Source organism: Pan troglodytes, chromosome 23, assembly GCF_028858775.2.
Source record: "Pan troglodytes isolate AG18354 chromosome 23, NHGRI_mPanTro3-v2.0_pri, whole genome shotgun sequence".
Classification (NCBI taxonomy): Eukaryota; Metazoa; Chordata; class Mammalia; order Primates; family Hominidae; genus Pan; species Pan troglodytes.
Genome location: NC_086016.1, coordinates 26,757,920 through 26,818,867, shown reverse-complemented (window position 1 = coordinate 26,818,867; position 60,948 = coordinate 26,757,920). Strand labels below are relative to the sequence as shown.

Sequence of the window (60,948 nt, the reverse complement as noted above, 5' to 3'; positions counted from 1 at the left end):
TTATGAATAGGTTAATTCCCTGCCTTGGAGGTGAGTGAGTTTGGATTAGCACCTGCCTGAGCTGGTTGTTAGAGTCCGGCCTCCTCAGTTTCTCGTTTCCCTTCTTGCCATGTGGTCTTTGTCCACATCTCTCCCCCACTTTTGCTTTTTCTACCAGGAGTTGAAGCAGCATGAGACCCTCACCAGATGGGCTGCCCAGTCTTGGACTTTCCAGCCATCAGAATGATGAGCCAAACACACCTCTTCCTTTATAAATTACCCAGCCTCAGATATTCTGTTGTAGCAACACTAAAGAGAGTAAGACACCAGGCAACTCCACAGAGATGTCTAATATAACTGTGTTCTTCAAGGTCATCACCTTCAGGACCACAATGCCTGGTAGGGCAAGGACTCGCGCCCGAGGCAGAGCCCGCCGCAGGGAGAGCTACCAACAAGAGGCACCTGGGGGACCCAGAGCACCTGGATCAGCTACAGTGAGCCCTGTAACGTTGTTTCCTTTCTGCAAGAGATACGTGCCTGTACTGAAAAGAACATAGAGTTGGTTGTTGAGCGAAGCTAGTTCAGGTATAGTGCTAAGTGAGGACTAATAAAAGTTCATAAGAAAGTCAGGCTGTATAGATGGCAGCATGGGGAGGCTTTATCTACTCGGATGTACTCTCCACTGCTTCCTTCTCACATTTTCACATGTGCAAGCAGACTGACTTTCAGCCCAAAGTGGATGCAAAGGTTTCTAGATTTCTTGGCTTCAGCCAATGACTCCTCTTTGTAAGTGACCCAAAATGAGCAACTTCCTGAAGGTACTGGCATAGCCTGAGTTAGATAAGAGTTTCCAGCCTTGTTGAAAACTTGTTATGCCTGCCCTGTTTTGTCTTCTCTTACTGCATATCCACTTTACATTCACACAGCAGGATCCACAGTGGCACCGCGGGGCCCCATCTGACAACCTCCAGGGGGACCATATACTGCATGGAAGTAGCACGATGCCTTCCAGGTCCACTTATTCTGCTGTGTGACTGTTGCTCCTCTCCTTCTCCTAAGCCCTCCAACCTCAATTCCTCCTCCTGGTCCTAATTATCAGTTTTCAACATAGACTTCTGTGCCACTGAGACAGACAAAGCATCCAATGAGAGTGTCAGTGGCTCCCTCTCTTGTCTCCTCACTCATGAGCATCTGAACCCATAGTCCAGCCCCTCACCGGAGATCCTAGGGCACCGTCTTTGTTCCTACCTAAAGCAAATATCTCTACTTAGCCCCTTAGCCAGTCCTCTGTCTAGGGCATGTCTCCTGCAGCTTGCCTTTCTGTCTCCCAAGTCAGCAGGTGTGTGTTCTCCTAAATCATTCCCGTCTGTCTACAGACTCACTGAGTTCACTCCCATTCATCAAGAAACCTTCCCTGGGCCCTTCCACTCTGCCAGATTCACAGGGCAGCTCTCCTCAGACTTGCCCCTTCACTTTTAGTTGGCACGGTTGAGACCTCTTTTCTCCTGATCAACTCCCTCCGTTTGGTGTTTAGGTTACCTCCTTCATCACTGACCACTCCCACTTGCTCTCCTTTGTGGAGTTCTCCTCTATGGCCTCTTGATATTGCCAAGACCCAGCCCTTGAGCCTCATCTTTTTTCTCCATATTCTCACTCCCTTGGTGAAGTTATCCAGTGTCAAAATGCTTTCTGGTGTGTGGACAGGTCCCCATATTTATCTCCTTGGCCAGAACCTCTCCTGCACCACCTAACACCCCCACGAGTGTCCACGGACAACTCACACTCCCAACCTGCCTTCCCCAACATGCCATACCCACCTCATCAGAAGGACTTCCATTCTTCCATTTGCTCAGACCAAAAGTCTGTGCTTTCATCCTATCTCCATGACCTCAAGCCCTTCTCAAAAACAACCATGGGATTGTTTTCTCAAAAACTATCCAATATCAGACAATTTCTCACCACCCCTATCCTGGCCTCTGGCCCAAACAGCTCACATCCCTTGCTATTTCCTTGTCTCTCAGCCTGTTCCCAACACGGAACCTGACAAATTAGTTCATGTCGTTCCTCTGCCTGGTATCCTGTCACAGCTTTTTTTTTTTTTTTTTTTTTGAGACAGAGTTTCACTCTTGTTGCCCAGGCTGGAGTGCAATGGCGTGATCTTGGCTCACCGCAACCTCTGCTTCCTGGGTTCAAGTGATTCTCCTGCCTCAGCCTCCTGAGTAGCTGGGATTACAGGCATGCGCCACCATGCCCAGCTAAGTTTTGTATTTTTAGTAGAGACGGGGGTTTCTCCATGTTGGTCTTGAACTCCCGATCTCAGGTGATCTGGCTGCCTCGGCCTCCCAAAGTGCTGGGATTACAGGCGTGAGCCACTGCACCTGGCCTCTGTCACAGCTCTCATTGTATCAGTCAGAAGCAATTTCCTTAAAATGACCTCCTTCCCTTCATCTCACTGACATCTCTCACCCTCTTCTTCCAGCCACACTGGCTGCTTCATTCTTCCTTGAACGTTCCCAACTGCAGAACTCTGCTCTTTTTCTTCCACTGCTGGCTTGGGTAACTTTGCTAATTCACTCAGTACCTCCAAGTCTTGGGTTCTGTGTCACTTTCTCACTGAGGCCCTCCTTTGCCCCCATCAGCTAGTGAAACCTGCCCCTTCACACCCCACCTTCTCAATAATTCCTGATTCTCCTCGGTTTGTTTTGTCCTTTTTTTGTTTTTTTCCTTAGCAATTACCACACAAGGTGCTATGTATGTTGCTTATTACAACTTAGTTTATGTCACTGGAATGTGAGCTTTGCAGAGGAAGTTCCTTTGCCTTGTGCCCTGCGAGTGCCATTTGGAGGGAGAATGAATGCAGTGGGGCACTGCTCATTATTTCTATTTCCAAAAACATGCAGACCCAGGAGCCCGCTCAGTTGCAGTCGACACCCCGGCCGCTGCAGGAGGAAGTCCCAGTGGTTAGACCTCTGCAGCCAAGAGCAGCAAGAGGAGGAGCACAGTCTCAAGGTGAAAGGAAGCAAGAAGGACATGAGGGGCAGGGGATGCTTCATGTGTGAAGGGCTACCACAGAGGTAGAAGGTTCTATATAGCCTCAGGACTCCCGTGAGGTTTGGTGGGATGGGAAGTGTATGCAGCTTGCAACTGTCTCTCTTTGTGCAGTGAATTATCTGATGGTGTTTTCTTCACCTTGTGTCTTAACTTGTGGAAAGGAGATGGAGGTCACTGTTTATTGGCCAGTTCAACATAATTGCTTTTCAAATTTAGATGACACATCTGCAGATGATAACTCTAAGTTAACTTAATGGAATTCTAAGAACACCATTTTCTTGCCTCTTTAAATTGTGGCATTAACAGGTTGAACCTGTTACCTACATTGCAGGCTGACAGGTTATCCTCGTTTATACAGCACTCATGCACACAGGCTCAGATATTGTCATTTGCTAAGGTTTCGGCTAATGTGATCCAACTTCAGTCTGGATTCTCCTCTTTGCTCTCTATAGCAAAATAGCTTGTGATGAGTCAAAACTTGAAACACTAAAAAAGAATTGTATTATAGATAAATATTAACAAATGGATACAAAATCCAGAACCTATAAAATGAGCTTATACATTTGAATAAATTAAAACACATTTTTAATAATCAGATCCTATCTGAAGGGTTGTTATTAAATAGTATGTGTAAATTACATGCACTGGGCGCAGTGGCTCACATCAGCACTTTGGGAGGCCCGGGTGGGTGCATCACTTGAGGCCAGAAGTTCAAGACCAGATTGGCCAACATGGCAAAATCCCATCTTTACCAAAAATATACAAATTAGCTGGGCATGGTGGTATGCGCCTGTAGTCCCAGCTACTAGGGAGGCTGAGGCAGGAGAATCACTTGAACCCAGGAGGCAGAGGTTCCAGTGAGCTGAGACAGTGCCACTGCACTGCAGCCTGGGTGACAGTTAGACTCTGTCTCAAAAGATAAAAGTACGTGGTTTGTAGCGAGTGCCAAGGTGCCAAGCTAGGATACCTGTTTTCTTTTGCTGACATTTTAATATGATGAATTTGATTGCTGGATGTGTCAGGAACTAGTTGGGAGTTTGATAAAATTGTTCAAATTTTATGTGTAAAATGTAGTTAGTCTGTCACAGAAATGGAGACACTTACTTTGTAAGATCATCATAAACTAAAAACTAGACTCCAGAAGTAAAATTTTGAGGCAAACCATTATTGTAACCCAAGGCACAGACGTCTTGGCCATTTAGGTGTACGGGATTTACAATAACGTGTGCGTATTCCTTCAGGATGCCTCTCGTCACTGAAAGACCGCATTGTGCTGTCATTTAAATGTTAACTTTGTAGAATAGCTACATCGATATGAAACTTAGAATGTAAGTTAAAATAGTGAGTGTGATCCTTTCCTAGTTGCTCTTAATAGAAAGGATAGATCAGTTTTGTATTAAAAGCCAGTTTTATAGATTTTTTAAATGATTGGCTTATTTGGCATTTTATGATGCCCACTAGGGGGCAGCATAGCGCCAGGAGATAGGCTTAAAGACAGAACCAAGGTTTCTAGAATCTTGTACCATGAACAAATACCCAAAGAAATGGGGCACATATGTAGCAGGAATGAATAAAGTGCCAAGGCAACCACGGATGTGAACTGGGGACTCCTTGGGAAAGGTTTCTGGGTAAGGTTACGCTTTTGCGGCAACATATCACGGAAATGTGTTTTGGAACCTTGGGTGGCATCTTTTCTACCTCCAACAAACTTATGCTGGGTGTTAATGCTGTCTTTTCTATTCTTCCCTTTTTATTGTTTAAACTTCTGGCATTTACATTTATGCAGGGGTGAAGGAACCTGGACCTGAGGCTGGGTTGCATACAGCGCCCTTGCAGGAGAGAAGGATTGGTGGAGTTTTTCAAGACCTGGTGGTGAACACTAGGCAAGATATGAAGCATGTTAAAGACTCAAAAACAGGTATGTTGGTCTAGAACTCAATGTTTATGGAGCTGTTCGTTTTTAACTTTTTTTTTTTTTTTTTCATTGAGAGACAAGGTCCTGCTCTGTCACCCAGGCTGGAGTACAGTGATGCTCACTTTAGCCTCAAACTCCTGGGCTCAGCTGATCCTGAGCTGATCCCAGCTCAAGTAGCTGGGACTACAGGTGGGCACCACCATGCCCGAATGTGTGTGTGTGTGTGTATAATATATACATATTATATATATGTGTGTGTGTGTATATATATATATATATGTAAATTTTGTAGACACGGTCTTGCTGGTCTGGAACTGGCCCAAGCCATCCTTACACCTGGGCCTTCCAAACTGCTGAGATTACAGGAATGAGCTACTACACCTGGCCCGTTTTAAACTTTTGATAAAAACTTTAATAGATTCTGGAAAGCTTCTGTCATCACTGTAAGTAGAGGTGCCTCCCACCTTGCCCAAAGCTGGTCTGGAACTCCTGGCCCAAACCATCCTCCCACCTGGGCCTCCCAAAGGGCTGGGATTATAGGTGTGAGCCACTGTGCCCTGGCCTGCATTGAGACTTTTTTTTAAATTAAATATTATTACATAGGGTGGCACTTTCTCTCCTTTTGGAAACCACAAAGGTTCTCATTTTCAATCTATTCAGTATCTTAAACTTCCTAAATGTATGCTTGCATAAGGGCTCATTGAATTGATAGGCATTCTGGACATCAGGTGCATTACAAATGTCATTTATCTCCTTGTCTGACCTAACTTTGACTTTTCTTTTCTTTTTTTTTTTTTTTTTTTTTTTGAGACGGAGTTTAGCTCTTGTTATCCAGGCTGGAGCGCAATGGTATGATCTCAGCTCACTGCAACCTCTGCCTCCTAGGTTCAAGTGATTGTCCTGTCTCAGCCTCCCGAGTAGCTGGGATTATAGGCACCTGCCACTGTGCCCAGCTAACTTTTTGTATTTTTAGTAGATATGGGGTCACCATGTTGGCCAGGCAGGTCTGGAACTCCTGATGTCAGGTGATCCACCTGCCTTGGCCTCCCAGAGTGCTGGGATTAGAGGCGTGAGCCACCGTGCCCAGCCCTAACTTTGGCTTTTAATATTGTAGTGTCCAAACTGTTTGTTTTGGGCCCAATCAGTCTGTTTCTTTATTGTCATGTGGCTCCATTTTTCAGGTTCAGAGGGTACAGTGGTACAGCTACTCGCCAACCACTTCCGAGTGATATCTCGTCCTCAGTGGGTTGCATATAAATATAACGTTGACTACAAACCAGACATAGAAGATGGAAATCTCCGTACAATTTTACTTGATCAACATAGAAGGAAGTTTGGAGAGCGCCATATATTTGATGGAAACTCTTTATTATTATCTCGGCCACTAAAAGAGCGGGTTAAGTAATGTTGTTTCACATTTTCCTGTGTTCTTTCTCTTGTTTTCACTTTATTATAATAAAACACCTATTGTTTTTGCGCAGTTGTTTGTTGAGACATCCCAAGGCTCTCTTGCCCATATGACTTGTTGTGAAACCTATGTGCCATGTTCGGTTATCACTGATATTCAATAATGCCTCTGATTTTAATGCTTAAATGAAATTTAATAGCACAATGTGGCTCAAAAATGCTGACAAAGTTTGGATACTTTATTTTTTTATTCTATTTGTTTACTTTGAAACTTCAGCCCCCCACTCCTAGCAGAAAACAAGTTAGAGAACTTATTTTCTTCTTTAAATTTTTATATTAACTGAACAATTAAATTGCTTTCAGGAGCTTAAGTAAAATATTTCGACTTAAATATTTAATTCCAACTCTTCACTCTTGTGAATCATGTTTTCCACACGCACGTACTTTTGTGGGAAAGACTGCTCCATCACGATGGTGTGTTGGATAGCCAAGTGACATGGTGATTTGCCGTGCAATGAAGTTTAGTTTTTTGGAAGAATATCTGGACATTTTTTTTGTTTTTTTTAATCTCAGAGAGTGGAATGGTTGAGCACAACCAAAGACAAAAACATCGTGAAGATTACAGTTGAGTTTTCCAAAGAACTCACGCCCACGTCGCCAGATTGCCTACGCTATTACAACATTCTCTTTAGAAGGTATGTTACCGGGGTTGAGTTTCTTTGATACTCATTCGGTTGTTTTACTGTGTAGTGGTGTGGAATACAGCCATTTGCTTCTAGCACTTAGTGTTCTTCATAGTCCTCATGTATTCAGAGAGTGAAGGGTCTTGGAGATGAAATGATACTTGAGGCTCAACTAGAATATGCAAGTTCAGTGGCTTATCCTCAATGTTCTTCTCCTGGCCGATGCCCGCTCTTTGGCTCATACCTGCCTAGAAAGACATCAGCTATACACATCTGTGTATGTCTCTGTAGCAAATGCATTTTTTATTCTATGGTCACTACAATGACAAAATATTGAAAGTTAAAATTTGAAAGGCAGAGTTTGAGGCCGGGCGTGGTGGCTCACGCCTGTAATCCCAGCACTTTGGGAGGCTGAGGCGGGTGGATCATTTGAGGTTAGGAGTTCCAGACCAGCCTGGCCAACATGGTGAAACCCCTCCTCTACTAAAAATACAAAAATTAGCCAGGCGTGGTGGCAGGTGCCTGTGGTTTCAGCTACTTGAAAGGCTGAGGCAGGAGAATCACTTGGTCCCAGGAGGTGGAGGTTTCAGTGAGCAGAGATTGTGCCACCACACTCCAGCCTGGGCGACAGAGCGAGACTCTGTCTCCAAAAAAAGACACAGTTTGAAAAAGAGACCTTAGTTCAGTTTTGAGAATGAAGAACATTTTGGTAACCTTTCTACAATATTATGTTTATAAGGAGATGGAACAAATGAGGTTAAATGAACCTTAATATCCACCTCATAATGTAACTTAGTTAACAAGTACTTTGTGTTCATTGATAATATAAACAGTCATTGACAGATTTTTTTTTCCCTTATGTGTCTTACCAAATGCTTAATAATGTACCCTGTACTTTCAACAAAATCTATTCTTTCCATTTCCAGAACTTTCACGCTGCTGGATTTTGAACAAGTTGGTCGCAACTATTATACCAAAAAGAAGGCCATTCAGTTATACCGTCATGGGTTTGTATAAAGTAGAAAATTTCACACTCTGCACAGACTTAAACGTAGGATTTTTTGAGAAAGTTATTCATTTCATATTTGAAGTGGTATGCCTTAAAAGTGATGGCCTTTTAAATGGTATCCACTGACCATGAACAATTCAGTGTAATGTCAACTCAGCAAGAGTTACTTTAAAAATCTTAGCATGACAAATATAAACCTTTGAGATATTCAGTTGTTGCATACACATTAAGAAGCCTAAACAATCATCCAAAATGTGTAATTTGTCTTTGAAAATATCTTCAATCATAGCAACTATATATATTACTCACTGGTATATGTGTATATTAAACATATGTTACAGATAAATATGGATATGACACTTTAAGCCTGTGGGTGACAAAACATAGTTGAACAAAAATGGTATAAATAGCACATCTGATAAATGTTTATCTGAAGGTCCTTCAAAAGACGAAGAACAAATACTTAAAACTGACTCCTAAGTACCAATTTTTAGACCCAGAGCTTAGGCTTGGAAACCCTTGGCTTTATGTGAAGAGATCGGACTTAATACTCTCATGTAATTTATTCTAGTACCAGTTTGGAAATCTGGCTGGGTTATGTTACTTCTATTCTTCAATACGAAAACAGCATTACCCTCTGTGCCGATGTGAGCCACAAACTGCTCCGAATAGAAACTGCTTATGATTTCATAAAGAGAACATCTGCCCAGGCCCAGACAGGAAACATCCGAGAGGAAGTAACTAATAAATTAATTGGATCAATTGTTCTGACAAAGTAAGTCTGTCTTTTAAAAACCTATCCAATCACTTTAACTCCCCCTTCCCCCACCCCAAGAGATGGTCCTATAGTTTTCTAATCACTAAATGTTGAAGTTGAGGAGTAGAAATTGCAAGAACAACTGAACACGTCTCTCCTCTGGTTATACAACTTGGGAGAAGAATGTGTCAATTGTAGACTTCACTCTTCTTGAAATCCCTAATGCCAGTCCATTTGTTCTGAACCCTACCTTGCACATAACACTAAGCTCTTTCTGAATTTCTTTCCTTTTGCTCTTTTGTGGGCATTTAGCTAGTTTAAAAATCAGTGCTTAGTTATAACCCATCAGCAATTTCCCATTTGAAGGAAGTTTTAAAATCTTTCTACAGCAGAAATCTTAAATTGGTAAGAGAATGGATTTAAAGAACCAGTTACTTAGCCAATACAACCTTACAGGGACACAATTTGAGGACTCACACTTCTCAATTTTAAAACTTACCAGAAAGTTCTGGTAATCAAGACAGTGTGATGTCAGTGTAAAGACAGACAGAGACCAGTGAAATAGAGTACAGAAGGTTAACCCTCCACTTAGTTGACTTCTGACAAGTGTGTCAAGGCAATTCAATAGGGGAAAGAATAGTCTTTTCAATAATGTTGCTGGGACAACTGAACATCCACCTGCTTCTTCCTCATGCAATTCACACAATTCCAGTTTAACTCAAAAACCAACTCAATAGACCTAGATGTAACAACTAAAAGCATAACATTCTTAGAAAATATAGGACTGAATCTTTTTGACTTTGAGCTAGGGAAATCTTAGATAAGCCACTCAAAGCAGAAGTGATAACAAAAGAAACATAGATACATTGGGCTTCACCAAATTAAAAACTTATTCAAACTATACTATCAAAATTGTGAAAACACAACTGGAAAAACTGGGGAAAATGTTTGCAAATCACATTAAGTAACCTGTATCTAGAATATACAAACAATACTTGAGAGACAACATAATTTTTAAAATGGACAAAAGATCTGATTAGATACTTCTCCAGATATATTTCTTAAAATGTACAAATGACCAATAGATGCGTGAAAACGTTTAACATCAGTAGCCATCATGGAAATGCAAGTGAAAACCACAATGAGATATCATTTCACACCCACTAGGATGGTTAAAATTAGATATTGACAAGTGTTGGCAAGGATGTGGAAAGATCAGAAGCAACTCTCTCGTATGCTGCTTGTAGGAATATTAAATGGTATGGCTTCTTTGTAAAACAGTCTGGCACTTTCTTAAAATGCTAACGATATGCATTACTGAAGTGGCGTCGTTTGAGGAAATACATGAGGTTTTGTCTCACACTAAGGAAAACAAAGACATAGACCCACAAGGTGTGGGTTTAGGAGCAGAAAGCTGAATAGGTGAAAGAAGAGAAAAGCGCCCCCTTGCAGGGGGAGGGGCATTCCGAATGAATCTCCTGCTTTGCAGAGGGATGCAGTTGGTTTTATAGAGGGGCTTGAGGAGGTGGTGTCTGATTTACGTAGGGCCCAGAGGATTGGTTGGACCAGGTGTGCCATTTACATAGCCTGCGAAGAGGCTGGCCATCCCACCCTAATCTTTCATTATGCAGATGTGATCTCCATCTAGTGGGTGGGCACCATAACACCTGCACACATGGCAGGGACAAGGAGAAGGGAAGAGAACCTCCATGTTGGATATACTGGCTTCTGGCATAACTGCCAGCATCCAACTATGTAAGCTTCCAGCTTGCTTATCTATGTTTGCAGCTTGATTTTTTCAGGCTGCTTTTTGTTAGAAAAATGATTTGGAGGCTGCTTTTTAAGAGAAAATTCCACCGAGAACTTTTACCCTTACTAACCACCTAAATTCCGTTTTAACTCCTATATCATCACCATATGAACCAGAAATTTTACTCCTACTTAAATACACAAGAGAAATGAGAACATATTTATTAAAATCGGCACATAAATGTTCATAACCTTATTCATGGTAACCAAAAGTATATACAACCATAATGTCCAGCTGGTGAATGGATAAACAAAAGGTGGGATATCATACAATAGAATATTATTTGGAAATGAAAAGAAGTGCCAAGACTTACTACAGCATGGATGAACCTTAAACATGATGCTAAGTGAAAGAAGCCAGTCGGGAAAGAACACACATTGCATGACTCAGTTTACGTGAAATGAATGAGCAAATGTGTTGAGACAGGAAGTAGGCTAGTGGCTGCCTGAAGGCTGGTGGATTAGGCTAAAATGGGAAGTGACTGCCTATGGTTATGCTGCTTCTTTGTCTTGATGATTGCACAACTCTGTGGCTGTAGTAAAAACCAGGTGATCGTATGCTCAGATGGGTGAGTTGTACAGTATGTGAATTACATCTTAAGTAAATCTAATATATTCTGCAATTCCTTGCAGGATTAAAAATGTCTTTATTTTCTGTGTGGATGGTTCCATGTGATGAATAAGTCAAATAATACCATATTGTAATTATTCCACAGATACAACAACAAAACCTACAGAGTAGATGATATTGATTGGAAGCAGAATCCTGAAGACACATTTAACAAATCAGATGGCAGCAAAATCACCTATATAGACTACTACAGGCAGGTATGAAACTGTATTTCTTTAAATATATTTAAATTGTAAACCTTCATGTATTTCAGTTTGTGTTATTTAGCTACTTGAACATATTTGTCATATAAACATACATATTTTCCTTTTAGGGGATTATAGCTTGACTTATTTATTATCCATGCATCCACGTGCCTTGTATATAGGGTAATGTCACATAACTAGAATGGCGCCAGTGTGACCCCTTCTTTCCTTTCTTTCAGTCTTAAAAGTGGCTACTATCATACTTTTTTTTTTTGAGTTGGAGTCTCGTTCCGTCTCCCAGGCTGGATTGCAGTGGCATGATCTCCACTCACTGCAACCTCTACCTTTCAGGTTCAAGCAATTTTCCTGCCTCAGCCTCCCAAGTAGCTGGGACTACAGGCACCTGCCACCACGCCTGGCTAATTTTTGTATTTTTAGTAGAGACGGGGTTTCACCATATTGGTCAGGCTGGCCTCGAGCTTCCGACCTCAGGTGATCCGCCTGCCTTGGCCTCCCGAAGTGCTGGGATTACAGGCATGAGCCACTGCATCCAGCCTACTACCATAGTTTTTTAAATGTGGTTGGATTGTTTGGTAGATAATCAAATATGGGCCGGGCGCAGTGGCTCACACCTGTAATCCCAGCACTTTGGGAGGCCAAGGAGGGCGGATCACCTGAGGTCAGGAGTTCGAGACCAGCCTGACCAAAACGGAGAAACCCCGTCTCTACTAAAAATACAAAATTAGCCAGGCATGGTGGCACGTGCCTGTAATCCCAGCTACTCAGGAGGCTGAAGCAGGAGAATTGCTTGGACCCGGGTGGCGGGGGTTGCAGTGAGCCAAGATCGCGCCATTGCACTCCAGCCTGGGCAACAGGAGCGAAACTCCATCTCAAAAAAAAAAAAAAAAAAATCAAATGTGGTAAGACTTCAGATAAGAAAATGTTACTTATCTAGAAATCTCAGCCCTGTAGAACTCAGTCCAAAAAGAATAAAAATGATTAACATGTAAAATGATGTCAGTTATGTGCTAATCTTGTAAGATATGGATTCCTCAATCTGAGTGTTCACTGTGAAGAAGCAGCCACTTTTGGCCAGCCAGGGCAGATGGAAAAAGGGCCTAACGGGTGAACCTATCCTGAATGTGAAACTATCCTGCTGATTCCTCAGTTGTGCTACATGACAGGTACTGGTGGCTTACAGCCCCTCTTTAAACTGTCCTCTTGACAGTTTTCAGTATGCTTTGGGAGTTTTAAAGGCAAGACTGTGGTGAGAACCTCAGATACTGTCTCACCCATTCTCATATACAATGTTAGAGTAGCTTGACGACTCCAGCGTCATGTTTGGTGGGAGTCCTGTATTTGGCCAAGTATGCTCACAAGAAAAGATCCGTGGCATATCAAAGGTAAGAGAATTTGAGAGTATTCATAGTACACTATTAAACTTGGGGAACCTAATATCACCAGCATGCCTGTGGCCCTTCATCTGTAGTCCCACACATGCACTTTTGAACCTCTGTGTGTGATGTTTCTAAGGTTTCACTGATGGTCATGCTGGTCTCTTGTTTGTTGAGCAGCAACATAAAGAAATTGTCACAGTGAAGAAACAGCCACTTTTGGTCAGCCAGGGCAGATGGAAAAAGGGCCTAACGGGTACACAACGTGAACCTATCCTGCTGATTCCTCAGCTGTGCCACATGACAGGTACTGATGGATTACAGCCACTCTTTAAAGTCAGGTATAATTACCACTTAACGCAGGCTTTTCAGGGAATTCGAAGTGTGTCTCCTTGGTAGTAGGTTCCTCCAGCTGTTATAATTTAGTCCTCACTCAAATTCATGCTTGTTCAGCTGTATCTTTTGGATTTTTTTAAAGGTCTAACAGATGAAATACGTAAAGATTATAGCATTATGAAAGAATTGGCTAAACATACAAGATTGAGTCCAAGAAGAAGGCATCATACATTAAAAGAATTCATCAATACTCTACAAGAGTAAGTGCTGCTTTTCTGGCTGAGTGTGTGTGTGTGTACATGTGCATGGTGTCCCAGAGAAGCTGATGGCATCTCAGCCCTGGCATGTCAGATTCTTCTACAAGCAAGTGACAATGGGAAAAATTTTGATGTTGGGGGACAACTCCAGTTTTTCTGTCATTGCAAGATTAGGAGGCCGGGGGGGAAGAATGAAATCAAAAGGCTATAAGTACCTATATGAACATGAAAGCAAAAACAAGATTTCAGAGTTTCAGGGAAGGTACTGCCGCATCTCAATGCTGCAGACAAGTGATGGTGAACCTTGGAATAGAAGGAAATTGCCTTGCACAAATGGCTAGCTGCTTTTACTTATCTTATTTGGTTTGATCATGTTGGCAATATTTTAATTTTCAGTAATAAAAAAGTACGAGAGTTACTTCAACTCTGGGATCTGAAATTTGATACCAATTTTTTATCCGTCCCGGGAAGAGTTTTGAAAAACGCAAACATCGTGCAAGGCAGAAGAATGGTAAGACAGTTTCAAAATCATCATGTCATGGTGGGGTCAAATGAAGAGTAAAGCAAAAAGGAACTAACTGAGTCTCAGTAATGACTACGACTGCTGTTCTCTTTTCAGACTGCTCATTCGTTCTATATTGAGACAATAAGAAACACTAAGAATGCATGTAAGGTGCTTGGCACATAGTAAGCTCTGTATTTATCTAATTAATATTCTGGACAATTGCTCATGGCATTTGGAAGATCCATTTTTTCAAATATATCCTTAAGAGTCAAGTACCTAGAGTCAAAGTAATTCACTAACCCATGTTAAAAAAAAAAAGAATTTTATTTAAATTTTGTTATCTTTAGTTTTTGTGGGTACACAGTAGGTATGTATATTTATGGGTTACATGTGGTATTTTGATACAGGCATGCAGTGCGTAATCACATCAGCTTAAGTGGGGTATCTATCCCCTCAAGCATTTGTCCTTCGTGTTACAAACCAATTATATTCTTTTCGTTATTTTAAAATACACAAATTATTTTTGACTTTAGTCACCCTTTTGTACTAGCAGATGCTAGGTCTTACTCATTTCTTCTGTTTTTTGTACCCATTAACCATGATCCCCACATTCTCCTCCAACCTCCCACTACCCTTCCCAGACTCTGTAACCATCCTACTCTATCTCCATGAGTTCAATTGTTTCCATCTTTTAGATCCCACAAATAAGTGAGAACATGTAAAGCTCATTTTTCTGTGCCTGGCTAGTTTCATTTAACACAGTGACCTTCAGTTCCAGCCTTGTTGCAAATGACAGGGTCTCATTGTTTTTTTACGGCTGAATAGTACTCCATTGTGTATATGTATCACATTTTCTTTATCCATTTATCTGTTGGACATTTACATTGCTTCCAAATCTGGGTTATTGTGAACAGTGCTGCAATAAACATGGAAGTACAGATATCTCTTCAATATCCTAATTTCCTTTATTTTGGCTATATGCCAAGGAGTGGGATTGCTGGAACATATGTTAGCTCTATTTTTAGTGTTTTGAGGAACCTCCAAACTGTTCTCCATAGTGGTTATAGTAATTGACATTCCCACCAACTGCGTATGAGGGCTCCCTTTTCTCCACATCCTTACCAACATTTGTTATTGCCTGTCTTGCATAAAAGCCATTTAACTGGGGTGAGATGATATCTCATTGTAGTTTTGATTTGCATTTCTCTGATCATTGATATCAGCACTTTTTCATATGCCTGTTTGCTATTTGTATGTCTTCAGAAATGTCTGTTCAAGTGTTTTGTCCCTTCTTAATTGGATTATTTTTCCCCTATAAAGTTGTTTGCTTTCCTTAGATTTTGGTTATTAATCCCTTGTCAGACAGGTAGTTTGCAAATATTTTCTCCCATTCTGTGAGTTGTTGCTCTACTTTGTTTCCTTTGCTACATAGAAGCTTTTTAACTTGATGTGATCCTACATATCCATTTTTGCTTTAGTTGCCTGTGCTTGTGGGGTATTGCTCAAGAAATCTTTGCTCACTCTAATGTCCTGGAGAGTTTCCCCAATGTTTTCTTGTAGTGGTTTCATAGTTTGAGGTCTTGGATTTATGTCTTCAAGCCATCTTAATTTTTTTTAATATATGGTGAGAGATAGGGATCTAGTTTCATTCTTCCGCATATGGATATACAGAAGAGACTGTCCTTTCCCCAACGTATGTTCTTGGCTCCTTTGTCAAAAATGAGTTCACAGTAGATACGGATTTATTTTTGGGTTCTCTATTTCTGATCCACTGGTCTATATGTCTGTTTTTATGCCAGTACCATGCCATTTTGGTTACTATAGCTCTGTAGTATAATTTGAAGTCAGGTAATATGATTCTTCCAGTTTTGTTCTTTTTGCTTAGGATAGCTTATGGAATTCTGGGTCTTTTGGTTTTAAAATAAGTTTTAGGATAGTTTTTTCTGTTTCTATAAAGAATACCCTTGGTATTTTGATAGGGATTGCTTTGGATAATATGGACATTTTAATGTATTGATTCTTCTAATTCATGAACATGGAATATCTTCATTTTTGTGTGTGGCCTCTTAAATTTCTTGCATCAGTGTTTTATAGTTTTCATTGTAGAGATCTTTCACTAATTTGGTTAGGTTAATTCCTAGGTATTTTATTTTTATCTATTGTAAATGGGATTCATTTTCAGATTGTTCACTGTTAGCATATAGAAATGCTACTGATTTTTTGGTTTTTTGTATCCTGCAACTTTATTAAATTTATCAGTTCTATGTTTTTTTTTTTTTGGAATCGTTAGATTTTTCCAAATATCAGATCCTATCTTTGCAATTTGGATTACCTTAATCTTTTGTATGATGACTCTAGCTAGGACTTCTAGTACTATGTTGAATAACAATGGTGACAGGGAGCATCCTTGTTGTATTCTAGATCTTGGAGAAAAGGCTTTCAGTTTTTTCCCATTCAGTATGATACTAGCTGTGGGTCTGAAGTATATGGCTTTTATTAGGTTGAAATATGTTCATTCTATACCCAGTTTTTGAGGGTTTTTAATTATGAAGGGATATTGAATTTTAATAAATGCTGCTCAGCATCAGTTGAAATGATCATATGAGTTTGTCCTTCATTCTGTGGATGTATCATGTTGATTTGCCTACATAGAACCATCCTTGAATCCCTGGGACAAATCCCACTTGGTGATGAACTTTTTTTACTGTGTTAGTAAATTGTTTGCTAGTATTTTGTTGAGGATTTTTTATATCAGTGTTCATTGGAGATATTGGCCTGTAGTTTTCTTTTCTTGATGTGTCTTTGGTTTTAGTAATACTTCATGAAATGACTTGGAAGTATTCCCTCCTCTATTTTTCGGAATAGGAGTAGGATTGGTATTAATTCTTCTTTAAATGTTTGGCAAAATTCAGCAGTGAAGTGATCAGGTCCTGGGCTTTTCTTTGGGAGACTTTTTATTACATCTCTGATCTTATTACTTGTTATTGGTCTGTTCTGGTTTTGGATTTCTTCATGGTTTGATCTTGGTAGGTTGTATATGTTTAGTAATTTTTCCATTTCTTCTAGATTTTCCAATTTACTGGCATATAGTTGCTCATAGTAGCCAGGAATGAACCTTTACATTTCTGCAATATTGGTTGTCCTCTCCATTTTCATCTCTGGTTTTACTTATTTGGAACTTCTTTTTTTTTTTTTTTTTTTCTTAGTCTGACTAAAGATTTGTCCGTTTTGTTTATCTTTTCAAAAAACCTTTTGTTTCATTGATCTTTTATATTTTCTTCATTTTAATTTCATTTTTCTTGGCTCTATGATCTTCATTCTTTTAGGCTTGGTTTGCTCTTGCTTTTGTTTGTTTGTTTATTTATTTAGAGACAGAGTCTCACTCTGTTGCCCAGGCTGGAGTGTAGTGGGGTGATTCTGGCTCACTGCAACCTCCACCTCCCTGGTTCAAGCAATTCTTGTGCCTCAGTCTCCCGAGTCCCAGCACCTGGGATTTTGCCATCTTGGCCAGGTTGGTCTTGAACTCCTGACCTCAAGTGATCTGCCCATCTTGGCCTCCCAAAGTGCTGGGATTACAGGTGTGAGATACCACATCTGGCTTTGTATTTCTAATTCTTTAAGATGCGTCATTAGGTGGTTTGAGGTTTTGCTCTTTTGATGTAGGCACTTATAGCTATAAAATTCCCTCTTATTACTGCTTTCGCTGTATCCCATAGGTTTTGGTATGTCATGGTTTCATTATCATTTGTTTCAAGAAAAGTCTCAATTTCCTTAATTTAACCCATGAACAGTGGTCATTCAGGAGCATATTGTTTAGTTTCCATGTGTTTGTATAGTTTCCAAAATTCCTCGTTTTTGATTTCTAGTTTTGTTTCATGTGATCAGAGAAGATGCTTTGTTTGTCTTTTGAATGTTTTAAGACTTCTTTTGTAACCTAATATATGGTCTATCCTTGAATGATCCATGTACTGAGGAAAAGAATGTTCATCGTGCAGCTATTGGCTGAAATCTTCTGTAACTACGATGTCCCTCTGGTGTATAGTGCAGGTTAAGGCCAACGTTTCCTTTTTTTGTCTGAAAGATCTGTCCAGTGCTGAAAGTGGGATGTTAAAGTCTCCAGCTATTATCGTATTGGGGACTATCTCTCCTTAGTTCTAATAATACTTGTTTTATATATCTGGGTTACTCCAGTGTTGAGTGTATATATATTTACAATTGTCATATCCTCTTGCTGAATTGACCACTTTATTGTTGCATAGCGACCTTCTTTGTCTCATAGTTTTTGTCTTGAAATCTATTTTGTCTAAGTATAGCTATTCCTGTTTTTTTTTGTTTTTGTTTTTGAGACAGAGTCTTGCTCTGTCACCCAGGCTGGAGTGCAGTGGCATGATCTTGGCTCACTGCAATGTCCTCCTCCCGGGTTCAAGCGATTCTCCTGCCTCAGCCTCCCGAGTAGCTGGGATTACAGGTGTGTGCCACCACGCCCAGCTAATTTTTTTTGTATTTTTAGTAGAGACAGGTTTCACCATGTTGGTCAGGCTGGTCTCGAACTCCTGACCTCGTGATTCACCTGCCTCGGCTTCCCAAAGTGCTGGGATTACAGGCATGAGCCACCGCACCTGGCCTTTTTTGTGTTTTTTCATGCCTTTATTTTCAGTCTATGTGAGTCTTTATAGGTCAAGTGTTTTTTTCAGGCAGCAGATCATTGTTTTTTTTTTTTTTAATTCATTCGGTCACTCTTTCATTTAGAGTTTAGTCCATTTACATTCAGTGTTATTATTGAGAAGTAAGGATTTACTCCCGCCATTTTGTTATGTGTTTTCCGGTCTTATAGTCTCTTCTTCCTCCTTTCTTTCCTGCCTTCCTTTTAGTGAAGGTGATTTTCTCTAGTATGCTATAACTTGTTTGTTTTGTGTATCCATTGCATATTTTTGAAGTTACCATAAGGCTTGCAAATACTGTCTTATAACCCCTTCTTTTAAGGTGCCGACAACACTGCTTGCAAACAAACAAGCAAAAAGAAAATGAATAAACTCTATTTTAAATTTGTCGTTTGCTTTTTAAAACATTTTTCTTTTGTTTTTTTTTTTAAATTTTATTTCAATAGGTTTTTGTGGAACAGGTAGTTACGTGGATAAGTTCTAGTGGTGATATTTGTACTTTTGGTGCATCCATCACCTGAGCAGTGTACACTGTACTGAACATGTAGTATTTGATCCATCACCCCCTCCCATCCTTCCCCGCAGTCCCCAAAGTCCATTGCATCATTCTTATGCCTTTGCATCCTCATAGTTTAGCTCCCACTTATGAGTGAGAAGATAACAGTGTTTGGTTTTCCATTCCTGAGTTACTTCATTTAGAATAATGGTCTCCAACTCCAGGTTGCTGCAAACCCTTTTTATGGCTGAGTAGTATTCCATGGTATGAATATACACATTTTCTTTATCTACTCATTGACTGAACATTTGGGATGGTTCTGTATTTTTGTGATCGCAAACTGTGCTGCTATAAACTTGCATGTGCAAGTATCTTATTCATATAACGACTTTTCCTCTGGGCAGATACCTAGTAGTGGGATTGCTAGTTCAAATGGTAGATCTTTTAGTCCTTTAAGAAATCTCTACACTGTTTTCCAGAGTGGTTGTACTAGTTTACATTCCCACCAGCTGTATAAAAGTGTTCCCTTCTTGCCACATCCATGTCAACATCTGTCTTTTGATTTTTTTTTTTAATTGCCATTGTTGCAGGAGTAAGGCGGTATTGCATTTTCCTGGTCATTAGAACATGTTTTCATGTTGGCCATTTGTAGATCCTTTGAGAATTGTCTATTCATGTCCTTTGCCCACTTTTTGATGGGATTGTTTTCTTTCTTGCTGATTTGAGTTCCTTGTAGATTCTGGATATCAGTCCTTCATCATATGCATAGTTTGGGAATATTTTCTCCCATTCTGTGAGTTGTCTGTTTGCTGATTATTTCTTTTGCTGTGCATAAGTTTTTTAGTTTAATTAAGTCCCATCGATTTATCTTTGTGTTGCATTTGCTTTTGGGTTCTTGGTCATGAAGTCTTTGCCTAAGCCAATGTCTAGAAGGGTTTTTCTGATGTTATCTTCTAGAATTCTTATGGCTTCAGGTCTTAGATTTAAGTCTTTGATCCATCTTGAGTTGATGTTTGTATAAGGTGAGAGATGAGATCCAGTTTCTTTGTGCTACATGTGGCTTGCCAATTATACCAGCATCATTTGTTGAATAGGTTATCCTTTCCCCACTTTGTTTTTGTTTGCTTTGTCAAAGACCAGTTAGCTACAAGTATTTGGCTTTATTTCTGGGTTCTCTATTCTGTTCCATTGGTCTATATGCCTATTTTTTATACCAGTGCCATGTTGTTTGGATGATTATAGCCTTGGAGCATAGTTTGAAATCAAATAATATGATGCCTCCAGATTTGTTATTGCTTAGTCTTCCTTTGGCTGTGCAGGCTCTTTTTTGGTTCCATATGAATCTAGGATTTTTTTGATTTTTTTTTCTAGTTCTATGAAGAATGATGATGGTATTTTGATGGGAATTGCACTGAATTTGTAGATTGCTTTTGGCAGTATAGTCATTTTCACAATATTGATTCTACCCATCCATGAGCATGGGATGTGTTTTCATTTGTGTCACCTATGATTTCTTTCAGCAGTCTGTTGTAGTTTTCCTTATAGAGGTCTTTTACCTCCTTGGTTAGGTTAGGTATATTCCTTTTTTTTTTGCAGCTATTGTAAAAGGGGTTGAGTTCTTGATTTGATTCTTAGCTTGGTTGCTGTTGATGTATAGCAGTGCTACTGATTTGTGTACATTAATTTCATATCCTGAAATTTCATTGAATTCTCAGATCTACGAGCTTTGTTGGATGAGTCTTTAGGGTTTTCTAGGTATGCGATCATATCATCAGCAAACAGTGACAGTGTGACTTCCTCTTTGCCGATTTGGATGTCTTTTATTTCTTTCTCCTGTCTGATTGCTCTGGCTAGGACTTATAGTACTATGTTTCATAGAAGTGGTGAAAGGGGGCATCTGTCTTGTTGCAGTTCTTGGCGGGGAATGCTTTCAAATTTTCACCGTTAACCTGCTCCTGAATGATCATTTGGTTATCTAATTTCCATGTATTTGCATGATTTTGGGTGTTCCTTTTGGAGCTGATTTCCAGTTTTACTCCACTGTGGTCTGAGAGAGTACTTGATATAATTTGATTTTCTTCAATTTGAGACTTGTGTCCTTTGCTTTTTAACTTATGTTTCTATTTATATCCTATGGCTTTTATTACCTTAAGGTATGTCCCTTCTATGCCGATTTTGCTGAGGTGGTTTGTTTTTTGTGGGTGGTTGGTTTTTTTGTTTGTTTGTTTTTGTTTTTTTGAAACAAATTCTCACTCTGTCACCTAGGCTGGAGTGCAGTGGCACAACCTTGGTTCACTACAACCTCTGCCTGTTGGGTTCAAGTGATTCTCCTACCTCAGCCTCCCAAATAGCTGGGACTATGGTGCATGCCACCAGGCCCGGCTAATTTTTAGTAGAGACAGGGTTTCACCATGTTAGCCAGGATGGTCTTGATCTCCTGACTTCGTGATTGGCCCACCTCTGCCTCCCAAAGTGCTGGGATTACAGGCGTGAGCCACCGCGCCTGGCCATGAGGTTTTTAATCATAAAGCGATGCTGGATTTTATCAAATGCTTTTTCTGCATCTATTGAGATAACCATGTGATTTTTGTTTTTAATCCTGTTGGTGTGGTGTAGCATGTTTATTGACTTGCATATTTTAAACCATCCCTGTATCCCTGGTACAAAGCCCACTTGATCATGGTGGATTATCTTTTTGATATGGTGATGGATTCATTTAGCTAGTATTTTGTTGAGAATTTTTACATCTATGTTCACCAGGAAGATTGATCTATATAGTTTTCTTTTGTTTTCTTCTTTCTTGGTTTTGGTATTAGGGTGATACTGGCTTCATAGAATGATTTAGGAGGATTCCTTCTTTGTCTTTTGGAATAGTTTCAGTAGGATTGGCACCAATTCTTCTTTGAGTGTCTGACAGAATTCAGCTGTGAATCCATCTGGTCCTGGACTTTTTTTGGTGGCATCTTATATTACCATTTCAATCTCACCGCTTGTTATTGGCCTGTTCAGAGTTTGTTTCTTCCTGGTTTAATCTAGGAGGGTTGTATATTTCCGGTTCCAGGAATTTATCCATCTCCTCTAGGTTTTTTAGTTTGTGTGTGTAAAGGTGTTCATAGTGGCCTTGAATGATCTATTGTATTTCTGTGGTGTCAGTTGTAATATCTCCAGTTTCTTTTTTTTTTTTTTTTTTGAGATGGAATCTTGCTCTGTTGCCCAGGATGGAGTGCAGTGGCATGATCTCAGCTCACTGCAAACTCTGCCTCCCGGGTTCATGCCATTCTCCTGCCTCAGCCTCCCAAGCAACGGGGACTACAGGCATCTGCCACCACGTCTGGCTAATTTTTTGTGTTTTTAGTAGAGACGGGGTTTCACCATGTTAGCCAGGATGGTCTCGATCTCCTGACCTTGTGATCCACCCGCCTCGGGCTCCCAAAGTGCTGGGATTACAGGAGTGGGCCATCGTGCCCAGCCTCCCATTTCATTTGTAACTGAGCTTTTAGAAATTTTTTTTTTTTTTGAGACAGTCTCCCTCTGTTGCCCAGGTTGGAGTGCAGTGGTGGCACGATCTTGGCTTGCTGCAAACTCCACCTCCTGGGTTCAAGCAGTTCTCCGCCTCAGCCTCCTGAGTAGCTGGGATTACAGGCACCCGCCACCACGCCCAGCTAATTTTTTTTTTTTTTTTTTTTTTTTGAGACCGAGTCTCGCTTTGTCCCCCAGGCTGGGGTGCAGTGGGTGCAATCTTGGCTCAGTGCAAGCTCCGCCTACCAGGTTCACACCATTCTCCTGCCTCAGCCTCCTGAGTAGCTGGGACTACAGGTGCCTGTCACCATGCCCGGCTAATTTTTTTGTATTTTTAGTAGAGATGGGGTTTCACTGTGTTAGCCAGGATGGTCTCGATCTCCTGACCGCATGATCCTCCCGCCTCGGCCTCTCAAAGTGCTGGGATTACAGGCATGAGCCACCGCCCCCGGCCCTATTACCAGTAAGTTTTGTACCTTCAGATGAATTCCTATTGCTCCTCAACATCCCTCTTTTTCTGATTGAAGTACCCCTTTTAGCATTTCTTTGTAGGGCAGATCTGGTGTTGATGAAATCCCTCGGCTTTTGTTTGTCTGGAAAAGTCTTTCTCCTTCATGTTTGAAGGATATTTTTACTGGGTATATTATTCTGGGGTAATTTTTTTTTCCTTCAGCACTTTAAAGATGTTATGCTACTCTCTTCTGATCTGTATGGCTTCCACTGAAAAGTCTGCTGCCAGATGTATTGGAGCTCCATTCTATGTTATTTTTCTCTTGCTGCTATTAGGATCCTTTCTTTATCCTTGACCTTTGAAAGTTTGATTATCAAATGCCTTGAAGTAGTCGTCTCTGGGTGAAATCTACTGTAACCACTTTATACTTAGATATTGATATATTTCTTTAGGTTTGGGAAGTTCTGCTATCTCTTTGAGTGAACTTTGTACCATTATCTCTTTGTTTACCTTGTCTATAAGGACAGTAACTCTTTGATTTTCCCTTTTGAGGCTACTTTCTAGATTTTGTAGGCATGCTTCTGTGTTTTCTTTTGTCTCCTCTGACTATGTGTTTTCAAACAGCCTGCCTTTGAGCTCAGTAATTCTTTCTTCTGCTTGATTTAATTCTGCTCTTAAGAGACTCTGATGTATTCAATATGTCAATTGCATGTTTTAACTCCAGAATTTCTACTTGAATCTTTTTAATTATTTCAATCTCTTTGTAGAATTTATCTACTAGAATTCTCAATTCTTTCTGTTATCTTGAATTTCTTTGAGTTTCCTCTTAAATAGCTATTTTGAGTTGTCCGAAAGGTCACATATCTATTTCTCCAGGACTGGTGCCTGGTGCCTTATTTGGTTCATTTTCTGAGGTCCGTGTTTTCCTGGATGGTCTTGATGCTTGGGGAAGTTGATGAGTGTTTGGGCATTGAAAGTTAGGTTTTCATTGTTCTCTTCGCCATCCAGGCTTGTTTGTATTCATCTTCCTTGGGAAGGCTGTCCAGGTATTCAGAAGGACTTGGGTATTGTGATCTAAGTCATATCTGCAACAGGGGATATTCCAAGCACAGTAATGCTATGGTTCTCACAGATTCATGGTGATATCACCTTGATGATCTTGATTTGATCCAGAAGACTTCTGGATTACCAGGCAGAGAGTCTTGTTTGCTTACTTTCTGTGTCTCTGTGCTGAACCGCCTGGAGCTGGGTTTGGGGTGACACAGGCATCCCTGCGGTGACCACCAATGGGACTGCACGAGGTCAACCTGAAGCCAGCACAGCACTGGATCTTGCCCAAGACCCACTGTGACCACCACCAGGCTACCACCTATGTTGGCTCAAGGCCCTAGGGCTCTGCAATCAAGTGGTAAAGCAGCCAGACTTATGTCCTTCCCTTCAGGGGCAGTAAGTTCCCCCAGGCCCTGGGCAGGTACAGAAATGCCATTCAGGAGTCAGGGACTGGAGTCAAAAATCATAGAAACCCACCTGGTATTCTTTTGCACTGTGGCTGAGCTGGCACTCAAACCACATGATACAGACCTTCTCACTCTTCCCTTCCTTCTTTTTCTTTTTCTTTCTTTTTTTGAGACAGTCTTGCTCTGTCGCCTAGGCTGGAGTGCAGTGATGCAATCTTGGCTCACTGCAACCTCCACTTACTGGGTTCAAGCGATTCTCATGCCTCAGCCTCCCAAGTAGCTGGGATTACAGGCGCCCACCACCACAGCCAGCTAATTTTTATATTTTTAGTAGAAGACGGGGTTTCATCAGGTTGGCCAGACCTCCTGACCTCAAGTGATCCACCTGCCTTGGCCTCCCAAAGTCCTGGGATTCCAGGTGTGAGCCACCGCACCCGGCCCCCTTCTCTTTCTACACATAGAGGAGCCTCACCCCATGGCCACCACCACCACAGGCCCATAGGGAGTACTGCTAGGCTACTGCCAGTGTTCCCTTAAGGTCCATGGGCTCTTCAGCCAGCTTGCGGTGAATGCTGCCAGGCCTAGGACTTACCCTTCAGGGCAGCGTGCTCCACTTTGGCCCCAGGCAGGTCCAGAAATGCCATCCACGAGCCAAGGCCTGGGATTGGGGACCCCAAAAGCCTACTTGGTGCTCTACCCCACTGTGGCTGAGATGGCACCTAAGGTGCAAGACAAAGTCCCCTTTACTCTTCCACTTTTCCCTCTACTTTTCTCAAGCAGGAGTCTCTCCCCATAGCCACAACAGCTGGGAATATGCTGGTTCTCACCTGAAGCCAGCATGTCTGAGTCCACCCAAGGCCCTCACATTCTACCTGGGTATTATTGCTGGTTCTTCGGGGTCCAAGGGCTCTTTAGTCTGTAGGTGATGAATCCTGCCTGGGCTGGGTCCTTCCCTTCAAAGCAACAGGTTTCCCTTCTGGCCCAGGGTATGTCTAGAAATGTCATCTAAGAGCTAGGGTCCAGAATGGGAGCCTCACAACCCTGACTGTTGTCCTGTCCTACTGTAGCTGAGCTGGTATCCAAGATACAAGACAAAGTCTTCACTCTTCCTTCTTTTCTCCTGAAGCAGAAAGAAGGGATCTCTTTTGGAGCTTTGAGCTGTGCTGCCGTTGAGTTGGGGGAGGGATGATGCAAGCACTCTCTTAGCTACCCTGGCTGGTGCCTCAGTAGATCATGTCCCCTACCCCTCCACCCCTAGTTTACGAGCTCTGAGCTCAGATCAGCATTAGGACTTGCCTAGGGATTGCAGTCTTTGTGGCCTAAACTGTTTCTCAGGTTCACTCAGGGCCACAGAGCACTCCAGCCCATGGTGGTGAGGCTTTCCAGAACTCGAGCTCTGACCACTGGGCTGGGAAATTCCCCTTTGGCTAGAGCCAGAATCAAATGTTCCCCCTATGGGTGGCCATCAGCTGAGGACAGCTCAGTTCTGCTTTCTGCTGTGACAGGGCAGTGCTGATTTTAATGCAAAGCCTCACAGTTGCTGTGCTCTCCCTCTCCCAACTGCACAGATTCTTGGCACCATGCAGGGGTGGGAGAAGGGTGACGTCAGCAATTCAAGACTGTTTTTCCTAACTTCAGTGCCTCTTTCAGCAATATAAAGTAAAAACCAGACACTGAGTGCTCACCTGATGTTTGGTTCCTATGAAGGTGCTCCCTTTGTACAGACAGTTGTCAAACTTAGTGTTCCTCTTGTAGGGATGATCACTGGAGCCCTCTATTTGGCCATCTTACTCCATCCTTGGTTAAATGTCTCAAGTGTCATTCCTTGGAATAAAGTTCCCACTAAAAGACTAAATGTTTAGGGAGCACATGCTGTGATAGAACAGTATGAGGAGGCAGTCTGAGTCTAACAGCACTGAAAAGCTCCAAAACAAACTTCAAATAAAATTAAGTTTATTTGCACTAAGACTGATTCACCAATTGTGCAGCATTCAATCAGAAGGGGTTCAGAGAGTTCTGCTGCAGCAGTGTGAGCAGTGAGCTATTATAGGCCGATGCAAAATAGGACAAAATACATTTGATCTATTAGAGTGGAAGGACCCTAGTTGGTAGTCGGTAGTTTCTGATTGGGAAAGTCTCTGGCTTTGCTTTACTGTTTATACTGGAGTTTGCTTTGCCTACATAGGAACCTAAAGCTCTGGAGCCATCTCCCCTGCAGTGGCCTCTCAATTAAAATTTTTAACACCTAGGATAGAATTCCAGTCCTATTAACCTATATCTTAATGAAAAAAATACCTACATTGGCCATTCAAGTTTATAATTGTAACATTTCAATAGGAGATAGCACGGATTTACAGCGTACAGGATCTCAGATAAGTTGATCTTTAAAATAAAGTTTTATGCCATGTCTTATAATTCTTTTCCAGGTTAAAGCCAATTCACAAGGAGACTGGTCAAGAGAAATAAGAGAATTACCCTTACTTAATGCAATGCCACTACATAGTTGGCTCATACTCTATAGCAGGAGCAGTCACAGAGAAGCCATGACCTTAAAGGGTCATCTACAGAGTGTCACAGCCCCCATGGGCATAACTATGAAACCAGCAGAAATGTAAGTAGAGCAGAAATTCCCATTTGAAAATTGGTTGTTAGCAATCTTGAAGTATAATAACTAAAATATTAAATTGTAGGAATTGGTCACTGTATCAAAACCTTAAAAGTTTGTAAAGTCTAATCTCTCTAGTCAAAAAATATTAAAACAGACTTTGTGATATATGGTTTACGGCTATTAAGATACATGTTGTAGAAGGTATGAGAATTAAGAACTTGATGTGAATGGATGGGAGAATATTAAGAATTCTCACGCATGTTTCCAAAAACTGAACTGAAAAAACTTTCTAGAGCAGTTTTATGTTTACAGCAAAAGTAAGAGGAGGTTAGAGACTTCTCATATATATCCTGCCCCCAATAATGCATAGCCTCCCCCATCAACATCCCCTACCAGTGTGGTACATTTGTTGCAGCTGATGAGCCTACACTGAAATATCATAATCACCCAAAGTCCATAGTTTACAGTAGGGTTCACTGTTGGAGTTGTACATTCTACTGGTTTGGACAAATGTATATGACATGTATCCACCATTGGTTTCATGCACAGTATTTTTCACTGCCCTAAAAGTCTTCTGTGCTTCACCTAATTATCCCTTCCTACCACCACCTACCCCTTGCACCACAACCTCTGAGGACCACTAATTTATTTATTTATTTATTTTTTTTTTTTTTTTTTTTACCATCTCCATGGTTTTGCCTTTTTAGAATGTCATCTAGTTAGACTCATACAGTATGTAGTCTTCTCAGCCTCGGCTTCTTTTGCTTAGTACTTGGATGATAAAATCTGTACAACAAACCCTCAGGGCACAAGTTTACCTATATAACAAACCTGAATGTGTACCCCTGAACCTAAACGTTTGTTTTTTTTTTTTTTCTAAAAAAAAAAAAAAAAAAAAAAAAAAAAAAAGGTTATGTTGTGGTTAACTAGCTTCTCCTGAGGGCAGGGCCTGTTAGGAACACAGGGCCCTGGTGTATTTCAAAATAGTTTCTTTTCCCCTCCCCCTGCTGGAAGCACTAAACAATTTTCCTCTGGTATTTACTGTGAGAACCTGGTCAAGCTCCTAGAGGTAAAAATCTCAAAATTGTGGGGACCCTCCTGTGACTGGGTATACCTGGAGTTTTTAACCCTCACAGTTGTCCATGCTGAGTCTGCAGTAATTCATCAGTTACAGTTCAGGTGGTCTGACCCAGCAACTGTTTCCCTGGGAAGTTTCCAGAGTCTTTGCTCCAGCTAGCCAGGACTCCTTGTTTTTGCTTATTTGTCTCTTCAGTATTGGAGGCAGTGATTTGCTCTGTGTCCTCACTTCCCTTGAAAATCCTAGGAGAGCTGTTCATTGTTTTCAGTCTGTTTAGCTTTTGACTTGCTGTTAGGGCAGAGTAGTGACTTCAAAGCTCCTTAAAAGTAGAATCGGAAACTGAAAGTCTACTGTCTTTTTTCTTTTAAACATACTTTCTACTGAAATGCATATCTTGGTATTTTATCATGTCTTACTTTGTATTTAATTTGCTGGGTGAAACGTTTGTTTCACTGGTTGGTATCTTTTGGATATGGATGCTATATTTATTTTTTAGGATTGAAGTAGATGGTGATGCTAACTCCTATATAGACACATTACGGAAATATACTAGACCAACACTGCAGATGGTAAGTGTCTAGTTGATACATGTACAGTCTTTTAGTTATTGTTCTAAACCATTTTGATAAGTATTTTAGAATTCAAAATGTTGTTGTTGGTTTCCTGAACTTGCCAACGAAAGCAGATTAACCTGCTATTAGCTGAATACAAACTTTCATGGTTTTAGCTATTCCTGAGTATCACAATCGTATGCTAATTTTCTCAGACTTGGAGACTTGTAATTACTTTTAAAATCTCCTAACTTGAAAAAATACACCATACAAATGTAAAGTAGTGTGGGTATTAATAATCACCACATTCATTACTTTTACCCCCAGATGTAACCTGCCAAGTCTGTGATCACGATCTTCTAGCCTGTGTTATTCTTCTTGCCTGTTTTTTTTTGTTTGTTTGTTTTGTTTTGTTTTGTTTTGAGATGGAGTCTTGCTCCATGGCCCAGGCTGGAGTGCAGTGACATGATCTCGGCCCACTGTAACCTCTACCCCCCGGTTCAAGCAATTCTCCTGCCTCAGCCTCCCAAGTAGCTGGGATTACAGGCACCTACCACCATGCCCAGCTAATTTTTATATTTTTAATAGAGATGAGGTTGGCCAGACTGGTCGCGAACTCCTGACCTCCAGTGATCTGCCCACCTCAGCCTCCCAAAGTGCTGGGACTACAGGCATGAGCCACTGTGCCAGGCAATACTTGCCTGGTATTTTTCTAGGAGTCTGTTCTTTCCTTTCTTCCATTTGGTGTCTTAGACCAAGTTGTCATTATGTTGTATCTGAATTACTACAGCAAATTCTTGTTCTTTCTTGGGCTCTTTACACTAGTTCATCTTCTTTCTTCCCCCAGGATGATCTTGAGGGGTAGAGGTGGGAAGATGTCTTTGTTTCTTGACCATGAAACCAGAATGTTTTCCTCTTGTGTTTTACATGAAGCCTAGACTTTCTTCTTTTAATTGCCCCTAGGGAACCCTTGTAGGATACCCTGAAGAATACCTTGTGTGAGCCGTACGCATTCTGAAATGTAATGTCTGCATTTTGAACTCCTGTTGGACTTAAGTTTTATGTGTTGCTTCCTGTTACTTGAGTATTGTTTTATTCTTTCCTGGCCCCCTCTCGGTAAGAGAAGCCCCCATTGGGAACCAGCAAAGCTTCCTGTTCTAGGATTAGAATCAGAGTAAAAGGGGCTTTGGCAGCTGTTTGAATTCCAGCTTATTCTCATAACAGGAATCTCTTTGATCATTTGGTATCTGCCTGAAAAGCTCAAGATTACCTTTTTTTTTTTTTTTTTTTTTTGAGACGGAGTCTCACTCGTCACCCAGGCTGGACTGCAGTGGCGTGATCTCAGCTCAAGCTCTGCCTCCCAGGTTCCAGCAATTCTCCTGCCCCAGCCTCCCAAGTAGCTGGGACTACAGGCACCTGCCACCACACCTGGCTAGTTTTTTGTATTTTTAGTAGAGATGGGGTTTCACTGTGTTAGCCAGGATGGTCTCGATCTCCTGACCTCGTGATCCACCCGCCTCGGCCTCCCAAAGTGCTGGGATTACAGGTGTGAGCCACCGCGCCCAGCCTCAAGATTACCTTTTTAATGTGGGGCTTTCTTTAAAGAACTTCTGCCTCTTGAAGAAGAACTTGTCCTACTTTTACTCGTTTACTCATTTATTCATCCTAGATTTGCCTTTTGGAACAATTTCTTAAGGTATCCCCTTAAATATTTTAAGGCATTATGTCAGATGGCATGGGGGAAGCGTGTCCACAATCTTATGTACCCCAAATAGTTGGAAACGATCCATAAAATAGGGACTAAAAATCACTTATAAAACTGTTCCAGTACAGATGGAAATCTCCATAGACCAGCAATAGAAGGGGATTCATGTATGTAACTAGGAATCAAGCCATGTGGCATGAGGTAAGGGTAGAACAAGGCTGTGTAAGAAAATACGTTGATATAATAAAAAGATAGCAGGCCACATATTTATGTTGTACCTAAAATAAAATGTGAACTTCACAAATGTGACTGGTAATGACACGACCAGGCATTCACAAGTACTTGATGTTTGGGGATGTGTTGGTTTTCTTTATGGCAGGTACAGACAGCTTGCAGATCACTATTTTAAATGAGTCACGATAAGGAAACACGTGTATGTGAATAATAAAGAATTAAAATCCTATAAATGCGAGTTGGGATACATAAGGCAGAAATAGAGGAAATGAAAGTGTTCCCGGAGCAAATTGAGGGGCCGGGCTGCTGTTTCTCACTGCCCAATAACGAGATGCAGACTGGGGTGGAAGAAAGTTTTTATTTCTGTAATGAGTTAACAGGGAGAAGGCCTGGAAATTATCTCCAGACCAACTCAAAATTACAAAGGTTTTCAGAGCTTATATATCTTCTAAGCTATATGTCTATGTCTAAGTGTGCATTTATCTAAAGACATAAGTGATTAACTTTTTTTTTTTTTTTGGACGGAGTCTCACTCTGTCGCCCAGGCTGGAGTGCAGTGGCACGATCTCGGCTCACTGCAACCTCCGCCTCCCGGGTTCACGCCATTCTCCTGCCTCAGCCTCCCAAGTAGCTGGGACTACAGGCGTCAGCCACCATGCCCGGCTAATTTTTTATATTTTAATAGAGACAGGGTTTCACTGTGTTAGCCGGGATGGTCTCAATCTCCTGACCTTGTGATCTGCCCACCTCGGCCTCCCAAAGTGCTGGGATAACAGGCGTGAGCCACCATGCCCGGCCATAAGTGATTAACTTTTCATCTATAACTAAGGTCTGAGTCCTGAAGACCTTCTTCTGGGGACTCAGTAAATTTACTTAATCTAAATGGGTCTAGGGGCTATGGTGATTACCCTTATCTTGTCTGCTGCTAAATCATGGAGGTTTGGGGCGTTCCTTCAGACCTCCAATAAACTTGTTTGTGGAGGCCTGGGGATTTTCTTCAGACCCCCCAGTAAAACCTGTTTAATCCTAAATGGGTCCTGCTAAGAATTCCTTCGTTATTTTGTCATGCTGTGAGGCCCAGGAAAGGCCTAGGCAAAACTCTTGGTGGGCTTTTGTTACATTGCAGCCTTTGTATAAGGGCACTGACTTTTTTAGCTGTTAATATTTAACTTAACCACTCAGTACTGAAAGGGTTGTGATGGAGGCCTACATTAGTAAAAACTGGCCTGCCACAAACGTATCTTCAGGTTACAGCTTTCTTTACAGGAAGTGAAGCAAATCTAGTATTAAGGCTACAAGAATAAAAAAAGTCACTTTGCATTTAATATTAATAACTCATTCCTGAAAATCAGACAATTGTAGTAAAAATGCCAGTAGGGAACATAGTCCTCATTTTAAACACAAAATTTTACAAATATTCTATTTAAAATTATGCATTAATCCGATCTAAACCTTTCATTTTTTTTAGATATTTGGAAACTTTATTCCTTTTAATCTTATATTTTAGTGTAATTTCAGACTTACAGGAAGAATTGGAAAAATAATACAAATACCCCCTCTATACCCATCATCCAGATTACCCAAACATTTGACCACAGTTGTATAATTATTCTTTTTCTCCTTCACCATATGCATATGATTATAATTCATGGCAGTTATTGTGTGTGTGTGTATGATATGCTGCTCCATTAACCTCTAAACACATCAGTGGGTATTTTGAAAACAAAGGAACATACTCTTACTTAAACACATGTTACCCAATTAAGAAAATTAATATTGAAGTAATGCTTTTTTTTTTTTTTTTTTTTTGAGACTGAGTCTCACTCTGTCACCCAGGCTGGAGTGTAGTGATGCGATCTCGGCTCACTACAACCTCTGCCTCCCAGTTCAAGCTATTCTCCTGCCTTAGCCTCCCAAGTACCTGGGACTACACGTGCCCGCCACCATGCCTGGCTAATTTTTGTATTTTTAGTAGAGACGGGGTTTCACCATATTGGCCACGCTGGTCTCGAACTCCTGACCTTGTGATCTGCCCACTTTGGCATCCCAAAGTACTGGGATTACAGGCGTAAGCCTCTGCACCCTGCCGGTGATGCTGTTTTCGAAATCTGTACACATAATTCTAATTTCACCACTCATCTCTGCACAAAAACCAAAAAACTTAAAGCTGGTCCTTTTGAAAATATCAAAATTTAATACTGTCAAGACTGAAGAAGACTAAAGCTAAAAAAAAAAAAAAAAAAAAGTAGAATCCATCAGTATAGATTCACCAGAGATTAATAAAATATGAAACACCAAAAGCTACTATATGCCAGTCATTTGAAAATTTGAAATAAGTCACCTTCAGAAAAAAATGCAAATGATTAACTGTTTAGTCTGAACTATTGGACAAATACTTGTCAATGCAGACGATGCATTTGAAATTCTACACCCTTTCACGTGAAAGGAAGAAAAACAGTATAGAATAAGAAGAGAATTTCCTTAATCTGATAAAAGATGTCCACCAAAAACTTCCTATAAACATCATCGTGTTAAAAATAACTTAATAATTATTTTCCCAAGAAAGTCAGGAACAGGCCAATTAGTAACCAGTCTGCCTAACTGCTTAGTTTCCCACTGGAAATCCAACCCAATATTTGAAAATTTGGAAAATCTGGCAGTTTCCATAACTCCTAAGTTTGCTTACTCAGCAGTAAAATGGGGATACTACTACTTATTTCAGTGGGTTGCTGAAAGTATTAACTTTGCCAAGTGAACCCCTCGGCAAGTGCCCTATACATACATCATGAGGAAGCTGTCTAGAGTCAATGAAACCGTCTCGTTGTCTGCGGTGTTATCCGAGCTCTTTGTTTCATGGCCAAGAAAATTTAGGAGTGTGGACACCAAGAGTAAGGTTGGAGCAAAAGAGGAAAGCTCTCTGCAGCAGAGAGGGGGCCCGAGAGGGTTGCCATTTTAAAGTTAAACGCAAAAGCTTTTCGAAGAAATTTCCCTTATCTGTGTAGCTGTCTGTGTAACTGTCCTCATCTGTGCAGCTGCAGGCCTGTCTCAGCCAAGCCTCCCCCTTATGCAACTGCCCATGGAGTCCGCACTGTGTACTTATCTGTAGAAGCAGAGGAAACTTTCCTGGGAGCCTGCTGATTACACAAAGAACAAAAGCATTTCTGCATTAGGCCTTGCTCCCTTATCTGTGCAGCTGCAGCTTGATTTTTCAGGCTGTTTAAAAGAATTTTAGTATAGACCTGCCTTAACTGTTTTTTGTTTTTTTTCCTTTCTCCTCTCTCAGTGATAGTCCTGTAAATGGTGACTGTCCTGATCATTGTATCCTTCAGCCTGATTTTAACCCATCCTTGTCAACATGGTGATAAGTTCCTGGAACCTGAATAACTAGGATGGAAATGATATTGCAGGCTTAAGCAATTGATGTATATTGCCAAATTGCATCTTGCAGCAATTGCTGTAATTTATAATTATAGTTTATAACAATGTTAACTATAATTTACAACACTATAATTTAAACACTTCTAACAATTTAATGTTAATTATAGTTTATAATGTTAATTATAATTTGTTCCACACATTCACCCTTCCAATTAATAACTAATGTAATAATTTTCTGATACATACATATGTTATAAGTTGATATAATTATGTTATAATTAATAACATGGCTCTAGACCCTTCGCCCTCTTGGGCTCATATATTTTCTTAATAAATTGACTCTAGCTTGTTAGTCTTCCACCTAAGTTGCCTGCTCCAGATGGTTTTTCTTTCCTGTATCACTGTTGTTGTATCTTAGGGAATGTCATGTTTGCTGGTTTTCAAGGTGATTTGTATCCTGCCCAATGATGACAAACGTAGATATGACAGCATAAAAAGATACCTGTGTACCAAATGCCCAATTCCAAGCCAGTGTGTGGTGAAAAAGACCTTAGAAAAAGTCCAGGCAAGGACCATCGTCACCAAGATTGCCCAGCAGATGAATTGCAAGATGGGAGGAGCCCTCTGGAAGGTGGAAACAGACGTATGTTGTATTTCATTGACTTCGTTTAACTTACTTCTAATAAAACTTAAGATTCTCTTAATTGTTAATGCTTAAATTTTGCTCACGTTCTAACTCCATTACCTTTTCAAAAACAAACTTAAGGTACAAAGAACAATGTTCGTTGGCATTGATTGTTTCCACGATATCGTAAATCGACAGAAATCAATAGCAGGATTTGTTGCAAGTACCAATGCTGAATTAACAAAGTAAGTAAGCTCTGGTAGACATGTTTAGTTAGTAGCTGACTGTGGACCAAATAGAAAAGATGAACCTAATTAATATTTGTTAACTCAAGAGGTTGGGAATTTGACAGATGAGTTATTCTTAATCATGTAGTCTCCTGATTTTTCTGGCAAAGTTATGTTCCCAGAACATTTTGCATGGTTGGCTGGCTCTACATCATTTTCCATTGCTGCCTAAAATACCACAGACGTGGCAGTTTATGACAATGCCCGTCTCTATCTGCACGGTTCTTCTGATCAGACACCTGGTAGTTCACTCTCTCAGGACCTTACAAGGCATAAATTAAGGTGTCAGCTAAGCCACATTATCATCTGGAGGCTTGATAGCACTCCCCTTCCAAGCTCATGTCATTGTGGCTGAATCCATTTCCTTGTGGTTAGATGACAGAGGTCCCTGGTTTTTGTTGTTGTTGTTGTTTGTTGTTGTTGTTGTTGACCGTCAGCTGCAGGCCAGTCTTGATCACTCTCATGTAGCAAACCCCTCTCCATCTTTCAACCAGCCATAGCACATTGAGCCCTTGTTCTGTTTTGAATCTGACCTCCTCTTTGGCCATCAGCCAGAAAAAACATCCCTGCTCTTAAAGGAGCTCATGCAATTACAAATGACTCATTTGGAAAACTTTTATCATAAAGTCAACAGAGCCATATAGCATAACATAATCACAGGGGTGGTATCCTGCCATAATCACAGGCTCTAGGGATTAGAACAGGTAGAATTCTGCCTACCATAGGCTCTGATCAGTAAATGTCTTAAATGGAGATCATTAACACATAGTGAAATAGTTCAGATGTGCATGGGTAAAGAGACATGGAAACATAATTAGTGGCCAGAGATCTGTAAGTACAGGATCTTGTCTTCCTATACCTGCAAGTGATGTACTTCCAAAAGGAGATGTGTGTCTATATCCTATGCTCTCCTTTTCTCCCAGGGCCCTTTTATTTTCTGTTCTCAGAGTAGAAACCACACTGCACCTTGAAATACGTTTGCAGTCTTAAGTTTGCAGTCCTCTTTGCACATTACTTGATGTATGTCCATTGCAAATTACCTCTGTTTAATAATGATTGTGGCCCACTAGGTATAATTCAGGAATATCTTTAAAGGAAGATCCATCTTTATTTCCATAGATGATGACTTTTTGCCAGTCATATTCTGCTTCAATATGATAACATTGTTTTGCTCTACTTTTTGTTTGAAAATAGCGTTGCAATCATAGGAAAAAATTATACTTTCAATTATTCAACAGATGCTTTTTTCAAATAATACTTATTTTAATCGTATAAAATCTGCTTTCCAATCAAAGAAAAACTTCGAAAAAATTATGAAAATAGCCAAATACCGCCGGGTGCGGTAGCTCACGCCTATAATCCCAGCACTTTGGGAGGCTGAGGCGGGCAGATCACAAGGTCAGGAGATCGAGACCATACTGGCTAACATGGTGAAACCCCGTCTCTACTAAAACAAAATACAAAATTTAGCCAGGCATGGTGGCGGGCGCCTGTAGTCCCACCTACTTGGGAGGCTGAGGTAGGAGAATGGTGTGAACCCGGGAGGTGGAGCTTGCAGTGAGCCAAGATCACACCACTGCACTCCTGCCTGGGTGACAGAGCGAGACTCCGTTTCAAAAAAAAAAAAAAAAGAAAATAGCCACTACCTTGAACAAAGAGAAACACACATAGCTAAGTAAATATTACAATTACATACTCCAAACCCAAGAAAGCAGAGACCATCATGAGCCAAATCATTCTTGGAGCTGTCAACAGATTTTTCTGAGTGGCTACCATGTTCAGCTGCTGACACTGGCAGTGAAAATGTGGAGCCGAGACGCCTGGTCATGCTCTATGGATTAAATCCTAGTAGAAGAGGCAGACAGACAGATACATCACAATGTCAGGTGGTCAGATGGGGTTACTGTGAAGTAAATAAGAATGCGGTAAGGGGACAGAAACTTGAGACAGCATACCATTTTACTAGATATGTTGAAGTTGTGACAACAGCTGCCACCATTCCAAAGCAAACCCCTTCCTCAGTGAGGGGGGGAACATGGAGGAGCCACTGTCGAGGGCATTGCTCCCAAAGCAGGAACCAGGGGGAGCACAGGGATTTCATTTTATTGCATTCCCCCATAGGCGAAACTGCAGTCGTCTTGTACAATAAAGCATGATTCATTTGTAGTAATGTGAATAAATGCTTCCATTCTACTTGACTATTTGTATGCACTCAACATTTTCTAAAATGCCTAAGATATCAAGAGACCAATGCTTTGATCTCCGTAGAGATATGAATTGATGCTGAAATGTCCTTAACTACTGATAGTAATATTTTTTGCCCATAGATTAATACAGACTCAAATGAGATTTTAAGAATCTTGTTTTCCAAACTGGTGGTTTTTCTGTGAACAGGTGGTACTCTCAATGTGTCATCCAGAAAACAGGAGAAGAGCTTGTCAAAGAGCTGGAGATCTGCTTGAAAGGTCAGTGTCTTGTAGCGGTCGGGGAGCCCGACACTATACAAGTAGTTCTCCACCAATGGACATACTGCCTCCAGGGGACACTTGGTAATGACTGAACCTTTAGTTTTTGGTGTCACAACTGGGGTGGAGGTGCTGCTGGCATTGAGTCTAGTGGGTAGAGGACAAAGATGCTGCTAAACATCCTACCATGCATAGGTTGACCCCACCTCCACCACCTCCACCACAGATTCTCTGGATCAAAACTTCCGTAGTGCTGTTGTTGAGGAACCCCAGAATAGACAGGACTTAAGCAGTAAAACTGCCCTGAAAGCTGCAGTGTTGAAAGATGGACCTAGAATTTGTCAAAAGCAGCAAAGGCTAGTTTGTTCCAAGTAACGGTTTATTTACTTTTTCTGATTTCCTCTCAGCTGCCCTGGATGTCTGGTGTAAAAACGAATCATCGATGCCACATTCTGTTATTGTGTATCGCGATGGAGTGGGAGATGGTCAGCTTCAAGCATTGCTTGACCATGAAGCGAAAAAGATGTCGACCTACTTAAAAACCATCTCTCCTAACAAGTAGGTTGTATTAACTGTAGTGTGTAGTGACTCATGCCTGTAATCCCAGCACTTTGGGAGGTTAAGGTGGGCAGATCACTTGAGCCCAGGAGTTCAAGACCAGCTTGGGCAACATAGTGAGATCCAATCTCTACAAAAAATGAAAAAATTGGCCAGGTGCGGTGGCTCACGCCTGTAATCCCAGCACTTTGGGAGGCCGAGGAGGGTGGATCACCTGAGGTTAGGAGTTTGAGACCAGGCTGACCAACATGGAGAAACCCCGTCTCTACTAAAAATACACAAAAATTAGCTAGGGGTGGTGGTGCATGCTTGTAATCCCAGCTACTCGGGAGGCTGAGGCAGGAGAAACATTTGAACCCGGGAGGCAGAGGTTGCAGTGAGCCGAGATCGCGCCATTGCATTCCAGCCTGGGCAACAAGAGTGAAACGCCGTCTCAAAAAAAAAAAAAAAAAAAAAAAAAAGAAAGAAAAAATTAGCTGAGCATGGTGGTGTGTGCCTGCAGTCCCAGCTACTCAGAAAGCTGAGGTGGGCAGGTCACTTGAGCCTAGGAGCACTGCACTCATACCTGGGTGACACAGTGAGACCTTGTCTCAAAAAAAAAATGGTACTGTGCAGATTTTAGCTCTACATTTTAGTCTTTGAAAAAAAAAATCTGATGTTTTTTAGGGGAAAACACCAATACAATGTGTGATGAGAGTAGGAGCTTGATACAAATAGTGGCTTTTGTGGATGGGTGGGGGAGCGCCGGGAAGACCCTTCTGCTTTGATTTTGCGTTCCACACCCAAGTCAGAATGCAAAGCAGAATTGGACCTGGCAGTAGCAGACCGCTTCCACCACAAAGTTCCAGTGAATCTTCCTACTTTGTTTCAAGTCTTGCTGTGGGAGGGCTTGTTAAATTCAGATACTCATAGAAATCCAGGAATGGCCTGGCGTGGTGGCTCACGCCTGCAATCCCAGCACTTTGGGAGGCCGAGGCAGGCAGATCACTTGAGGTCAGGAGTTTAAGACCAGCCTGGCCAACATAGCGAAACCCCATCTCTGCTAATAAAAATACAAAAATTAGCCAGGCGTGGTGGCGCACACCTGTAATACCAGCTACTTGGGAGGCTGAGCCATGAGAATCACTTGAACCTGGGAGAGGGAGGTTGCAGTGAGCCGAGATCACACCACTGCACTCCAGCCTAGGGGACAGAGTGAGACTCCATCTCAAAAAAGGAAGAAATCCATGAACGTAGTCTGCCAATAGTTCACACTTATCCTTCTTTTATCCTAGACTTTTGTGTGTTTCCAGGCTGGAGGAGCCAGCTGGTGGGGATCTCCAGCCCTAAGACTTACAAAACCTACAAAACTCCACTTTTGTAAAACTCCTGTTGAGAGCCCGCTGCTCAACAGGGATTGTAGGAATAATCCTAAAGTTGTGAGGAAGGGACCCTTCCCCTGGGATGTGGGTGGCTATGAATAAATACCTCCTCATTTACTGCTTCAATCAGGCACATGGAGCTTAGACGGTAAAATTAGGGTGTAAGGAGGGCTGCTGTCCATTCTTCTTAATGGGTCCTAAATGTAAAGCAGATGTTTCAATACACTGTGTACTTCTGAGGTAAGACTGAGTAAACATAGTGACACTTACCCTGATTTTTTTAAGTTTCACTCTAGCTTTCATTGTGGTGAAGAAACGAATAAACACTAGATTTTTTCTTAAACATGGAAGCAATTTTCAAAATCCACCTCCAGGAACAGTTATTGACGTAGAGTTGACTAGGAATGAATGGTAAGCCACCTGTATTTTTTGCACATGGTTCTATAATTTTCTCAATTTCCTTCAGTTCAGCACAATCACTTAATTCCAATAACTTTACCTTAAAGCATTGCTGATTCTTTAGAACTAATTTGGTCTGTTTTTTTACTATTGGGCAGAGATTCCTCATTTAAATCTAGAAATCGCGATGAGTCTTCTGGTTGTCGAAGTTTCTTCATCAAACTTTTGTAAATGTCTGTGACCACGTAAGAGTTAACTTCAGTGTGGCCCTAAAACCCTTTTAATTATGAATACAAAAGATAGCAAGTGATGTTTATATTGACAATTTGGAGTCATCACAAATCAAATTATATTGACTATATCACTACCATCAAAATGTTTATGCAGTAGCCTGAGAGGTAGGTAGGTATCTATCTATTTATTTGATGGAGTCTTGCTCTGTTGCCCAGGCTGGAGTGCAGTGGTGCAATCTTGGCACAGGCACACTGCCACCTCTGCCTCCCAGGTTCAAGCAATTCTCCTGCCTCAGCCTGCCAAGTAGCTGGGCTTACAGGTGCCTACCACCATGTCAGCTAATTTTTTGTATTTTTAGTAGAGACGGGGTTTCACCGTGTTGGCCAGGCTGGTCTCGAACTCCTGACCTCAAGTGGTCCACCCACCTTGGTGGCCCAAAGTGCTGGGATTACAGGTGTGAGCCACCATGTCCAGCCAGAGGTTTCTATTTTTAAAATGTCTTTCTGCTTTAAAACAGCAGTGTGGGGCTGGGCATGGTGGCTCACACCTGTAATCCCAGCACTTTGGGAGGCCAAAGCGGGCAGATCATGAGGTCCAGAGATCGAGACCATCCTGGCTAACACGGTGAAACCTCGTCTCCACTAAAAATACAAAAAATTAGCCGGGCATGGTGGCGGGCACCTGTAGTCCCAGCTAGGCAGGAGGCTGAGGCAGGGAAATGGTGTGAACCAGGGAGGCGGAGCGTGCAGTGAGCGGAGATTGTGCCACTGCACTCCAGCCTGGGTGACAGAGTGAGACTCCTTCTCAAAACAAAAACAGAAACAAAACAGCAGTGTGAAAAAAGAGACCAGTTACTTTTATGTGAAACATTTTGTATGACACTTATCCTAAGAACCTGAACAAAGAAATGATGTGTTCAGAAAGTAATACTGAATATGCTACAAAATAGTTTCATATAGTCAGCTCTGTTGTTCATGGACACAAGGAAGTAATTCCAAACAGTAATTTAGAAGTCTTTTCTTGTTATGAGGATGCAAGTCATTATGAACTAGAGCCAGCCTTTAAGACATTAAGATTAGATACAACTTCCAGAAGGTGAAATGGTTAGAGACATTCTATATAAAAATGTATTGAAATAAGAAAAGATATAAAAAGGAATAAAGGCCGTAAGAATATCTAATGAAAAGGTCAATTTGTATTTGAATATCTAACAAACATGAATATAGTCAAAATGAAGAAAAATCAGTGGAAGGGTTAAAGAGAAGGTTAGACATAAAAGAAAACAAATTGTTAACTGGAACATATGTTCACAAAATTCCCATAATGCAGTGGGGAGCCATAAAGATGTGGAAGATATGAAAAAATGTTTAGAAAAATGTAAGGCAAAATAAGATTTGCTCTATACCAAATAGAAGTTTCAGTAGTAGATAAGATATGATGGGGGTGTGGTGGGGTGGAGCAATAGTCAAAGAGAAAGTCTGAGATTCTGAATCCTAAGATTGAAGAATAACAAGATTTGAGCAAAAATCAATAAAAGTTCACACTTAGAAATGTTATAGTGAAACTTCAGCAGGCATAAGAAAATTTAAAAGCAACCACAGGAATAATATATTTACAAACAATAAAAATCACATTCAGCAAGAGTAGAAACCAGAATACTATGAAATATCTTTAAAATGCTTAAAAATAACCATCAAGCTAGAATTTGATACCCGGCTAACTTATCAAGGGTGACAGTGAAATACAAACATGCTCAGTTAGTGCCTATACAGTATATACATTAACAGATCCACCAGATACTCACTGAAGAGAGCTACCCAAAAAGACTGTATTTTAGGAAGAAGGAAATCGAACAGTTAAAAGAGAATGAAATGCAAGAAGCAATGCTGATCAGTTACGATGGAGTATAAAAAAGCCTTGATTTCATACATGACAATTTATAGGGTATATTAAAACATGACCTAAAATACTGGATATAGCACTTACATAGAAAAAGAATTATGAGGTCAAAGTATACACTAAGATTCTCTAGTTACCAGGGAAAATGATAAAGCTGCTGCTGCTGTATACTTGTCAATTATACAAATGAAAGACTTACTTGAAACCACAGTGGAATTAATGATATTCATACCAAGAGTTGAGGAGAAATGAAGTAAAATGAAGGAAAGGCAGAAACATTTGATCAATCTAACATAAGGCAGGAAAGGATTAAAGGATGGAGCAAATAAAAAGTATCATAAACATAAAGTACAACATAAGATTGTACACATAAAAATAAATTCAATATTTATAACACATAGATCAATCTTACCGGTTGTATTGTTTAAGAAGTTTAAGGCCAGGCGCAGTGGCTCATGCCTGTAATCCCAGCACTTTGGGAGGCCAAGGCAGGCAGATCATGAGGTCAGGAGATTGAGACCATCCTGGCTAACACGGTGAAACCCCATCTCTACTAAAAATATAAAAAATTAGCCGGGTGTGGTGGTGGGTGCCTGTAGTCCCAGCTACTCGGGAGGCTGAGGCAGGAGAACGGCGTGAACCCAGGAGGCAGAGCTTGCAGTGAGCTGAGATTGCGCCACTGCACTCCAGCCTGGGCGACAGAGCCAGACTCCGTCTAAAAAAAAAAAAAAAAAAAAAAAAAAAAAAAAAAAAAAAAAACAGTTTAAATATAGTCCAGTGATTCTCAGCGAGGCAGCAGGCCTTCATCCGAGAATCTCCGAATAGAATTATCTATGGCCATATCAGATCAAATGTGCCAATCTTGTTTCTTCCTCTAGGTTTCAGTGCATGTACTTGAAGGCAAAATCCCATGAGAGTTACTGTGTCAGTGATTTAATTGCCTTCTATAGATTTGATTTCTCAAATCGTTGTTTATCAGTTAGGTTTCTAAACGTAAAGGAAACTTAATCTATAGAATAGATTTTTGTAAGCAATTATACTAAATGTTTTCATTTCAGACATTAGGTTTACTATATACCCTCTTTCTAAAATGAGCTGATACCCACATGTCCTATATTTCCAGGTATGACTTTTTTATTGTGAGTCAGTCTGTGCAAGATGGGACTGTTACCCCCACTCATTATAACGTCATCTATGACACGATTGGCTTGAGCCCAGATACAGTACAGCGTTTAACATATTGTCTATGCCACATGTATTATAATTTGCCAGTAAGTACTTTTTGTTACTTTTTTCTTCAGATTTTTTAAATGTACTATTCAACATTGAACAATGTTGGACCTCTGAACTGGCTTCTATGAATTTAAATTTAGGGAAAGTAGATGTAAAGTGAAAAAAATTTAGTTGTGTATTTTCTTTTCCTACTAAAGGGCATCATCCGAGTTCCAGCGCCTTGCCACTATGCCCACAAGCTGGCTTACCTCGTGGGGCAGTCCATTCACCAGGAACCGAATCGTTCCTTGTCAACTCGTCTCTTTTACCTTTGACCTGCAGAAGAAGACCTGATGTGATAATGAAACCACAACGTGTAAGCCTGTCTTCCTTTTGAAGCAGGATGTCTGAAATATTTTCCTAGGTCCATAGCATTAAATTCTCATCGTTTTTGATTGGACACAGGAGAGATTCAGAGTGATATGTTCTACTCTCAATACTACCACAGACTGATTTTTCCGGAGAGGAGAACTGACAGGGTTTGGCTTGCAGTTTCCCTTTCAAATATGTGACAGAGATCTCACAGCTGAACGTGACTGAACATTTTCCACCCCAAGCAGGGCCACTCTAAGAATTGAAAAGATGGGGCATTCGTCACAGAGAGAGTACATCTGTGAACAAGTAAACTCTACTTGGAAAACTACGTTTACTTTATTTTTGAAACTTTTTTTTGTTGAAGGACAGGAAAGGAAGACATAAAAGTAACAACACTGAATTTCTGTTTAATATTTTGTATTTAGAATTAACCTATTACTGATGAGCTATATAGGAAGCATTGTGTTATTCCTTGTGCTGGGGTGGGAATTTGGATAGATTTTTGGTGGAAAGGTCATAAGGAAAGCTGGATTACGCCTGTAATCCCAGCACTTTTAGAAGCCTGAGGTGAGCGGATCACCTGAGGTCATGAGCTTCAGACTAGCCTGGCCAATATGGTGAAACCCCGTCTCTACTAAAAATACAAAAATTAGCCAGGTGAGGTGGCGGGTGCCTGTAATCCCAGCTACTCGGGAGGCTGAGGCAGAAGAATCGCTTGAACCCAGGAGGCAGAGGTTGCAGCGAGCTGAGATCGTGCCACAGCACTCCAGCCTGGGCAACAGAGTGAGACTCTGTCTCCAAAACAAAACAAAAGATTGGCAGCTTAGGAACACAAACATTTGATTACTCTTTCCACAAAGAAGGAAAACTAAGCTTTCTTAATGAATTTGTTTAATTCATTCTATTGCACAGTCCCAGTGTATTATGTTAGCTGTATCATAATCAGAAGTCTTCAGTAAGTTAAAGTGAAGCTATGATGTTTTTCTTGAAAGCAAACTTTTTCCTTTCCACCTAAAACTATCCTTAATTAGACTCAGGAAACAATGGGTTTTTGTTGTTGTTTTTGTTGTTGATGTTGTTTTTTTATATGCAGTCTTGCTCTGTCACCCAGGCTGGGGTGCAATGTTGTGATCTCGATTCACTGCAACCTCCGCCTCCCAGGTTCAAGCGATTCTCCTGCCTTAGCCTCCCAAGTATCTGAACTACAGGCATGTGCCACCAAGCCTGGCTAACTTTTGTATTGTTGGCCAGGCTGGTCTCAAACTCCTGACCTCAAATGATCCACCCGCCTCAGAATCCCAAAGTGCTGGGATTACAAGTGTGAGCCACCGCGCCTGGCCTTGTTTTGTTTTCTTATACTCAATAGAGTGTTATTGTGGGGGTGGGTGTAGGGGTGGGGATTAACTTCAAATATACAAGAAAAGGTATATTTGGAAACATAATCGCTTGATTATATATTAGGTTTACAATTTGAACTGGTCTTATAAGAAATAAAATGGAAAGACTTTAGAAAACACATTGTAACCTAGGTAATGTCCTCCTGAGCAGTTACTGCCAACAGCAATAAACATTGAGTTGGGTCTGTAATTTAAGAAATGCTAAGATAACATGTTCTTAAGTTAGAATATGATTTATAATGATCAATTTCTAGAAGTCTAAAAAAGATCTCTTAGAACAAACTGAAAGTAGGCATTAAAACTTTCTGAATGTTCATAAATACAATATATCATTTATTCCTAACACTGTTAAATTTAAGATGATGTGATTCAATAAAGTTATTTGTGTTAAAATCAATGATTTTAACATGAATTAAACATGATTCGCTCTTGTTATTTTAAAAATGTTTTTAGCCTTCCTAATATACTAATTTGTTGCTTTTCTAAGATAACTAGAAATACTGCTGTGACCAGGGAAATATCCAATTAGCCTATTAGTTCTTTATAAATTGGGTGAAGGAAGCTGGGTATTCAATATTTCCAAGACGAGTCTCATTTCAGAGGCTTACAGATAAAAATGTCTGTCATGTATCACAACACCTAAGTTTCACATTGTTGAGCCAGGGTTGGGAGTGCTAATTAAAGGTCTGTCAGGGCTGGGTGTGGTGGCTCACGCCTGTAATCCCAACACTCTGGGAGGCTGAAGTGAGTGGATCACTTGAGATCAGGAGCTCAAGACCAGCCTGGCCAACATGGTGAAACCCTGTCTCTACTAAAAATACAAAAATTAGCTGGGCATGCTGGCACATACCTGTAATCCCAGCTACTTGGTAGGCTGAGGCAGGAGAATCCCTTGAACCTGGGAGGCAGAGGTTGAAGTGAGGCAAAATTGCACCGCTGCACTCCAGCCTGGGTGACAGAGTAAGACTCCCGTCTCAAAAAAAAAAAAAAAAAAAATCCATAAGAAATCCATTTGGTCTATGATGTAGCAATACAATAATTCAAAAAATGAACTTGACTCTGGCAATAACAAATAAACAACATATTGATCTTTGCACTGAGTACAGCTCAAAGCTGAAGAAAATATTAGAAAGTTGAACAGCATCAAAGTGTTAGAAACAAAATGCTTGTTCCCTGGTGCTGCAAAGGAATAGCACTCAAACATTAATTTTCTCGGCAAGGCAGTTTTTATTTTCTGCAGAAACAGTGCTCATTGCAGATGGAACAATGGTGAGAGCACACCTGGATGGGGGAAGAGAAGGAGTTCTTATTCCTCATGCATGTGGCCCCTACTGCTGTGTCATTCCCTTATTGGTTACGGTTGGACCACACAGTCTAAGCTAATTCCGATTGGCTGTTTTTTAAAAAGAGCAGGAGTACAAGCTGGAGTGGTGGGGTGAGTAGTTTGGCAGAAAGGAAGGTTAGGAACAGGTAACTGAAGGCGATTGAGGTCAGAGCAAGTGACCAGGGGTGAGTCAGGATGGAGCAGGTGACCAGGGGAACAGATGCGAACTACTGATTAAGACTGGTGTGAAAGTTGTTTACCAAAACTAGAAGCAAGTGGGCAAAGGGAACCAGGAAGTTAAACTTTAAAATGGAGAATCTAAGAGAGCCGCACACAGTGACATACTGATTCTTTGAAGAGAAACTTGGGGTTCACTATATTTAACAAAAGGGATGGGAAAGCAGAGAAAACAGTGCCAATATCTGGCAGAAGGAAATCAGGAATATGACCCTGGTATTTGGGACTGCTTCTTATGCCACAGATTCTGGAAGGAGCCATTGAGTGAGAAGTCAGGTTTGTTTTGACATATTTGTGAGTCTGTTTGAAAAAAATACTGAAGTCCAGTAGCAGCATGGAGGGTTATAGGTAACTTGCACACTCTGGTTTGAGACCCTCAGGGATACAGTGTAGTAAGGAGCTTGACAAAGATAAGACTTCCCAGTACAGAACCCACCTTTAAACCACCTGGATTGTTAATACCCCACAGTCATCAGCCAGAAGCAAACAGTCTCTCTGCAGGATACTAACATCTTTGTCATCAATCTAATATTTCCATGCAATATATGGTACTTGTTCAACAGCAACCAATATAAGAGGACAATAAGACAAAGCCGAGGAAACAAGACAACAGAAATAGAACCATAGGTGCTCAAGTCATGTGAGTTATCAACAGTATTCCAAGAGGTAAAATTTAAATGTTGAGCAAACTGTAGAAAAGAACCAATTTGGAGATTCCAAAACTGAAAAACATAACAAACAACTCAGGATGGGTATAGCAGCATGTTTGACACCGCTTAAGGAGAGAATGAAACAGAAGGTAGGTCATGGGAGAGGTTTCTTGGCCCGGGCTGTGATTATATGGGTGGTTATTTGGTGATTAACTGATGCATTCACGTATTGGTACGTTCTTCTGTTGCAGTGTAGCATGCTTCACAATAACTATACTGATAAACAAGAAAACTGAGCTCTGTGCCTGCTTTGACACAAATTTATGATGTAAACTCATATTTATGTAAATATGTACCTAGATATCCTGGTACACAAGAGGGTGGGGTAGTGGCTTCCAAAAGATTGTTTTGATCTCAGAGTGCATTTGACAATGTATGGACATATTTTTGGTTCACAACTTGGGTGGGGAGATGCTAGTGGTGTCTAGTGGGTAGAGGCCAGGGATGCAGCTCACCATCCTGCCATGCATAGAACAGCCCTCCCACCACAAAGAATTCTACAGCTCAAAATGTCAGTAGTGCCAGGAAACCCTAAATTAGAGAAATTCTCATCTATAAGAAGGAAGTTGAAGGGATGTTCACCACCACCGTATTTTCATTCAATTTTTAAAGTTACATACAGTGAAATTCAATATTTTAGATGTATAGGTCTATGAGTTTTGACAAATGCATACAGTCATGTATCCACCACCACAGTTAAGGTGCAGGACAGTTCCATCAACTCTTGAGTTCCCTCGTGCTGCTCCTTTGTAGTGCTTGGGAGTTGGAAGCAACCTAGGTGTCCATGATTACACGAGTATGTGAGCAGCAGCCAGACGTCATGAATTGGGTGTGCACATAGAAACGAAGAGTTTTGGACAGGAGCGGTGGCTTATGCCTGTAATCCAAGCACTTTGGGAGGCCGAGGTGGGTGGATCACCTGAGGTCAGGAGTTCAAGACCAGCCTGGCCAACATGGTGAAACCCCATCTCTACTAAAAATACAAAAATTAGCCAGGCGTGGTGGTGGGCACCTGTAATCCCAGCTACTCGGGAGGTTGAGGCAGGAGAATCGCTTGAACCAAGGAGGCGGAGGTTGCAGTGAGCTGAGACCAACCACTGCACTCCAGCCTGGACAATAAGAGTGAGACTCCATCTCAAAAAGAAATTAAGAGCTTTAAAAAATAGAGCCAAACGGAGTTTGCAGTGAGCTGAGATCGCGCCACTGCACTCTACCCTAGGCGACCGAGCGAGACTCTGTCTCCAAAAAAAAAAAAAACAGAGCCAAAATGGGTGAGGGGGAAGATTAAAGACTAAGTGCCATGGCATTTATGTAAATTTTATACACATGCATATGCATAAAACATCACCATATATTCCCCAGGAGCCATATGTATTTAATGATGTGTTGGGGAAGGAAGGAGGAATGGGATGGGAAAAGTAGATAACATAAGAGACGGTCTTGGGCAGTCTGCAGATGGCAGAACACCATGAACTAAGGAGTGTGATTAACTCCGCTTCATGGAACCGAAGTCTTTGAGAGAGAAAGAAAAGCAACTGAGAAACTTCCAGAATTAAGAAAAATATAAGGCCGGGTGCAGTGGCTTACGCCTGTAACCCCAGCACTTTGGAAGGCCAAGGCGGGCGAATCACAAGGTCAGGAGTTCGAGACCACCCTGGCTGATATGGTGAAACCCCACCTCTACTAAAAATACAAAAACTAGCCAGGCGTTGTGGCAGACACCTGTAGTCCCAGCTACTTGGGAGGCTGAGGCAGGAGAACTGCTTGAACCTGGGAGGCAGAAGTTGTAGTGAGCCGAGATTGCACCACTGCACTCCAGCCTGGGCAACAGAGCAAGATTCCATCTCAAAAAAAAAAAGAAAAACATATAAGACTTTGGATGCAAGGGTCCACTGGGTGAAGTCCCAACCCTCCACTTGCTTGGCTTATCAAGTTCTCGTCCATTCCTCCAGCCCCATCTCTGTGGGCAACCTCCACTCCAGGTCCCGGTCCCTGTGCTTCAGCCGCACTGAATGTCTCCATGTGCCTGCAGGGCCTGCGCTCTCTCAGTCTGGCCTCTGCACATGTTTTTTTCTCCTCAGGCATCTTTCTCATCTGTCTGTGCCTGGCTGACCCCTGCCAATTCCCCAAGTCTCCACTCAGGTGGCTCTTCCTCAGGGATGCTTCCTGAAGTGCCCAGACTGGATGTCGGGTTCTTTGACCACTGCCTGGGGTCATTTAGCACAGTACTTTCACAGGAGATGCCCAGTGCTTGTGTGCCCCCTTCCTGGTGATGAGCCCATGGCATCTCATTCACAGAGGCATCCCTGACACCACACCCAGTGACCGGTACAGGGCAGGTGCTCAAACCGTGTTCCTGAAGAGAAGGATTCCCACATGGGTAACTCCAGCCCAGATCTCTTTTTTTTTTTTTTTTTTTTTTTTGGAGACAGTCTTGCTCTGTCACCCAGGCAGGAGTGCAGTGGCACAATCTCAGCTCACTGCAACCTCCACCTCCCAGGTACAAGTGATTCTCCTGGCTCAGCCTCCTGAGTAGCTGGGATTACAGGCACCCGTCACCACACCTCACTAAATTTTGTATTTTTAGTAAAGACGGGGTTTCACCACGTTGGCCTGGCTGGTTTTGAACTCCTGACCTCAAGTGATCCGCCCGCCGTGGCCTCCCAAAGTGCTAGGATTGCCTGGCCCAGATTTCACTCCTGACCAGTCTGCACATCCCACTCTCCCACTGCCTGTTAGACATCTCGACATAGAGTCCTGAATGCACCAAAGACATCCCACTCCAAAGTGAACTCCTGGTTCTCCCTGTTGCCCACATCATCTGGTCCTGCTCTAAATTTCCTTCCATCAATCCTGGCCTCATGCACTCAGGCTCTGGGGCTTGAAGTCTTAGGGTTGCTCTTAATGCTTGCCTCTCCGCAGGCTTCACCTCTAATCTTCCCTCAAACCTTTCATCTCCACCCAGAAACACCACCTCTGTCTCTCAATCTCCTTCCTAGAGCCCCACAAGGTCTCCTGTGAATTTTATCTTTCACTAGATCTCCTACTCAAGTCCATTCTCCACTCAGCTGTTTGTGTGGAGCTTTTTTTTTTTTCTCCCAAGTGTTCAGGTTTATTGACAGCATTAGGGGCTACAAGGGAGCCCTGGGCATCTGGGGGCGAGGCCTGGCATTTGCCTGGACAGTGGCCCAGGAAGCGGCCAAGAATGGAGTCTCCCCCACCCAAGTTTACTTGAAAGTGTGGCTCTCGGGTCCACCCCGCCCAAAGCCTTTAGTAGGCCCAAACATGGCGGCATAGCAGGTGTGGTTGCCGTAGGGTTTGCCTTCATGCTCAGCGTGGCCCCCGGAAGTCAGTGTCTTCCCACATTTCTCACACTTCAGGCAGGGCCGATGCCAGTCCTTGCCTAGAGAGGTCACCCTCTCGGCGAGGTACACCTTGTCGCACGCGGGGCACTTGGGCATGGCGGCTCTGGGTCCGGTGCAGGCCGCAGCGGCTGGGGTGGGACAGGCTGCAGGCGCGAGACTGTGTGGAGGTTTCTAAAGCAGGAGTCCAATCACGATTCACCACTGCCTGCAATTTACTAATGGGTTAAGAAGTTGACTGCTCGGCCGGGCGCGGTGGCTCACGCCTGTAATCCCAGCACTTTGGGAGGCTGAGGCGGGCAGATCACGAGGTCAGGAGATCGAGACCATCCTGGCTAACACAGTGAAACCCAGTCTCTACTAAAAAAAAAAAAAAAACCCAAAAAACGAAAAAATTAGCCGGGTGTGGTGGTGGGCGCCTGTAGTCCCAGCTACTCGGGAGTATGAAGCAGGAGAATGGTGTGAACCCGGGAGGCGGAGCTTGCAGTGAGCCAAGATAGCACCATTGAACTCCAGCCTGGGCGACAGAGCGAGACACCATCTCAAAAAAAAAAAAAAAAAAAAGTCGACTGCTCATGTCCAGGAGGATAAAGGGCACATACTTTAGTCCAGGACACACACAAAGCCTTCACAATCAAATCCTACTTACACCCAAACACCCACCTCCATCTCCCACTGCTCTTCCCCCATTTTAACCTTTTTTTTTTTTTTTTTTTTTTTGAGACGGAGCCTTGCTCTGTTGCCCAGGCTGGAGTGCAGTGGCGTGATCTTGGCTCACTGCAACCTCCAACTCCCGGGTTCAAGCGATTCTCCTGTGTCAGCCTCCCGGGTAGTTAGGATTACAGGCGCCCACCACCACACCCGGCTAATTTTTGTATTTTTAGTAGAGATGGGGTTTCACCATATTGGCCAGGCTGGTCTCGAACTCCTGACCTCGTGATCCACCCACCTCGCCCTCCCAAAGTGCTGGGATTACAGGAGTGAGCCACCACACCCAGCCTTTAACCATATTTTAACCATAATTTTACCTGACCCTCAAACATTCTCAGTCCTTTCATGATTTGCAGTTTCCAGATGTAGTTTGTCTCTGATAAAGTATTTTATCCCATTCTGTGTATTGTCTTTTAACTCACTTAGTAAAGTCCTTTTATACACAAAAGGTTTAAATTTTGATGAAGTCCAATTTATTTTTTCTTTTGTTGCCTGTGCTTTTAGTGCCACAGTCAAGAAATTATTGCCAAATCCAATGTCATGAAACTTGTCCCCCATCTTTTCTTCTAAGAGTTGTAGAGTTTTTAGCTCTTACACTTAGATCTCTGATCCATTTTGAGTTATGGTTATATGGTGTTAGGCAATGTACCATCTTCATTCTTTTCCATGTGGATATCCTGTTTACCCAGCACCGTTTGCTGAAAAAGACTATTCTTTCTGTCTTGAATGGCCTTGGCATCCTGTGGAAAATCATTTGACCATGTATGTTAGGGTTTATCTCTAGGTTCTCTGTTCTATTACATTGGTCTATATTTCTTTCCTTACAAAAGTCCCATATTGTCTTGATTACTGCAGTTTTGAAGAAATTAGGAAGTATAAATCTTTGGTGGTCTTTTTAAAGATTGTTTTGTCTATCCGGGGTCCCTGGTGACTGTATATTAGTTTTTGGATGGGTTTTTCTATTTCTGCAGAAAGCACTGTTGGGATTTGGATGGGCATTGCATTGAATCTAGAGATCACTTTAGGTAGTACAGCACTGTCGTTTTAACAATAGTCAGTCTTCCAAACCATAAACGTGTTGCCTTTCCATTTATTTACGTCCTCTTTCATTTCCTTCAGCAATGTTTGTAGTTTTCAGTTTATACACGTTTCATCTCCTTGGTTAAGCTAATTCCTAAGTATTTTCTTCTCTTTGATGTTAATGTAAACATAATTTTTCTTAATTTCCTTTTGAATTGTTCACTGCTTGTTTATAGAACAAGCTGATTTTTGTGTATTGAATTTGTACACAACAATTTTGATGAATTCCTTTATTAGCGCTGTGTTTTTTTGGTGGAAATTAAAAATTTCAACATATAAGATTATGTTATCTTGAATACAGATTTTTTTTTTTTTTGAGATGGAGTTTCGCTTTTGTGGCCCAGGCTGAAGTGCAATGGTGTGATCTAAGCTCACTGCAACCTCTGCCTCCTGGGTTCAAGTGATTCTCCTGCCTCAGCCTCCCAAGTAACTGGGCTTACAGGCTTGCACCACCAAGCCTAGCTAATTTTTTTTTTTTTTTTTACTAGAGACGGAGTTTCACCATGTTGATCAGGCTAGTCTCAAACTCCTGATCTTAAGTGATCCACCCACCTTGGCCTCCCAAAGTGCTGAGATTACAGGCGTGAGCCACCGCGCCCGGCCGCGCCTGGCTAATTTTTGGTATTTTTAGTAGAGACAGGGTTTCACCGTGGTCCCGATCTCCTGACCTCGTGATCCGCCCGCTTCGGCCTCCCAAAGTGCTGGGATTACAGGCGTGAGCCACCGCGCCCGGCCGAATTATTTCTATTTCTTACCTAATTACTCTGGCTGGGACTTCCAATACTATACTAAATAGAAAAAGTGGGGTTAATTTCCAACATATATAAGAAACTCCTACAAATCAATAGCAAAAATAAACAAACAAACCAATTAAAAATGAGCTAAAGACTTCTTCAAAAACGGCATACAAATAGCCAACAGGTATATGAAAAATGCTCAACATTCACTAATTATCAGGAAAATGCAAACAAAACCCCACAATGAAATATCACCCCACAACTGTCAGGATTGCCTTTTTAAAAAAAAAAACAAAAGATAACAAGTGCTGGCAAATATATGGAGAAATTGAACCCTTTTATGCTGCTGGTGAGGATGCAAAATGGTACAGCTGCTATGTAAACAGTATGGAGCTTCTTTAAAAAGTTAAAAATAGAACTACAAAATGATCTAGCAATTCTATTTCTGGGTATTTATCCAAAATTGAAATCAGCATCTCAGATACCTGCACTTCCATGTTCATAAGTTCTATTCACAATAGTTAAGATACAGAAAATACCTAATGTTCTCAGTGGATGCATGGATAAAGACAACATGGTATACACATCCAACAGAATATTATTCAGCCTTTTAAAATCAAGAAATTCTGCAATATGCGACAATGTGGATGAACCTTGAGGACATTACCCTAGGTGAAGTAAGCCAGTTACAGAAGGACAAATACTGCATAATTCCAATTATATTAGGTATCTAAGATGATCAAATACATAGAATCAATGAGTGGATTGGTGGTTGCCAGGGACTGGGGGAAAGGGAAAATATCTAATAAGCAGGCATGAAGTTTCAGTTAAGCAAGATGAATTAAGTGCCAGAGATCTGCTGTATACCAACGTACCTATAATTAACAGTACTATTCTCTACACTTAAAAAAAAAAAGAGTAGGCTGGGCACAGTGGCTCACTCCTGTAATCCCAACACTTTGGGAGGCCGAGGTGGGCGGATTACCTCAGGTCAGGAGTTTCAGACCAGCCTGGCCAACATGGTGAAACCCTGTCTCTACTAAAAATACAAAAATTAGCCAGGCATGCTGGCTGGCGCTTGCAATCCCAGCTACTCGGGAGGCTGAGGCAGGAGAATTGCTTGAACCTGAAGGCAGAGGTTGTGGTGAACCGATATCGCACCACTGCACTCCAGCCTGGGCAACACAGCGAGATTCTGTCTCAAAACAAAAAACAAAAAAAACCCAAAAAACAAAAAATACCCCCACGAAAACAAAAAGTAGTTAAGAGGGTATGTCTCATGGGTTTTCTTACCACAATAATTTATTAAGGTCATGAAAGCCGATATCATTGTCTAGTTCATAGCCTTACGGGAAAAGCTTTGAGTTTTTCAGCATTGAGTATGGTGTTAGCTGTGGGTTTGTCAGCTATGTCTTTTTTATGTTAAGGGAGTTTTCGGCCATTCCTTGTTTTTATCAAAAATGAGTTGAGTTTTGTCAAAGCTTTTTCTCTACCATGTGCTTTTTTCTCCTTCATTCTATTAATGTGGTGTATTACTTTGACTGATTTTCCTATGTTGAACGATCCTTCCATTCTGAGAAAAAATTCCATGTGCTCCTGGTATATAATCCATTCATTATGGTATAAATAAGGTTTGCTAGTATTTCGTTGATTTTTGCATTAATATTGATAAAGGATACTGTAGTTTTATGTTCTCGTAGTGTCTTTGTCTCTTTTTGGCATCAGGGTAAGGAGGGCCTTATATAATGAGTTAGGAAGTGTTTTCTCCTCTTTTGATTTTTTTTTTCCTTTTTTAAAAAAAAACTAGAGATGGGTTTTGCCGTGTTGCCCAGGCTGGTCTCCAACTCCTGGGCTCAGGCGATCTGCCCGCCTCAGCCTCCCAAAGTGCTGGGATTACAGGCGCCAGCCACCATGCCTGGCTTAATTTTTGTATTTTTAGAAGGGTCGGGGTTTCACCATGTTCACCAGGCTGGTCTCAAACATCTGACCTCAGGTGATCCACCTGCCTCAGCCTCCCAAAGTGCTGGGATTACAGGCATGAGCCACTGCGCCCGTCTGGGATTTCTTTACATATTCTGGATATTAACCCCTTATCAGATATATGGTTTGCAAATATTTTCTCCCATTCCATAGGTTGCCTTTTCACTCTGTTAAGAATGTCCTTTTTGTTATCTAATTTATCTATTTTTATTGGTTTTCGATTCTGTTTATCTCTGCTTTAAGCTTTATCATTGCCTTCATTCTGCTAGCTTCAGTTTAGTTTGCTCTTCTTTTTCTAGTTATGTAAGGTATAAAGTTAAGTTGTTGATTTGAAATGTGTCTTCATTTTTAATGTCAGCAATTATCACTATGCGTCTACCTCTTAGTACTGCTTTGGCTGCCTGCCAGAAGTTTGGGTATGTTGTGTTTCCATTTTCATTTTTCTCAGGACATTTTCTAATTTCCCTTGGGATTTCATCTTTGACTTATTGGGCTTTTAACAGTGTGTTGTTTAATTTCCACATATCTATGAATTTTCTGGTCCTTCCATGACTGACTTTTAAAATACTTATACTATTTGATTCCTTTCTCATTTCATCTATATTCTTTACATATTTTCTTTGTGATTTTCATGGAGATTACATATAACATCCTGAAGTTATCACAGTCTAATTTGAATTAATATCAACTTAACTTCAATCACATACTAAAACTTCACTCTTATGAAGCTTTGTGCCTGTCCATTTTACGTTACTCATATCACAAATTACAACTTTACATGTTGTGTATCCACCAAAATAGATTTATAATTATTTTAAATGAATTTAGTCTAGTCCTGCAGAAAAGGAAAAGTGGAGTCACAAATAAAAATTATGATAATTCTGATTTTTTTGTTTGTTTTTGAGACGGAGTCTCGCTCTGTCGTCAGGCTGTAGTGTAGTGGCGTGATCTTGGCTCACTGCAACCTCCACCTCCCAGGTTCAAGCAATTCTCCTGCCTCAGCCTCCTGAGTAGCTGGGACTACAGGCATGCACCACCATGCCCAGCTGATTTTTGTATTTTCAGTAGAGACAGGGTTTCACCATGTTGGCCAGGATGGTCTTGATCTCTTGACCTTGTGATTTGCCTGCCTCAGCCTCCCAAAGTGCTGGCATTACAGGCATGAGCCACCATGCCCAGCCCAAATTTTTTTTAGTTAAGCTTCATTTTAATTGTAGCATCTGTTTCATTTACCCAGGTTTGAATGTACTATTTGATCCTCATCTTTGTTCAGGCAAAAATAGGAAATGAGTAATTTTGAGTTTGAAATCTCTCCCAGAAGACAAACCACCTCAGAGGGTAAAAGCTTTGACATTTTATGTTTTATTCATAAAGGGGGTTAATTATTTGCTACAAAGAAGCACGGTCTATTTTCATCTTCGATTTGAAAATATCTGTAACTCCTATAGACCTTATAGGCAGAGAACTTTCTAACTTTTTCCCATTGCTCTCAAGTGACTACATGTTTTCTATGCCACTCACTGGAGAAAGAAGTGAGCTTATCTTTTTTTTTTTTTTTTTTTTTTTTTCTGAGATGGAGTCTGGCTCTTGTCGCCCAGGCTGTAGTGCAGTAGTGAGATCTCAGCTCACCACAACTTCCGCCTCCAGGCTTCAAGAGATTCTCCTGCCTCAGCCTCCCAGGTAGCTGGGATTACAGGTGCCTGCCATCATGCCCAGCTAATTTTTGTAGAGACGGGGTTTCACCGTGTTGGCCAGGCTGGTCTTGAGCTCCTGACCTCAGGTGATTCGCCCACCTTGACCTCCCAAAGTGCTGAGATTACAGGCATAAGCCACTGTGCCTGGCCCTTATCTCTTGTTTTAAAAGTTTTGCCTGTCGATTTACCATTCCTTTTCGGGTCTCAAGATTTATGAAACAATAAATGTCATTTAATGCTGTGTGCTTATTTTGAATTCCTCATCAGGTGTTAGAAGTGGGGCAAAAATACTTAAGATGCTGATCAAACTTGAAATTATACTGAGTGGCATAGAAATGTACACATTTCAGTGTAATAAATGCTTTCTGATTTTTTGCAAAAAACAAACAGTGTTGGCAATAATGTGGGGAAATTGAGACCTTCCTACATTGCTTGTACAAATATAAAAGATTTGGCAGTTCCTCAGACAGTTATGCACAGGTTTACAATATGGCCTAGCAATTCCACTCCTAGGTATACACCCAGGAGAAATAAAAGATATGTTCACACAAAAACTTGAACATGAATATTTCAAGTGGCACTATTCATAGTAGCCAAGAAATGGAAATAACCCATCTGTCCATCAACTGATAAATGAAAAATGAGTTATATTCACACAATGGATGTTACTCAGCCATAAACAGGTGAGGTACGGATACATGTCACAACACGAAGGCACATGAATACATTCTGCTTACTGAAAGAAGACACAAAAGGCAGCCTATCGTATGATTCTATGTGTATGAAATGTCCAGGATAAAACAATCCAGAGAAGGCTGGGCGTGGTGGCTCACCCCTGTAATCCCAGCACTTTGGGAGGCCGAGGCATGCAGATCACGAGGTCAGGAGATCGAGACCACCCTGGCTAACACAGTGAAACCCCATCTCTACTAAAAATACAAAAATTAGCTGGGCGTGGTGGTGCATGCCTGTAATTCCAGCTACTTGAGAGGCTGAGACAGGAGAATCTCTTGAACCCGGGAGGCGGAGGTTGTCGTGAGCCGAGATCACGCCACTGCACTCCAGCCTGGGCAACAAGAGTGAAACTCTGCCTCAAAAAAAAAAAAAAAAAAAAAAAAAAAAAATCCAGAGAAAGCAGATTAGAGGTTCCCAGGGCATGGCGGGTGGAGAGAATGGGGTTGGCTGGTATGAGCAGGGGGTTTCTTTTCAGGATGATGAAAATGAACTGAAATTAGGTAGTGGGGATGATGGCAAGACCAAAATATACTAGAAACCATGGAATTTTATCCTTCAAAAAGGTAATTTATGGGATGTGAATTATATTTTGATACAGAGGAATACGACCTAAAACTTATCTATTGTCTCTAAACATGGTGCACTGAATAACCTGCAATCATTACTGATGAATCAACTCCATGATTCAATTCCCACAGTGATTTTAATGGAGTGGGGTGTGTGCGATGCTATTTGAGGCTTAACCTTGTTCTTTGCCCAGAGCCTATTTTGAAGCATTGAACAGGTGGGGACCAGGGGCTACATTTTCTTCTCCAAGGATCCATCCCCCTGTACATTTTTTATTTGAATCTATTATATTTTTCTGTTTGTCCAAATGCATGTATAAGAGAGAAAAGGGTATTGCAAATTTTGCATCTCCTTGTCATTAGCTGTGTAGTGGAGCCACCTGAATGAAAGTGGGCATAGGAACTGGGATCCTGCAGTTTGGGGTGCATAAAATACCCTACAGATGGATTGTGTGGGAACAGTGGCTTTCTTCAGATGATACAATGTGGACAGTCAGCACAACACAGTGACTGGAGCGTGGGTGCTGGTGTCTGACGGCCTGAAATCAAAGCCACGTGTGCCTGGGAATGTCACTCAGCCCCTCTGTCCTCAGCTCCCTGTTCTGGGATGTGAACACGTTACTAGGGCCTGCTTATTACTATCATGCTATGAGGCTAAAGATCAATACACAGCCCGAAGAAAAATGATGGGCACTTCCTAAGGCTGCCCACATAAGTTCAATGACTACACATCTGGAAGAATAAAGACACGCAGCATCAGGACAGGTCCATGAGAGGTGACATGGAAGGCCGGGGAGGATAGGGCCCCACTTTTCCACATGGCATGGGCATAATGCTTTACAGCTCATGGAAAAAAATCTGTTATAAGTAAGTGATGAGGGCTGGGCAGACTAGGGGTTGAGACTTTTATGATTCAGGGCACTGAAATTTAGAGAGATTCAGGGACTTGCTCAGAGTAGTAACAACACTGAGGAGTAACGAAGCTAAGGCAGGGAATTTAGTTGGTTCCCTGGAGATGGAGATTCCTGAGCGCCTGAGACCAGGAGTCCATGCCCTGGACTCCAAAGCATGGACCCTCCTCACTCCTTTCCCAAATCCTCCCACCCCTGCGCCTGCTGCAGGGAGACATTGATACCTGGAGAAGTTGCTTGGCCCAAGAGAAGGGCCCAAATCTTGATTCAACTCCCAGCTTTACATTTCAACCCCTGACCCAAAATGCAATGACTTTCCCCAGAAGAAGCCCTGCCGAAGGCCCAGGGGTCCAAATTTATGTCTATTTGCCCTAGCACTTGACTCTGTAGCTGCCTTGTGGGGAGGCTTCCCTGTGGTCAGGCGACCGCCCCGAATGACCAGTAGCCTTCTTGACTTTCAACTGACTCAGAACCCAGGACATTCCAAACCAAGTGCCCATGTGACAGTTGCCCTTAGAATTAGATTCACCTCCCAACTGACCAAACCGGGCTGCTGGGCAGTTAATAGGATTAATTAGCTGAAAAAGTGGCCTGCGGGGCTGGTGCTTGGACGGCTCAAGGAGTGAAGTCTGCAAGCTCCCAGGGTCTCACTGCCTATTGATCAGAGCAGCCTGGCCTCACGCCTGGCTGAGAAGGGATGGTGGCTGCACCAGCTCTGAGTGGGTGTGTCACTGCTCCCACCCTTCCTCACCAAAACTCAGGTCCTGCTGTACAAACTACAGCAACTACTCCAATCTCTTTAACGGCTTCAGGTCTGCAGTGCCTTCAGTGCAGTAAAAATTGGTCCCTGCATTATCCCAAATTCAAAAATGATTTGACTCACACCCTTCATATAAAATGAAAAAATATAGAGATTCCAGAAAAATACGAAATAACATCTTTATATCCTAAATAACATATATATGATATAAATATATAGTGTGTGAATATGTGTGTGTGTGTGTGTAGTTGTTTCAGGACACAAAAATATTAATCTTGAGAAAAAAACATTGGTCTACATAAATATTGAAACTTGCTGGCATAGCAAAAGTCCCCTTTAAGAAAATGACTTACAAAGCACAGAATGACAGAAAATGCTCACAGCGCGTACATGTGAAGATTGTGTAGTGTTGGCCCCGGCTGTCAACACTGCCAATGTTGCTGCTGTCCTCACTGCAGACAACTGTGGCTTTTGTTCAGAACCCTCGGATGCTGAAGGTGGCTGAGCTGGCCGTGCCTGGGCCACAGACCCTAAACAGGACAGAGGGGAGGGACTGTGGGTCAGAATCACAGCCCACTGAGGAGAGGGGGTGTATGGAGCAGAGCCAAGTGTGGATCCCCTGTCCCCAGGTGAAGTCTCCCCTCCCCTGTGCAGTGAGTGAGGAGGGTCAGGACAGGAGCCCAGGGTATGGTTCAGATGTGACTCTGCTTCCTGATGCTCTGCTGTGGAGCCTGGGCTCCCCGAAGCGGCCTTACATCTCCCAAAACTTTCACGGGGGCAGAGCCACTGCATTCAAATAAGAGCTTGCGACCTGTCTGCTCCTTGGCTTCTCTACCCTGGGTTCTCGCAGCTGACCCAGTGGGTGGGAGGTGTGTCCTGGCAGATCAGCATTGCCACCCAACCTACCCAGTGGGCACCGTGATGGCCGAACTCCCATGGAGGCTCTGAGTCATTTCCCAGCTGGAAGAGGCCATCTCAGGAGTGTCCGCCACTGTCCCACACTGTCCTCAGACCCCAAAGCCTTCCTGCCTCTCTGACACACCTGGGCATCTCGGGTGGAGGCCTGTGACTGTCCTGATCCTGCTTTCTAAAGCTGCTCATGATGTTAGAGAGGTAACAGGGCTGCTGGGAATCCTAAACACCAGGGGTGTGGGTTGAAGGGAGGTGTCCCTCTGGCTGCAAGAGGCTGTAGCCGCTTGCCTTCCAGCCATGTCAGCAGAGCACTTGTGGCATTTTCTGTCGGTGTTTCCTAGGACCCAGAAGCACAGAGTTT

At 41.7% G+C, this 60,948-nt stretch overlaps 1 protein-coding gene and 1 pseudogene across 2 annotated transcripts; one reads left to right on the top strand and one right to left on the bottom strand.

The window, feature by feature from the left end:
• The first annotated feature begins 356 nt into the window (after positions 1-356).
• On the top strand, positions 357-44,805 carry PIWIL3 (piwi like RNA-mediated gene silencing 3). 2 transcript variants are annotated; one of them, XM_054675498.2, is made up of 20 exons: positions 357-473; positions 2,880-2,988; positions 4,817-4,948; positions 6,127-6,341; positions 6,926-7,047; positions 7,962-8,042; positions 8,616-8,819; positions 11,327-11,438; positions 13,001-13,127; positions 13,299-13,416; positions 13,810-13,924; positions 26,929-27,113; positions 28,685-28,757; positions 34,502-34,699; positions 34,823-34,926; positions 37,363-37,433; positions 37,841-37,991; positions 39,638-39,763; positions 43,008-43,155; positions 43,315-44,805. In XM_054675498.2, the coding sequence occupies exons 1-20, from the start codon at positions 372-374 to the stop codon at positions 43,429-43,431; spliced, it is 2,610 nt and encodes an 869-aa protein (XP_054531473.1). In that variant the 5' UTR covers positions 357-371; the 3' UTR covers positions 43,432-44,805. The 2 variants fall into 2 exon arrangements, with proteins under 2 accessions (XP_054531473.1, XP_016795103.2); XM_016939614.3 differs by having other exon boundaries at positions 34,475-34,699.
• Positions 44,806-50,366: 5,561 nt separating this feature from the next.
• Positions 50,367-50,600, bottom strand: LOC747660 (cysteine-rich protein 1 (intestinal) pseudogene; annotated as a pseudogene).
• Positions 50,601-60,948: the final 10,348 nt, after the last annotated feature.

What these genes read in the sequence shown, in the direction of transcription:
- PIWIL3 (XM_016939614.3), top strand. Translation starts at nt 372, where the DNA reads ATGCCTGGTAGGGCAAGGACTCGCGCCCGAGGCAGAGCCCGCCGCAGG. An exon ending in ACTATGAAACCAGCAGAAAT is followed by an intron (nt 27,114 to 28,684) that starts GTAAGTAGAGCA and finishes TTTATTTTTTAG; the next exon opens with GATTGAAGTAGATGGTGATG. An exon ending in CTAGACCAACACTGCAGATG is followed by an intron (nt 28,758 to 34,474) that starts GTAAGTGTCTAG and finishes GTTGTATCTTAG; the next exon opens with GGAATGTCATGTTTGCTGGT.